This window comes from Mytilus trossulus, chromosome 14 (genome assembly GCF_036588685.1).
Source record: "Mytilus trossulus isolate FHL-02 chromosome 14, PNRI_Mtr1.1.1.hap1, whole genome shotgun sequence".
Taxonomy (NCBI): domain Eukaryota; kingdom Metazoa; phylum Mollusca; class Bivalvia; order Mytilida; family Mytilidae; genus Mytilus; species Mytilus trossulus.
The window spans coordinates 77,777,411-77,838,358 of NC_086386.1; the positions used below are offsets into that span (position 1 = coordinate 77,777,411).

General features: G+C 30.9%; 2 protein-coding genes across 6 annotated transcripts; one reads left to right on the forward strand and one right to left on the reverse strand.

The window, feature by feature from the left end:
• Positions 1-5,639: 5,639 nt before the first annotated feature.
• Positions 5,640-33,640, reverse strand: LOC134696459 (SWI/SNF-related matrix-associated actin-dependent regulator of chromatin subfamily A member 5-like). Its single transcript, XM_063558280.1, has 23 exons — positions 33,508-33,640; positions 30,741-30,824; positions 28,897-29,078; positions 26,291-26,391; positions 25,807-25,907; positions 23,524-23,703; positions 22,453-22,608; positions 20,290-20,493; positions 19,640-19,749; positions 18,651-18,787; positions 18,314-18,403; positions 17,635-17,756; positions 16,234-16,386; positions 15,434-15,566; positions 14,663-14,811; positions 13,542-13,778; positions 12,723-12,836; positions 12,169-12,294; positions 11,666-11,782; positions 11,036-11,170; positions 10,160-10,372; positions 9,598-9,714; positions 5,640-5,904 (listed from the first exon to the last, which is right to left on the reverse strand). Exons 1-23 carry the CDS (start codon positions 33,556-33,558, stop codon positions 5,845-5,847), a joined length of 3,072 nt encoding a protein of 1,023 aa, XP_063414350.1. The 5' UTR covers positions 33,559-33,640; the 3' UTR covers positions 5,640-5,844.
• A 15-nt stretch (positions 33,641-33,655) lies between these two features.
• On the forward strand, positions 33,656-57,571 carry LOC134696461 (uncharacterized). Of its 5 annotated transcripts, XM_063558281.1 has the most exons (15): positions 33,656-33,840; positions 36,196-36,355; positions 37,025-37,152; positions 38,993-39,054; positions 42,779-42,850; positions 43,533-43,769; positions 44,195-44,284; positions 47,672-47,749; positions 48,567-48,692; positions 49,313-49,398; positions 50,618-50,679; positions 51,924-51,997; positions 52,785-52,852; positions 53,218-53,363; positions 54,487-57,571. In XM_063558281.1, exons 4-10 carry the CDS (start codon positions 38,994-38,996, stop codon positions 49,393-49,395), a joined length of 747 nt encoding a protein of 248 aa, XP_063414351.1. In that variant the 5' UTR covers positions 33,656-33,840; positions 36,196-36,355; positions 37,025-37,152; position 38,993; the 3' UTR covers positions 49,396-49,398; positions 50,618-50,679; positions 51,924-51,997; positions 52,785-52,852; positions 53,218-53,363; positions 54,487-57,571. The 5 variants fall into 5 exon arrangements, with proteins under 5 accessions (XP_063414351.1, XP_063414352.1, XP_063414353.1 ...); XM_063558282.1 differs by lacking the exon at positions 53,218-53,363; XM_063558283.1 differs by lacking the exon at positions 37,025-37,152.
• Positions 57,572-60,948: the final 3,377 nt, after the last annotated feature.

The following is a 60,948-nucleotide window of genomic DNA, read 5'->3' on the forward strand; positions in this document are numbered from 1 at the left end:
CAGCAACAATGTGATTACATGGATTCTTCTACATCTTCCTAATTCTTATGTTCTTATCAATGATATTTTAATTGCTTGTTGTCAGCAAAGTAGAACCAATATTGTCAAGTATATATTTCATATTGTAAAAGATACAAATCAGCTTGACATAAATGCAGCGTTTTACCATGCATGTCGCGCCTGGTCATATCATCATGGATCAATTGCATACAAGACAGTGAATAAAATCGCACTGGTAAATGACAAAATATGTATATATTTTTTTATTTAAAAGGTTACATGATAAAACAGATAGCTTATCTTTAGTTCTGAAAGACATGTGGTGCAATAACATCTTAAATCCAATACACTGCTTTCTAGAAGACGGAAATTACAGGAACATCGACATGAAGAATCTTATGAATGATGCATGTAAACATGGCCATGTTAAACTAGTACAGTGGATTTTAGCAAATGTTGAACATACAGTGCTAGATATAAATTCTGCATTTCTTGCTGCTTGTACGGTCGAAGAACATGCAGCTTATAAGATCCAAAATAGTCATTCCTTGACTATGTCTTATTTTCGGGGAGAAACAGAGGAACATATTCAGGCAGAACTTTTGAATTTTCATAAAAACGCACAAAATCAAAATCGAGTGAGATGTTTAGCTTTGATGTGGCATTATATAGATAAAATAGATACGTTTCTTATTGACGTTGCTTTAAAACAAATTACAGAGGCACCGCAAAGCATGTCCGAAACGTATTATGACTTGAAGAACTGGTTGCTATGTACTAAAAGCATAAATAAAAGAGGAATATGCAGATCTGAAAGTGCAGCAAATACATGTTGATTGAAGTTAAATGCAATCACTGCTTGAAGTCTCGTTTCAAAACGATGAATCTTCAAGCTGAACTTTAAAATTATATCACGATTGAAAAATTATGTTAATAAAATAAATGGCAAAACATTTGTCAAGTTTGATCAAGGTTATCATTATTTTACTTAAAGATTGACACATGTTTTATATATCTTAAAAATAAATCCTTACAATTTTGATCCGTATGCATTATTAATATGTTAAACATTTATAGTAATTGTAATAAGATCTAACATGTTTATAGACAAGTTTTTACTCATAGCTTTTTTTCTGTTTTCATATCAAAATACATGTTGTTTATTTGTGTAAAGACCTTAAAATGTTCTCTGAACAATAGGTTTTTAACTCTTATGATTACTATATTAGTTACTTTGCAATGTAAATAACATTCTAAAAATGTGTCTTTGCTTTAAAGTATACAGAGTAAATTCCTTATACACAAATTAAGTTATTCGAATTCCAGTGAAAAGGGTAAGTGAAAATGCCAAAAGAAAAGAGCGTATTTTACATTGTGCAATGAAAATTACATTGTTGACGATTTTTACTAACATTTTGTGTTACAATGGATAGATTAACACATAATATGGTCTCAGATTGAAAAATGTTTTTATAGATTCAAAATGAAGGATTTTTGTTTTCATGAAATGCATCAATAATCCAAAAATGTCATTCTTTTTTTTCATAACTTTATAAAATGTCTTGCTATTTTCATATATTGATTATCTGCAATCTATTGCATGTAGAATATTTTCTTTAATGCTTTGATTATTTATTATTATAGTATGTTGTTTTACGTGGTGTGATTGAAAATAAAATGAATATTTAAAATAATTTAATCTACCAATTTATTGACATTTCACAAAGGTCCGACTCGCATGGCAGAAGAGGCATGCACAGTAACAGACGTTTAAACCTATTAAAAAAATGAAATGAAAGCTTGCATCCTTTAAGTAATGTGATTATATGTGGTATGATAACCAATAAGTAACACTGAGCAATGAACTATGAAAATGAGGTCAAGGTCAAATAAAACATGTGAGACTGGTTTGTTCATCATAAAAATATTTCCAAACAACAAAAATAGTAGACCTATGGCAAATAGTATTACAAAAAGAGACCAAAACTCAAAACCTCAACTTTGACAACTGAACCATAAAACCGGGGTCAAGGTCAGATGACACCTGCCAGTTGAACATGTACACCCTACAGTTGTTCCATATACCGAATTTACTAGACCTATTGCTTATAGTACCTGAGATATGGATTTGACCACCAAAATTTAACCTTATTCACGGATCCATGAAATGAGGTCAAGGTCAAGTGCAAACTGTCTGATGGACATGAAGACCGTGCAAGGTACGCAAATATCAAACATAGTTATCATATTACTCATAATAAGAGATCTAGAGAAATAAACATTACAAAAAATCTTAACATTTTTTCAAGTAGTAACTGAACCATGAAAATGAGGTCAAGAACAATGAACATGTAACAGACGGAAACTTTGTAACACGAGGCATTTATTACAAAGTATGAAGCATTCAGATCTTCCACCTTTTAAGAAGTTCGCTAACGCCGACACCAGATTACTATTCCCATAGATAAATAATAAATACAATATTTATAGAGCGCATTATATAATAAGGCGAATTACCCTTCAAATCTAAAAGAAAAATATTTAATACAAAATACATAAAACATAAATTACAAAGCACTAATTTAAAAGAAATCAAACAAGCTGTAAAAATTTAAAACATACTTTAAAAAAAAAAGAAATAAAAAAAAATGAAAAATGCGTGTACCCAAAAATATACAAAACTGTCTAAAACTAATTTAGTCAATTAAAAGTATATAAAATCTACAGGAAATCCTTAAAATCAGTTCGAAATAAATGAGTCTTGAGTTGGTTTTAAAAAATATCTAAAGAGTTTACACTCCGCAAGGACGATGGTAAATTGTTCCAAAGTGTAGGTGCAGCCTTGTCAAAGCGCCTTTCATTGTAGCTTTTTGTTCAAACGTCATTTGGAGGATGAAGGAGCATACTTTTTTCCGACCTGAGGGATCTACTGGGCTTGTATGGAGTTTATATTGGCGATGGTTAATAAACTCATCATAGATACCAGGACTAAATTTGGTATATACGCCAGAAAAGACTCATCAGTGACGCTCGAATCCAAAAATGTTTAAAAAGCCAAATAATGTAAGAAGTTGAAGAGCATTGTGGACCAAAATTCCTAAAAGTTTTGCCAATTCCAGCTAAGGTAATCTATGCCTGAGGTAGAAATGCCTTAGTATTTCAAAAATTCTAAATTTTTTATAAATATAACCATATCAATGATAATTAATGTCAGCACAAAAAGTCCAGACTACTGGGCTGGTGATATATTGTAGTAAGTGTAAAGATATTAGAACAGGCGTAATTGAGTTTTTTTTGGGTTTTTTTCGTGTAATCAAACGTGCTGCTGTGCTTTGGACCCGCTGCAACTTACTGATAATAATAGTGTTAGTGACTTTCTTGACTTATTCCACTTAATTCGTCACTAGGGGAACATAGAGCGACTACAGGGTTTCTCTCCATTGCTGTTCGTTTTGTTTCTTTCTAGGTCATCCCAATCTTACTCAGCTCGATTGTTAATCCCCTGGACCAGGTGTTATTTGGCCTCCCCTTCTTCGGTGTCCTTGGGGTTCTACACCTGAGTACTGTCTGCGTACAAATGGTATGACATTCTGTGGCGCCAACAGGTACCAGCCTTGTATTACAACTCCAGTTTCCGGTGCATGTCAAAACATAGAGGGAAACAAAACAGTGCATTTTTTTTCTGTTTGATTATAGGTTTATGCTGAATTGACACATATATATAGACTTTAAAAAAAATCTTGCATCTTTTGGGGATATCAATCCAGGAAAGTGGAAGGATATCATGTTTACTGGAAATGGTGCGGCCTAGTAAAAATAGCAAACAGAAAGTAGAAGAAAAAATTTTGACTTCAGGATTGCGTAACTTTTTATTCTTCGTAGCAAGACTCCCTTTTTTTTGGGATTAAATCACAATTTCACATTAGTACATACATGATGTGAACATGAATTTTTTTGTCTATGTAGCATTTTTTATTTTTTTATTTTCAAAGATCAGCTGTTTTGCATGAGAGCCCATGGAGCAGTCAATTACAAGACTGCAATCTATAAATTCCGTCTACTGGTTTTGTGAAAATACAATATAGTTTCTGCAACAAATTTTGCAGGCTTGACAAGAAAACACCAAACTGTTTATCTGTTTAGATGTGTCCTGATTTAATTTTTTTCTATATATTTTTAAGTTGTAATTTGCTTTGAACTAGCTTTAAGAAACTGAGCAGTCAGATGGGAACTTTGTGTCATTTGTCTTTTTGTTGGTATTTTTTTTTTGTGATTTGTGCTAAACTGTTTGGCCAATCTGGTTTGTTTTCTTTACAATGTTTCTTCTTACTAAGTTGTGCTTTTACACAAATATACCAGGTAAGGAGGTTGAACACTAGCAAACATGTTTAACCTTAATATATTCTGCATGTATGGGCCCACAGTCAGAAGCTTGAAATTCATTGGTTGTCGTTTGTAAAATATGTTTTCACTTCATGATGAATGAGGATATTCCTGTTCTTGCTTAAGTGATTTACAGTTTGACAATACATGTTCAGGATTATATAACTTCCTATATCTAATGGTAAATGCTTATTATTGATTGATAAACAGTGACTTAAAGTTACCTTATTTTCCTTTGACATGTAAAAATTTATTGATTGCAATAAAGTCCCCTTCTAATTGTACTGAAACAAAACTCTAGCTTGATTTAAAATTTGTCATGGTTTAAACTATATAACAAATATCAAACATGACAAAATAAGGGTGGAAAACTAATAATTTAAGTTCAGAGACCATAACTCTGCACAAAATCATCATACCACATCAAAATTCCACCTAGATCTGTAAATTGTACATTTACCAATTGTCAAATTATTGAAAGCATGAAAAAAAAGGTTAGAAAACTTATTATTTGAGTGAATTTTTAAGTCCAAGGACGATAACTCTACACAAAATCATCAAACCAGAACTAAATTCATACTTGAACTTATATGATAAAACAATATACCAAGCATCAAATCAAAATATTTATTGAGTAAAAAAAGTGTGGAAAACTTGCCAGAGTGTAAATTTCCCTTTAAATTCATTGGTAGGGGACATTAAAAAAAACCACTAACACACACAGACATTGTTAAGATTTATTGATGAGTATTTACATATGATTTACATTTAATGATGATGAAAATGATACAAAATGGAAAACACACATTGTCATTATGATTTTTCAATGATAAAGAACTGTATTATGACAAAATGAAAACATACTAATGAATATTTTTAATGAATACAGTTCTTTATAGCCAATATAATTCAACAACAACAAAAAATCTATTATCTTGGTCTGATTTTATACAATCAATTTAAGCAGAGAAATTTATATCTTTTGAAATGACAAAGTATTTGTAACTTGAATATGTCCAAAATACTATAAACATAATCTCCTTTCACCTATTTTATCTTTAAGAACTTAGTGTCAATAAAGTAGAAGTAAATGAATTAAACCTTTCTGTTTCTTAGTATTCAATCAGGCAAAAGTATATCATCAATAGGCAGACATGTATTAAAAACACTTTTAAAAGTGTATAATCAAATATATATATACTATAAAATTTCTATATGTCGGTTTGTAAAACACTGCTACTTTGTTACATTTTATATCATGCAGTTCTTTTTGCCATGGATGCCATTTTTTTCACAGTACAATCTTTAAAACAATTAGTACTTTGGCTTGTTGAAATCAAGTTGTAAAGCACTACCTTTGACAGAAGTCAAATAAAAAATTGTAAATAAAATGCTGATGAGAATCACAACAGTAAGAATACAGTCAACATCACAGATTGATGATAAAATGTCTTGTTATGTTCATTTCTTCTTCTTTTGTTTACTTCTGTCTATAGATGTGTCAGCTTTCCTTTTGCCACTCTGTAATGAATTAAGAAAATATTAAAATCAATATATATAAAGTATATAAGAACATACAGAACATTTTGAATTTCAGAGGTCGATGCTAAAAATATACTGTAAACCAACTTATTTTCATTGATACCTTATTTCTCCTTGAGCAATTTAATTGTGGTATTTTCACATTTACGTGAGGTAATTAAATAAGAAAGGTCCTAATTTCAAATATTCACATTATTTTTCTACTTACAAAAATTGTGAAAAAATCAAATTGGACGAGAAAATAAGGCCGTGTCACAACGCCGTGTACAGTAAACATGTTTACATTTGGTTTAATGTAATCTACACTAGTTTCACATAAGATTTGTCCACATCTATACACCTTGTTTAGTTACCTGTACATAAGATGTGTTCACACTTTTAAACTATATGTCATTTAAATGTTCATTACGTAGAGCCGAACTCAACTTTCCGAACAACTTTTCTAGCAGTAAGGGAACAACCATTTGACTTAAAAAACAAGAGGCTCTCAAGAGCCTGAATCGCTCACCTTAATTCTTTTGGTTAAATCTCTCATCAATGATTATTTTGGCTTTTCAATTTGTTTAAATGTTTTTTGGATCTTCTTTTTTTCTTCAAAAGCCAAAAAAAATAATCATTTTCTCCTATGTTCTATTTTAGCCATAGTAGCTATGTTTCTTGACATACAAGGAAATAAAATATAAAATTTATACTAGATACTCTGAAACTCATTTAGCCTTAGTTTGGCTGAAATGGATACAGCAGTTTCAAAGGAGAAGATTTTTTAAAGTAAGTCAACATGATGAACAAATTGTGAAAAAAGTCTTTAAAGGGCAATAACTCCTTAAGGGGTCAATTGACAATTTTGGTCAAATTGACTTAATTGAAGATCTTACTTTGCTGAACATTATTGCTGTTTACAGTTTATTTCTATCTATAATTATATTCAAGATAATAAACAAAAACAGCAAAATTTCCTTAAAATTATCAATTCAGGGGCAGCAACCCACAACAGGTTGTCTGATTCATCTGAAAATATCAGGGCAGATAGATCTTGACCTGATAAACAATATTACCCATGTCAGATTTGCTCTAAATGCTTTGGTTTTTGAGTTATAAGCCAAAAACTGCATTTGACCCCTATGTTCTATTTTTAGCAATGGCGACCATGTTTGTTGATAGATCAAAACTTCGGATACAATTTATAAATTAGATACCCTAAGGAACATTCAGTTAAAGTTTGAAAGTATTTGGCCCAGTAGTTTCAGAAGAGAAGATTCTTGAAATAGTTTACGACGACAGATGACGACGGATGACGACAGACGACGACGGATGACGACAGACGACGGACGACGACGGACGCCAAGTGATGGCATAAGCTCACTTGTCCCTTCGGGACAGGTGAGCTAAAAAGGGGGGATGGATTTTTCCACAAATTGATTGAAAAAAAATCGGGTCAAACAGATGATTTGAATGAAAAAATAGTCTGAATACAAAGTTTCCCCATACATTATAGTGTTAAATATTGAATTGGTACCATTTAAAAAATTTGAATATTTGAATATAAACTTTTGCGGACTCAGACCCCCCCCCCCCCTTTATTTTTTAAGTTAAGTTGTTACTCCTTTAAGAAAATCATTTTGGATGATTTGCAGTAGTTTAAAGATGTCTCGACTACGCATTAAAAATGTAGGCTGCATCAGCGTGCTTATAGACAAAGAAAAAGAATTGCGATGTTAAGGTTCACTACATTTCTATCTTTTCTGTTGATTTAAATGGTATAACTGTTTCTACAAGTTTTGGGTTTTTTTGGCAAAAGGAGAGGGTGATATTTTTTTTTATTTCTAATTGCATTTTAACGGATTTGAGATTCTACACAAACAAACAATTAACCTCAATCTTTTTCAGTAATGCATTTATGAGTTAATCGTGTAAAGACCAGTGGCAAATATTTCTGTCAGTGTGTACGTCCAGTCGATCCGGGAAGACCTTTTCTAAGGAATTATGTGTTCGGTAATGATGATGAATGAGTTTTGATAAGGGGTTACTAAGGCTACGTAAAGTGTGTTTATAACAAATAAATATATCAGGTAAAGACAAATATTTCTGTAAAGAACTTAATTAATAAGTGTTTTAAGTATCAATTTTATATAAAAATCGTTTCTTTGTTACATATAAATGGAAAAATTACAGTTCAGAATGTCTAGTTTTGTGTACACTGAACCTACACAAGGCCTACATCGACTATCGACTGCATGTAGACAAAACATGATTTAAACTACATGTTAACATTGAGTTTTATCAATGGGAACGTAATTATGTTTAGTTTATGTGTGAGTTACACTAACACAACACCGAGTTTAGGTCAATGTGAACACGGCCTAAGTTGATTTACAGTGCATGAGTGAGTAACATATTTTTATTTATATTTTGATTCCAGCTTGTATAACAAATACACGAAGAGCTTCATTGTGCCTTTAAAATGGAAAACTAGAGGCTCCAAAGAGCCAGTGTCGCTCACCTTTGTCTATGTGAATATTAAACAAAGGACGCATTTGAATTCATGACAAAATTATGTTTTGGTGATGGTGATGTGTTTGTACATCTTACTTTACTGAACATTCTTGCTGCTTACAAACATTCTATCTATATTGAACTTGGCCTAAGAGTTTCAGTCGAAAATGTTAATTAAAATTTACAAATTTTATGAAAATTGTTAAAAATTGACTTTAAAGGCCAATAACTCCTTATGGGGTCAATTGACCATTTAGGTCATGTTGACTTATTTTTAAGTCTTACTTTGCTGTACATTGTTGCTCTTTACAGTTTATCTCTATCTATAATAATATTCAAGATAATAACAAAAAACGGCGACATTTCCTTAAAATGACTAATTCAGGGGCATCAACCAAACAGCGGTTTGTCCGATCCATCTGAAAATTTCATGGCAGATAGATCTTGACCTGATAAACAATTTTACTCCCTGTTAGATTTGCTCTAAATGCTTTGGTTTTTGAGTTATAAGCTAAAAACTGCATTTTACCCCTATGTTCTATTTTTAGCCGTGGCGGCCATCTTGGTTGGTTGGCGGGGTCACGCCACACAATTTTAAACTAGATACCCCAATGATGATTATGGCCAAGTTTGGATTAATTTGGCCCAGCAGTTTCAGAGGAGAAGATTTTTGTAAAAATTAATGACGACGGACGATGGACAACGCCGGACGCCAAGTGATGAGAAAAGCTCACGAAGGGCCAGGTGAGCTAAAAAGCAATTCAATCAGTTTTTTTGTGTCGGTTTTTGTCAAATGCATGGATTTCCTGTAATGAATCAATATGCCATCTCCTTAAAATATAGAGAGGAAAAGACAAAGTTAAAAGTAAACCATTCATTTATGGATGTTTTACTGTAACATTTGTTAGATAAGAAAATGCCTGTACCAAGTCAGGAATATGACAGTTAGTTTAATGTATTTGAGCTTTTTATTTTGTCATTTGTTTTAGCACTTTCCGTATGAATTTACTGGGAGTTCAGCATTTTTGTTATTTATTTTTTCATTGGCAGAGTGATTGCTGATCAATAATTTTGTCACTAATGAAAAAAACCTTCTCTCATCAAAAACTGCTAGAAAATATTGAGAACTAATGACTTGACCAAGAACACATCAATAATTTGTTTTTACAATATACCAACCTTTGGTGTTCCAGATCTTGGTGTTTTCTTCTTCCTCTCTGCTTTTTCTTTTTCCTCAAGTTCCATATTTTCTCTCTCTATCAATGTGATCAGAGTGTTACATCTTCTTTGCAATTCCTATAAAATTAAGTCAATGTAAGTCTACAATGAAGTAACAACTCAAAATAATACAATTTCTTCAAGTTAGAAAATTATTTTTTTCAAGACTGAAAATATTTTTGACATAACACCTACTGTTTATCTTTATGAATTTACGACTTTTCATTGGTAACTGGGATCCACACAAATGTTGATGGCACCATGCAAAAAATATTGTTGGTTTATACTTTTCCGCCAGATCTATTTTTTTATGATTGGTATGCTTAAAGAAGGTTAATAAAAATGCTAAACCTTCTCCCCTGTATACAGTCTACATAACATATGAGTTAACCATACAAAATGAAAACTGCCAAATTTTCTGGACTTCAGACACGCTTACAGAAATTTGATTTTTGAGCTGTCACTCAGACCACTTCTATTTTAAACAGTAAACTTGAAATCAGTGCACTCTATACAAACTCACCATAGCTGTTCTTGATTTGATGAACCAATCAAATCTGAATTGCGGTGCTTGTCTAACAGCTGTTCGTAACTCATCGTACACATTTTCTTTATCAAATCCTAACTTGTGTAACATACATATAAGGAATCGGTCTTCCTCTTCTGTGTAGTTTTTGCCTTTGTTTGTACCATACTGTATTCTTAGTTGATGGAATGGTGCTCTGTATCTTGCTAACTGTAAATAGAAATGTTCATTGCGAGATGCATTTACTTTGTTTCCTTTTAATATTGGTAAAAGGGGTTTAGATGTTGATTTAATCATCAATGTATTGTACACTGCTACTTTTGCATAGGTACTATTTCTGTACTAAAAATCTTTAGTACAAATATTTAGTACTCTTTCTTAATTTTAAAATTATTGTAATACTTAGGTATCTGTATCTATTACAGTACTTGATTTGTACTAAAACTTTGGAACAGAAATAATACCATCACTGATCAGAATATGCCATGTTAGAAAATTACAAAAATAGTACCTATGCAAAAGTAGCATAGTAAGTATGGATTTAACATGCAAATGTTCGGTTATAGTTAAAATCAGACTATCACAATGTGGTATGTGTTTTTTTCTTTGTTGTTTCTACAATTTTTCATACTTTGGAAAACTGCTTTTGTACAAAACTCAGCTTTCATTTTTCCCCCCTCAAAATAATTGTAAGTATTTAAATACAATTTTGATAATGTTTTTTTGGCACTCTATGATTAACCTGTAACATTGATTTTTCCGTTAGAATTCTTTTTCAAATTAAATTCATTTTTATATCTGACCGCAATTTTGTTATAGTCTCAAAACACCCTACAGACACAGCCTCATTCTGATGTACATTTATTTAATTACCTTACAATCCAATGCTCGTTTTATACTGATACGTCTCTGTATTTTAGATTCCCCTCTTTCTATCTGTGCCATAATCTTCTCAATATCTTGTAGCTCATTACATCTTTCCCAGAACACTCGGGCATACTCCATTACCTAGAAGTGATAATATCATATGTTAGTCTTACAAGGGCAACCTTCTATTATTTGTAATCATTATACCTACAAATGAGATAGGTTGGAAAGAATACAACAGTATGCAAATGAAATCTCTATGGAAATTTTATAACTGTTTCAAAATTGAGCTATTTTTAGAACCCTACAAAACTGACCATAATTAATCTTTCATTTCTTATATGAATGTTCTATAATCAAACAATGTTTTATACATTTACATGTAGACATACACATGCTACACTGATTTCTATCCAAAGAAGTTCAAATGTTGAAGTTCATATTTTGGTATGTAGATGCATATCTTCCAGTTGGAAAAAGCCATATAATAAGGTAAGAGAGACCTGGATAGCAAACAAAAATGATCCTTATATGAGGCTTCAGCAATTTATAGCTATACAATGTTACAAGTAGAATGAGATCAGCAGCTTAATTATGAAGCCCTGTATATTCTTGGTTGATAAAGAATAATCCTACCTCTTCAGCAGTCTTTCCTTCCACATCTCTAGATATACTGTCCAAGTCATCTCTTCCATACTTTTCATTGGCCTTAATAAACTGGTTAAAGTCTCTCTTACTCCAATTAGTAAAACCCTACAAAAAACATAGATAAATGTTTTAAGTAACCTCATTGATTCAAAATAAAATAAAGAAATGTAATGTTTAATTGATATGTAAAAATGAAATAAAATTTTTAAAAAAAAATGGAAAAGACTGTTGTATTCATTTAGATTGTAAAATTTAGATTATAGTTATTGTTTTCTATCCCCTCATTTGAACATATTATGATTATTTCTTATTCATATTTTTCAATGTCTAATAATTAATGACAATAAGAATATATTTAGCATGCTGCATAAAATTTTAAATCACAACTTTGAAATTCTGTAAGTTTTCCTTAAAAGGGTTTACATTTTTGCCAACAAAAGAATGATTTTATACTATATCCTTTTATTTTTCATAATATATAATTAACAAACCTGTTGTAGTAAATCTTCTTTTTCAGCAGTCTCTTCCTCTGTCAGTACATCAGAATTATCTATTTTACCCTGTTCGTCTTTCCTTACTCTCTCTGCATCAGAACCCAAATCTGGATTCTTTGGTACCTGTTCAATAAAATATTTGAAATGAATAAATTTTCAGTGGCCTCTTCTGTTGATAGTATAATGCAACATATGCTGGATGAAGGACTAAAATTATAAAAGTCAAAGTAAGGACTAAACAATCCTGTTCTGATGTTTTTGACTATTTTTGAAAATTTGGTAAAAGTTCATAGAAAAAGTTTTTCTCTCTCTCAAAAATTAAGTTGATTGATGAATTTACATTTTTTAAATATCCTCAAAGATATATCACATACATATACAAGACAATAGCAATTTACTGTCACATAGATAAACCCTACTTTGTACTGGACATATATGCCGAGTCTAATTTTTAAAAAGTTTGCTCAAACAGTTACCATATGCAGTAAGACATGTAACTCAACCAAGAACCATTATTTCTAAGCATACTATTTTGTCAGTAAGGTACTTACCCTATAACTGATGGATTTACGGAAGAAGTATATTTCTTGATCCAACAGTTCAAACAATCTAGGAGGGAAGAACTGGAAGTCCTGAACATTTGGTTGTTTGGGTGGTCTAGGAGCCTGAACAAAATAAACATATTTTATGAAACTAAGTCAGCTAATTAACAATAAAAGTATTCATCATTGATTATGTCATAATTAAAAACTCTAGAATTCAAAATAACTCTCCTCAAAACAAAGCTGGCAACTTCAACAAACATTTCTTTTTTTACGCAAAAAATGTATAAAAAATACTTTGCTGTGATGTGGTGTATAATTTCTACATCTCGTTTTATTTAATCCAAAATTCAAAATTGGCTTTATCGGTTAGTGTTTTTATATATAAGTGGTAGGAAGTTATGAGGATGGTGCAATTCATATCAATGTGGGAGGTGAAGAGAATTGTTTTTTTTAAAAGGGATCATGGGCTTTATGTGGCTGTATGTTCATTAGAAATCTGAAACCACACTTACATTTTTAATCAGCTTAATAAACGTTATGTACTAAGTCTACAGTTGATGTTTTGAGAAGTCATTACTATGTTGAAAAAAAACTTGTGTCTAATCAATTTGTCATTCTTGAACAATAAAATATGTTTTAACTAATTGATGTGAAAACTTAATGGTAAAATTGAGAATGGATATGGAATCTTATACCAAAACCTTTAATTAAATACCAGCTAGAAAGGATGAACTAACTTAACAACTGACACACAGACTAGAAAAAAATCATAGCCCTACCACTATAGTAATGCTATCAAATGAATACCTCGTAATTCTAACTTACCTTAGGTGCTTTAGGTTCACTGACACGTAGAGCCTCCCTAAAATAGGCATCCACAGCATAGTTGGCTTTCCTCTCACGTTTGGGTGGCTCGATCCACATCCCCATGCCACCTTTACCATGTTTATCTCGATAATCTTCACCTTCAAACTGGTACACACTGTTATCTCCTGTGTCTAGAGTAAACCCACGTAAACTACTCTCTCCAAGCTTGTCTAATTTCTGTTTGATTTCTTCTGTCTAAAAATGCAATATTTTCAAGTTAGTTTTTTTTTTCATAGATGACAGATTCTAATTTGAAAAGGCCAAGTGAGGTTTGGTTATAAATATATTTTTTCAGAAAGATAAAAAAAGACTGCATTCAGAACCTAAAATAAGTGCTCATAATGAAATTGTTATGTTTTTTAATTTTACACAACTTATTTGTTTCAGATATATCAAAGTATGAAATCTAAATGAATTAAAATTATAAATTTTCAGGGACAAGCTTGAAAATCACCTTGAAAATTGATTGAAGTAGTGAATTTCTAAAGCAAACTTTGGAAGAATGACATTAAGTACATTAAAGCTTTAATATTACAAAATTTTTTTTTTTTTAAAACTGACCTTAAGGGAGTTCGATTCTCAGTTTCAAAGTAATTAACTTTTCAAAACACTTGTTTATATAGATAGGGGATTAACAGAGGAATCCAAAGAGCAAATAAAATAGATAGGTCACTGTGCTTGTTTTAGAGATATTAGCCATTGAAAATTTGGCTGGAAAATATTCTCTCTTGACTTTTCATAGCTTTTACCATTGACAAGTTGAAGTTCCCAAAAACTGTTTAAAAGTAATTAAAACTTTATAAGACTTTTACAGATGGTTTATCATTATACATGTACAAGATTCACAAAAAGAAAATTGGGGGTCAACGGGCAAATTTTTTCAAGGCATTCAAATGGATAAAACCAGAGGATTCTGTAAATCTGACAAAAAATCTAAAACATGACAACCCAGCTCCCTTAATTTCATATACTGTATACTTTTAGCAGTCTGAAAATTTGGTATATTTAGCAGAAAACCTATAATAGAGACTTTGAAAGGAAAAAATTTAAAACATAAAAAATCCTAATTTTAAAAATACCTTTTTCTCAGATTCTTCCATAATTCTATCAATGTCATCATCTGTAATTTCTGATTCTTTAGATGCAAACACATGGCTGGCTCCATGTCTGATCATGTTCAGCACTTCATCCTTCCCAAGTTTAGCAGACGCACTATCCTGCAATCTCCCTGATTAACAATAATAAAAAAAAGGATTAAGTCTCAAATGGCCAGGTTGGGCTAAATGTTTCTTAAAGAAAGGCCAATAAAGGTCTATCCTTTAAATTGAAATATTTGAAAATGGAATTTTTCAAAAGTGTTCAAATTATTTTTATTAACAACTCCATAATGGAAGATGCAATTTAACATCAAGGTTTATTTTAAACTTAATGTGAAGTTCTAAAGATCTTGGTTGAAACTCAGAAAAATAGTACCATTGGGTATCAGTTTTTGTGGATTTCGTGGGTAAAGAAGATCAAAATTTAAATATTCAATGAATTTTTAAAGGAATGTATGCAAACCTGGCCTAAACTGTAAAACATTTTTTTCCACGAATATGCAAGTAATCGTAATCCTTAAACCACCAATAATTGGTACCTACGAAAGAAAATGAATCGACAGGTATTCACCTGACTTGTAATATAGTTTTTTTAAGTACAGATAATGCTGTCAGAACTGACCATCTGGAAATATGGCCATGGGCTGTTTTCTGTTCTTTTGTCAGGTTGTTGTCCCTCTGACACATTTCCAATTTCTATTCTCAATTTCATATCCCAATATTTCACACATTTTACTAAAAACATCTATTTACCTTGCTGAATAACAACATTATCAAGCCTCAATTTCATCTCAGCTCTCTCTACAATTCTTTCTTCCACTGAGTTTTCTACAATAAATCTGAAAACTCTGACTTGTTTCTGTTGTCCAATACGATGGGCTCTGTCCTAAAAAGTAAAATGCCTCTTTGAACTAAAATGCCTCTTTGAAAGCACAAAGATGCAGCAACTTTCATTTGAGACCAAAACCATCTGAAAAGGGACATATTTTGGCATATTTGATAGATTTTTTCATATTTAAGCTAGAAGCGTAGCGTTTTTTATCAGTTATTTAGTTCAAATCTTTCACATAAACTAATTATATTAATTGAATCAACTGAAATAGACACTCAAGTGTTTAAAAAGTGTCCATTCATCAGATGAATCTAAAATTTGAGGCCAAAGTCAGCCCTCAATGGACCTACTCCCTTGGTTGCTAGACCCCACTTTTCTTTCCATAATTTTAATAAATATAGTTTACAAAGCCATTTTTGAAATTCTTCTAAAACATTTTGTAAAATCCTTATCATCTTTTTATTCTTTTTGAAATAAAAAATGTTTTAATTGTAAGAAAAATCTCAAGAGAATCATTTCCCCCCAAATTAACAATGGCTTATATCTAGAAAACAAGCACATTGACCCTTCATTTTTTCCTGCTTTTTTGGTTCCTTTATTCAAATACTACATCAATCTATAACATTCTTTGGAAAAAAGTTGTTATTTTGAAACCGACATTCTTCAAGGGATAACCTTTCGTAAATACCATAAAAACTCCATATCAATAAATTTTACTTACCATAGCCTGTAGATCTACTTGTGGATTCCAATCGGAGTCATATATGACTACTATGTCAGCTGTGGCCAGATTAATACCCAATCCACCAGCTCTTGTACTCAACATGAACACGAACTTTGAACTTCCTGGAGCATTAAATTCGTTGATAGAATTCTACAAATATATGTATGGAAAAAATAGTTTTTATTATACCTGCCAACTTTTCAAAACGCCAATGGGGGTTTTGCCTGCAAGATGGCTGCCATAGTCCTAAAAAACTTCAAGGGGGCCAACAAATACTATTAATGCTGTTTTTTGGCTTTTACGACCATAAAGTCATTGTAAAATTAATTATTTTGTTTAAATTGTGGACAAAATAGCTCATTCAATTTGGGAGCCTCCATGGGGAATATCCCCCGAAAATAGTGACAGTTGGCCGGTATGATGTAATATTTTTGCACGTCAAACAAGAAATCCAGCAGCAAATAAAACCCAAATTCAGGACGACAACATGTCAATATGGTAAAAAGTCAGGACGACAACTTGTCAATATGGTAAAAAGTCAGGACGACAACATGTCAATATGGTAAAAAGTCCGGACGACAACATGTCAATATGGTAAAAAGTCCGGACGACAACTTGTCAATATGGTAAAAAGTCAGGACGACAACTTGTCAATATGGTAAAAAGTCAGGACGACAACATGTCAATATGGTAAAAAGTCAGGACGACAACTTGTCAATATGATAAAAAGTTAGGACAACAACATGTCAATATGGAAAAAAGTTAGGACGACAACATGTCAATATGGTAAAAAGTCAGGACGACAACTTGTCAATATGGTAAAAAGTCAGGACGACAACATGTCAATATGGTAAAAAGTCAGGACGACAACATGTCAATATGGTAAAAAGTCAGGACGACAACATGTCAATATGGTAAAAAGTAAGGACGACAACATGTCAATATGGTAAAAAGTCAGGACGACAACATGTCAATATGGTAAAAAGTCAGGACGACAACATGTCAATATGATAAAAAGTTAGGACGACAACATGTAAATATGGTAAAAAGTTAGGACGACAACATGTCAATATGGTAAAAAGGAAGTTATGAGAATAAATATATAATAATATTCTTGTTACATGAAGAATGCAAAAATAACGTTACACAGAAAAGCAGGTTTACATAGTTGTGTTGGTGTCTCATTGATATAAATCTAACATCTATTCAGTGTCACCTATTTATTATTCTTTCTTCTTCTTTAATTCAGAAGGCTCATCTGAGTGTGTGTGAAATACACAACTTACAACAGTATTGCTCTTAAATCAATGCATAAAAAGTGCAACCATTTTTCTTGTTCTCTCATTCATAAGGTTCAGCAAAGAAATATTTTTTCGTAAAGTAATAGGTTTTTTTTACCGTTCTGTCATCATGAGGAGTACTTCCATCCAGTCTGCAGTAGTCATATCCCTGCCAGAAACAATAATCTTCTAATATATCTAACTGTCGAGTCATCTGACTGAAGATCAATACACGAGATCCTGAATGACAAGAGATAAAAGTTTAGTATGTTCCAGGCCAAAACAAAATATCTTTTATATAATATGGGGCCAGCAGAAGCACTCGCTGTGTTGATAGACCCGTTGGTGACCTTATGCTGTTTACTGCTTTTGTTCAGTTTGTTGTCTCCTTGCACATTCCCTGTTTCCATTCTCAATCTTATGTCTATAGTTTCCTTACCAAAATTAATAAATCTGTAGGTCAGAAGTTTTTATTTGTAATGGGGTTCAAATCTGGAAGTATCGCTGTTTTACTAAGTTTTGTTTAAGTCATATGTATTCCAGTGTTCTCCCCAGGGCACTATGGTACTCTTAAAGTATATAAAGGGGTCCAGGTGAAATATTTTGGGAAAACCAGTGATGCTTTTTGAAAATTCTGTTAAAAAATAGCTTTTTACTATTTATGTCAGGTATCTTGATAAAATAAGTAAGAAGTTGCAATAACTAATATGTGGAAGAAAAGATTTTTAAATAAGGGATGGTGTTAAAAAAAAAGTGGTATTGTGCACTAAAAATAATCTGTTTTTTCTATAGCCTACCATTTTCCTTGAGCCTGGGTAACAGTTTGTGTAAGATCACCATTTTACCACTGTTTTCTACCAAGTGCATATCAGTTGTGTAAGGTGGACCTGCAAAAAAATAAATATTCTTTATCATACTGAAAGACAATGTTAATATCTAAAAACTATTGTAAAACTGATAAAAATGAAATTAATTATTAAGACTATAACACAATGTTGACTGCTGTATCCCTATTTTTGAAATATTTATTTATGATTTCTGTTTGTTGTGTTCACAATATAATAGTATAATTCCTTTGTCAATACAAAGGAATTATACCAAAATTTTTATAGCAAGAGGTACTAAAATGCAAACCTGGTTCTGCTCCATCAAACAGATATGGATGATTACAGCACTTTCTCAGCTGCATAAGTATGTTAAGTAATCTCATCTTGTCAGATTTTCCTGCTCCGTTCACAACATCAATGTCCTTCATTAAAATCTTGGTGTACCTGAAAATTAAAATTGGATGCATTAATGTTTACAATCATGTATATGTAGATCCAGATGTTTCTTATGATGAGTTTATGCAGTATGAAAATTAATGATCGAGGGGACAGAATTTACGACTTGAAAATATAGGCCTGCTAGGAAAATGCCTTTTTGGTGAACTTTTTCTGGTATAATAACATCACTTTTTACATTGGTATTCAACTGAATTTGATAGCAGAAAGGATGAATAACTTTAGCTAGTGTCTCGATATAGTGTCTTTTTAAAGTCTCCTTATATACCATATAAAAATTTATGATGTGGTATGATTGCCAATGAGACAACTATCCACATTCCACAAAAGACAAAAATGACACAGACATTAACAACTATAGGTCACCGTACAGCCTTCAACAATGAGCAAAGCCCATACCGCATAGTCAGCTATAAAAGGCTTTGATAAGACAATGTAAAACAATTCAAACGAGAAAACTAACAGCCTTATTTATGTAAAAAAAAATAAACGAAAAACAAATATGTAACACATAAACAAACGACAAACACTGAATTGCGGGCTCCTGACTTGAGACAGACACATACATAAATAATGTGGCGGGGTTAAACATGTTAGCCGGATCCCAACCCTCCCATTACCAGGGATAGTGGTATAACAGTACAACATAAGTACGAACTATAAAACTCATTTGAAAAAGGTGTTAAAGCTGGTCACTAAATCATAAACACAATTAACTTATGAATATCTAATGCAAATGAGCTTAACTTGTTTGACAAGAAATGCTTAAACTAACAAATGACAGACAACAGAGGCTTAATGTTGATAACCAAAAGTTTGGACCAGTAAATATGTAATTACCATTCTCTCTGCATTTTACTAAGTCCGATAAATACTTTTGTTTCTTTCTTGGGAAGTAGTTTTTTCTCAACATCAGACTTTATTCTTCTCAATAAAAATGGTCTCAAAACCTGCAAACAAAAAAATAGGTATTGACGTGTTATTACAGGCAATATTAAATATTTTTTCCTTAAGGCCCAATTTTTTATTTTATTATCATACATGAAAGTTTCAAAAGATTTATTACGTTTGAAAAAAAGTAGTAACAGAGATAAATTATATGGTGGTATTCATGAAAGTGTTAAAATAGATTTTTTAGTTTAAAATTTAAATCACATAATGAAATTTTTCAGGTATTTAAATTATTTCCTTGTTTGAAAAATTAAAGTATGCATTAATTCATTTCACCCTCATTCTTTTTATTGCATGAGGCGACATTTAAAAGAATGTCTGTTTCCCTTCCCCCTATCTACCCTTTGAAGGGAAGGGAATCACACATATTTTTTTTTTTTATTTTGACCTGACAGTATTAAACATATTACACATATTACAAATGATTGTGATTATTAATAGGACAAACAATTTGTTGAAAGTTCACCAATTTCACGAAAAATGTTCTTACTAAGATTAAGCTATTTCCCTAAAAAAATAGTTTTCATTTCTGATCTTACTTCATGTAAACGTGATACTAATTCATTGTCTCCACCCAGACAGTCTTTAGCACAGAACCAAGAGTCAAAATCATCTGCTGAATTGAAAACATCAGGCAACAGGAAGTTCAACAAGGCCCATAACTCATGTAAATTATTCTGTAGAGGTGTTCCTGTCAACAGTAGTCTGTTTGCTGATTTAAATTCTCTCACAATCTCTGATAGCTGAAAAGGAAACAGTCATAGAATGATGCATTGTGGGACACTATTGTTTTAAACATTTACTAAGTCCAGATGTAATTTATGAGGAGGTTGTGACAGAAATTCACTTTGAGTAATGAGGATAAAAGTTGAATTTCTGTATGGGGTCAGTATATGCTCATGTGTTTTTAATTTGAATGCAAAGTTTTTTTATAAAATTGTGATGCATCATGGAATACTAGTTTAAGCCAATTTGATTGGTCAAGATGTAATGTATGTGTCTGCTCACTACAGTGATGAGTTTTGACCACTTATTCCAAAAATAAGGATATGATGGACTTCGGCTGTTGTCTTTTTTATTCGTTAAGTCGTTGTCTCTTTGACATATTCCTCATTTCCATTCTCAATTTTATAACAACAAGTACATCATATTTATTAGAAAAGAATTTCAACATGAGACTCTAAGAATGTTACTCATATGTTTTACTGCCTCAGAAGCAAAAATAAAGTTTAATGTTTGTCATTTCTTTGTTTTTTCCATCCTTGAGCACTTCTTTCAAATTTGTACAGTTAATAATGTTGAGGATGAATGTCATATCTTATTTGAATGCTCACTATATAATATAGCATATTAATCTATTGCAATAAAAATTCATAATTTCAAATAAAATTTGTAGATTTAGCTAGCTTAGTCCTTATATTTGTATAAAATAGTATTCGTTTATAGTGGAACATTGTTTTATCAATAATTAGCTGCAATCAAAATTTGCTTGCTAGTCCCTCTCTGTAAGCACAAATAGATAACTCTGGCTCATTTCCCAATCAATCTATCATGAAGGGAAGTAATTTCATACAATAGTTATTCATAGTCTATTTCAAAAATAATAAAAAGTTCTTTATATTGGTATGTAAAAATTTTAAGCGTTTCAAATTTATGAAATTATATTCGTACATCAATTGTTTTGATACATCAATAACAAAAACTGAAATATATTGCATTGATTCATTTTGTAATTATTCAAAATTATACCAGAAACCTAAACATAATTATAAAAAAAATGAACCTGTTAAGGGGAGACAATTATCGTATAACTTTTTCGAATTGGCACATAATACCACGGAATGTCACTCATCATACAAATGGCACATCCATATAATAAATTAACTGCGCAATCGCGCTCCACCTTCAGTGATGATTCTGAATTATAAATATAACCAAAAGTTGTTAATCTATTGATAGTGAAGACTAATGAAAGCTAACCCACTGTAAACATATTTTTTTGCACTTTTTTAAAACTTCCTCAGGAAAAATTCTCTAGCCACTTGACTTTCATAGCTCAAAATTAACTTTTTTACAGAATATTTGAATAAAGTAGTTACAGATTATTTGCTCCTCAAAGTGTAAGACGCAATAAAAATCGTATGCTTGCACAATCTTACCGAAATACGGATTTAATTAAGTCCTAAACATTTTGACATTTCTTCGTATATTGTTATCGAAAACCGGTTTAAACAAATCACACGTACGTGTTAAGATCCGACTAAATACCTATTTCCCGATATGGTCAGGTAAAATTGCTATATAATAATTCCAGAGATGAACTCAATCATTATATTTCTAGCACTTGTCAGAACTTAAACAATTCAGATGATTCTTTAAAATTTGTATGGATGTTAACACAAGAAAACTTGACATTTATGGAAAAAAACAGTCATTTTATTGGTAATTTTTTCTACCTAAGAAGAACAGGTCTTGATACCGTTATTAAATATCAATGTGTTTGTTGTTTAAAAATCTAAATTATGTTTTTGCTCTGATTCTGACTAAGGCTTATTTTTATATAATGATATATATTCTATATTGTAATGTCATATTGTTGACTTAATTACTTCAAATCATTGTACACGATTTATATGCTCTTTTGGAAAATAAAATAATCTTATTCTTTGTGGAAATTTGGTTGAACTAGGCGATAACCATACCTTTGATTTTTCATTCTTAATTCTGTGAGCTTCATCAATCACTATGTATCGCCAGTTGAATTTTTTAAACACTGATTTTTCTCTGATACACATTTCATACGACGTAATACACACGTCCCACTCTCCTGGCATCATAACATCTCTGATAAATACACTCTAAAAATAGAAATTATGTCAAAATACACATATACTGTCAATTTGCTATTAATCGTGTTAAATTTCTTAATTTTTCTGGATGCAGATGAAAATATGAATTAAACATAAATTGGTTAAATGTTCAACAAATTTTCAATATTCTACAGGATTATATACTTTGAAATAAACAATGAAATGTATTATCCACGAAATATGCAAGTTTTTCTCAATCCAAACTAGAGGCTCTAAAGAGCCTGTCTCTCACCTTGGTCAATGTGCATATCAAACAAAGGACACAGATGGATTCATGACAATATTGTGTTTTGGTGATGGTGATGTGTTTGTAGATATTACTTTACTGAACATTCTTGCTGCTTACAATGTTCTCTTTCTATAATGAACTTGGTCCAGTAGTTACAGTAGAAAATATTTTGTAAAATTTTACAAAATTTATGAAAATTGTTTATAATTGTATAAAGGGCAATAACTCCTTAGGGGTTAATTGACTATTTTGATCATGTTAACTTATTTGTTTTGCTGTCATTATTGCTGTTTACAGTTCATCTCTATCTATAATATTCAAGATAATAACCAAAAGCTGCAAAATTTTCTTAAAATTTCTAATTCAGGGAGCAGCAACCAAACAACAGGTTGCCTGATTGGTGTGAAAGCTTCAGGACAGATAGATCTTGAACTAATGAACAATCAAATCCTGTCAGATTTGCTCTAAATTCTTTGGTTTTAGAAATATGAGCCAAAAACTTCACTTTTCCTTATGTACTTTTTTTAACCATTTCAGCCATCATGGTTCGCAGGCTGGGTCATCAGACACATTTCTTAACTAGATAGCCTAATGATAAGTGGTGCCAAATTTGGGCCAGGTGAGCTATTAAAATTGGTACCCATGAAAATAAATAATTCTAGAATAATCCATACCCTTTCATCTTGGTTTCCGGTCAGACAGACAGCTGTCATTGATGGACACCAACGTTTGAATTCTGCCATCCAATTGGACAGTGTAGATTTTGGAACTATAACTAAATGTGGTGATGGTGTGTGTCTATAATGCTTCATGTATCCTAGTAAGGATATAGTCTGTAGTGTTTTTCCTAGACCCTGAAAAAAATGGAGAAAAATATACAAAATCAGCAATAAGTCCTTGTAATGATCAAAGATGATAGTCTGTACGAGTTTTTTCTAGACCCTGAAAAAATTTAAACATATCATTAACTCCTAGACATCCATATAAAGTAGTTCTCTACAAGAGATTATTTTCATAAAGATAAAGCAGATTCTCACCTCCAATATCAATTTTCAACCCATCCTGGTATTCAAGTGATCACTGTTAAAAAAGGTAATATTATGTGGGTGGTTGTATTTGAAATACCAAAATGCAAAGGGAGTGCTGTTCTAATTAAATTTTATTTCTGTGGGTGGTGGGGGTTTAAAAAAAAGTGCCGTCCCTGGGGGGGACATAGTATTTTCTGGAACAGCCCTAATGTAATGAACTAAGGGGTGTCATCAATCATTTGTAAAATGTAGATAACCTGATAATCGATTAATAAGGCTGTTTTTGTGTCTTTTAAAGTGTTTTCTTATTCTCACCAGCAACAAAGAGATGACTTAATAAGTTCAGGTCAAACTTATCAACTTCAATTCAAACATTATGACATTGCTGACATGTCAACGTATTTGACATCAAAAAGCTGTGGTATGCAATTTTATTAAGAGCAGAGCAGTGTGATATAAGCAGTGGGACTATCGATAAGATTTATTATCCTGCAGCTCTTTTGACCAACATTCATACAACCAAAATTATCTTTAAATAATAATGATACAGTACATTCCGGTTATTTGCATAGCCTATTTGTCAGACGAAATTATGCAATAAAGCGGAGTATGCTTATATCCGAAATGACAAATTACGGAGTCAAATAACATCGATAGTGCAGATCAGCAAAGAAGAAAGATGTACGTCCATAGTCCACTTACAACATAATGAATGCTTATTTATTCTAATAAAAGTTATTTGTCTACTGTCATACATTTTATTTCATTGTGTATTCTTTAAATAAAGTTTATAAACCCATTTTGTTTTAGTTTATTTATGTACCGACTTTTCCTTTACCTGAGATACAAAAATAAAATTGTTCTAAAAATAGATTTGTTTCTATGACCCGGATGTACAAATTAAATTGTTATGCTTTGTTTAAAATAAACTGTTTAACAATACTACACAGTTTATAATCATTGTAAACAATAATTGTGCAATGAACTGCCTTTGATATGCAGTAGTTACCAATTACACAGTGATGTTACACTGTTACTTTAACACCGATAGTTTCATTTATGCAAAGCAGTTAACAGGTAATGGGGCCATGCACGGGTTATTTGCTGGACACGAGTGTTGAAAGTGAGAAAATATAATAATCAGAAGTTAATTTTCTTTTAGAAAAATATTAAAAAGGAAAGATTGATGTATAAAATTCTTCAACCATATATAAATGCCCTGTAATATTTAACATAAATGTAGATCACCCAAGCTGAATTACGAAATTACACATTGGATAATGATCGATAATTAGCAGGCGTTTTCATGTTTTAAAAATTCACCCAAAATATAATCTATGAACAATGTTTGAAATTCAATCAATAATTAACACCTTTTGAGATAGAAGATCATAGAATGGTTTTGTTTTTACAACAATCAGCTGATTGACATTTTTATGACCTCGAGGCTTAAAATAGAATATGGGAAACTTTACCTGTGTACACATCGAGGCCTTTTCTATAATCATATAAACACGAAAGATACTGTTTTAAAACTTTATTTGAATAACACACAAGTAAATGTGAAATAATAATGAAAATTATGATATGCATTCAACAAAAATATACTTACCAAATTGCCGTTTCCGGTCAAAAATCTCGTCAGTTTAAACTGAGCATATCTAGCTGGCGATTATTTTCTATGCAATAAACCGAAATGACACTTGTAAGGCTATGCATATAACCGGACAATTTAACATTAGGTGAATGGGAAATGGTTTTGTGCAGGAGAAAAGTATGCAATTAACCGAATTATGCTATTAAGCGGTATGCAATTAAGTGGAATCGACTGTATTTCTACTAGGTTTCATAAGCTATTGAAATAGTCTTGCTTAAGTTTTACTTCCATGGCAAAACCTAGTGCCCAGAAAAAAATCAACTTCAACCTACCATTTCATCAGCTAATATACCATTTATACCATGTTCATACAATGAAATCATCCAGTTCAGACCTCTTATCTGGTAGTCTCTCATCTCACCTGCTTTAATGTCTGAAAAAATAAACTAGCTATGATAAATATTCTATATTTAAATTTTAATTTCTTGTATTTAGTGTAAAAGTCCATTTTTTGCTGAACTAGTACATATTTTTGTTTAGAGGCCAATCAATGAAACCCTGCTTCCAATTGAGAGTTTTCTTTGGTCAGGTTGTTATACACATTCTCTGTTTCCATTCTCAATCTTCATCATCATACCTATTCATTATATTACCCATAATTCCTTATTCTGACAAGAACATTATTGGACTTTTTACTGTCAGTAATTCGGCTTAGATTACCCATAATTCCTTATTCTGACCAGAACATTATTGGACTTTTCAATCTGTCAGTACTTCAGCTTAGATTACACACAATTTCCTATTCCAACTACTTACAAGATGGAGATTCCTCAAATCTGACAAGAACATTATTGGACTTTTTACTTTCTGTCAATAATTCTGCATCCTCTTCTTCTTCCGTTCTTCTATGCCTATGACTGAAAGTAAAAACCAGATAAAAATATTATTAGTTCAAAATCAGTTATGTCCAATTAATATTATTATTCAACTAATATAATTGTGATGTCAACATGGCAGAGCAAAAAGTGGAATACCAATAAAAGCTACAAACAAATATATGTGTCAATTACAGGATGTTAGTACTTGTTATTACGATAATGACCCGGTCACATAATTTGCAAATATAAGAACCTCACAATTTATTTCTGTATTTGCAGTAGTTACTTCCCTTTATTAATTTAAAATAGTTATGTGTAGGTGATTGCTATAGAGTCTATGGAGAAAATGAGGTGCTATCAGTTCTTAGAATCTTAACGGGGCCTTACCTTTTTTCTTCTTATTAGGTCTTTCCACCTTTCCGTGGAAAGACCTATTGAATTTGTTCTGATAATAATTAGGTCTTTCCACCTTTCCGTGGAAAGACCTATTGTATTTGTTCTGATTATTATTATTTTTTTTTTTTTTTTCTTCCGCCTAAATTTTGTTCTTGCGCAGTATTGATGTTTCAAAAGATGTCACTTAGATATTTGGAATATGATGTCGTATAGTTTATACGCTTTAAAAAATTACAACTGCGTCACAAAATACTTTACGTTGTAAGAGTTATCTTCCCAAATACTGTTTTTCTTGTGGCCACTACTCCTTCGCAACCGTAAAAGATTACAACAAATTTATTTTACCAAATTGCTCGTTACTACTTCAGGATTAGGATATTCATTTGGACCGAAGTTATCCGGAGACTCCATATGAGAGTTATTTCCCCTTATGCATTTGATATAAGTGATATACGTTTCTAACTGGTAAACCATCAGTGATATAGGCCTAGGGTCTTTAGATTTGAGGTCCTTGGTCCAAAAAAATGAAAATAAGGTCAAGGTCAAAGGTCAAGGTCATATTCTAAATTTTGATTTTGGCTTATTTTCTCTATTTTCAACAACCGTGAAAGATATTGACAAATAATTTTAACTAAATTGTGAGTTGCGACATGTTGTAACTTATAGATTTTGGTTGGAAGGGTGCGTAAACAATAAATGAGAGTTTTCGCCCATCTTATATTTAAAATCATGCCTAAAGTGATATAACTCATTAACCATACATATTACAGACCTAGGAACTTTTTATTTGAGGTCCTTGGTCGGTGACCTTGAAATTGAGGTCAAGGTCAAAGGTTAATAGGACGTTCTAGATTTTGACCTTTGCTTTAAATTCATATTTATACATTATAAAGTCATAGGAACTGACATTTTAGATTGATTTTTAATATTTTGAAGAAAAAAAATAGATCTTGACTTGTGGAAAGACCTTCAATTGTTCTCTGAACAATTGGTTTTTAATTATGATTATTATTATTTTTTTTTTTCTTCTTCCGCCTAATTTTTTTTCTTGCGTATTATTGATGTTTCAAAAGATGTCGCTTAGATATTTGGAATATGGTATCGTATAGTTTATACGCTTTAAAAATTTACAACTGTGTAACAAAATACTTTACGTTGTAAGAGTTATCTCCCCAAACACTGTTTTTCTTGTGGCCACTACTCCTTCGCAACCGTTAAAGATTACGACAAATTTATTTTACCAAATTGCTCGTTACATCATCAGGATTAGGATATTCATTTGGACCGAAGCTTTACGGAGACTCCATATGAGAGTTATTCCCCCTTTTCCATTTGATTAAGTGATATGCATTTCTAAATGGTAAACCATAAGTGATAAAGACATAGGGTCTTTAGATTTGGGGTCCTTGGTCGAAAATTAAAAAAATGAGGTCAAGGTCAAAGGTCAAGGTCATATTCTAAATTTTGATTTTGGCTTATTTTCACTTATTTTCAAATACCTTATGACATATCGACAACTAATTTTTCATAAATTGTTAGTTGCGACGTGTCCTTACTTGTATATTTTGGTTGAAAGGGTGCGCAGACAATAAATGGGAATTTTTGCCCATCTTGCATTAAGAATAACGCATCAAGTGATATTACTCATTAACCAAACATATTAAAGACCTAGGGTCTTTTGATTTAAGGTCCTTGGTTTGTGACCTTGAAATTGAGGTCAAGGTCATAGGTAAATAGGACGTTCTAGATTTTGACCTTTGCTTTAAATTCATATTAATTCATCATAAAGCCATAGGAACTAACATTTAAAACTGATTTTTCATATTTCAATATCAAAACAGAACTTAACTAATGGAAAGACCTTCAATTGTTCTCTGAACAATTGGTTTTTAATTATAATATATCTTTTTTTTGTAAATTGTAATCATATCACAATTTAAAATTACCTCAGATTTTTGTTGGCAGGTTCTATTTTAAGCTTAATTGAATAAAATCAGAACCATTATTTAACCAATATTTGGTATAATAAGTCTTTATCTAAAGATGGACGCTTAAAAAAGTATGTATAATTATTGTCAGTTATGGTCATAAAAATGTTTTGTGCAGTTTAAGAGCTTAAGAAGGTATAATCAACTGAAAAATCCTTACTCTCCTATTGCAGATGACTTGGATTTTTCCATAGGTTTTGCCAGAGAAGGTCTACCTGGTTTCATCTTCAAAGGACTTGTTGGTGTTTTACTCTTACCGACTCCGACACCAGTCTGCATAAAGTGAGCAAACAACTCAGTTTGTTTGAGTAAAAACTCAAATCTGTTGCCTTGGTCAGTAGCCTGTTTAAAAAAAAAATATGTTAATATTTACATGTAGTGTTATCATAAGTGTTTCTCGTTTTTTAAATAGATTAGACAGTTGGTTTTCCTATTTGAATGGTTTTACACTAGTATTTTTGGGGGCCTTTATAGCTTGCTGTGTGAGCCAAGGCTCTGTGTTGAAAACTGTACTTTGACCTATAACGGTTAACTTTTATACACTTTGACTTGAATGGAGTTGTCTCATTGGCACTCACACCATATCCTCATATAGCTTTGTAGTGTACAGTTGCATAACAAAAGCAAATAATAATAAAAAGAAGCCAGTGTCTCGCCTGCAATTGTTGCTGTCAGGTCAAAAAGCTTAGTGAAGTACTCTTGACTGGGAAAAAATCTTCTGCAAGTTGACTAATATTCCATGAATTTTGTTATTTCTCTATACAGTGCATAAAAATCTGGAACACTTATTTAATAAATTTTGTTATAGCAAAAAAAATTCTCAAAATATAGAAGCATAACATTGTGATGTAAAATGATTGTTTGATTATAAAAGCATGTCTCAATTTTATTTATGCATTTCTATTTGGCCAAAAATAATACTCATGTTACATGGTACCCAACCAAACAGGAGTTCTTTTGTTTAAATCTTCTTTTGGCAAATTTTGGATTATAATTTAGCCCAACAAATTGAAAACTTTATACATGCGTCATATTTTCAATGAGCCTTAAAAAATATAGTGCATTCTGGGAAGTATTTTCTAAAGCATAAAACCATAATAAATAATAGGTTTGTTTGCCCAAACGCTACATACCCAGAAAAAAGCTGCCTACTCAAATCCTTTTATTGTCCTGATTTGAAGAAGTTTTTTTTAATCAAATAGACATGAAGACTAATAAACATCTGATACTATAATTTCTTTTTTTGAAAAAAAAAAAAAAGAAAATGCCTACCTACCTACCCACTGTCTCAACCTTTGGGTAGGGTTTGTGCAACCAAAATATTTTTAAGTGTGGCCTAAACTAAAGCATTGTGATTGGTAAAAGCCTCATCAACAATGGGAAATTTTACCACTGAAGTGATCTTACTCTCATTTTGAGGGCACTCACAAAAAAAGTTAAAGATTGTAAACCTTTCTACATGTATCATTATATTTCTTATTTTGTAAAATATTTGTGTTTACTTTCTTTTTGTACCTTTTTCTAATTATTGAACCAAAGCCAGTTCAACAGTTATATATTTAGATGTTTATATTATAATGTTTTTGTATAGAAGCTTTTCTTGTTCTAATTCATATTATTTGTATTTGTAGATTGTGATTCCAGGATTGTGCTGATATTTTGAACATATAAATAAATAACGTATTATTGTAATACCTAAAACTGCTTTGGTGCGTCTCTCAATTCATACCAGTCTTCCGTTATCTTATTTTTTTTAAGTATTCAGAATTATTTTTTTTCAGATGAGCAAGCGAAGGAGAACATAATACTGTAAATCAACTTATTTTTGCGAGATATTTGTTTTCGCGACTTTTGAACTTCAGAAAATCTCGAAATTAAATAGCCAGGAAGTGGTCTAGGAAGGGTAAAACACGAAATTAAGTATCAGCGAAAATAAATTGGTTTACAGTTATGTTTATTCCTCTAGATCTGCATCAGTAGCACAGTATTTTTTACAATACTTACAATTTTAGCTTCAAATTGTGCATTTTCCTGAGGATTCCTCACTTTTGGTGGAGACTTTAGTAGAACTGTTGGTTCAATGGTTGGCTGAAATATAAAATTAAATAGATTGTACAGGCTTTCTCCATCAAAAACATCTGACCACAAAAAATAACACAATATTACTGGGAGTGGAATTAAACACCAATCAATCATTTTTATGATATTATTAATAAAGCCACAAATGTAATTAAAGTAGGTCAGGAGGTAAGGATTTCTATTCTTATACATTAGCAAGGTATAAATTGTACATTATTGCTTGAAAAATATCTTAGTCAATAATTCTTAAAAATACTTGCTTCACTTTTTTCCCAAATAGTAATTATTCATCATGTTGATCATAAAATTTTAATTAAACTCCTACTGCAGGTGTCTGTCAGAACACAACTATATTTTCCAGTCAAAAAAGCACATGGCTGTCGAAATATGAGACATTATACCCAAGCTTTAATGTAGCTTTATAGAAAGTATGGGATTTAATTAGCCCATCAAAATTCGATTAATCATTGTGTTTTGTGATTATTTGGCATTGCAACCATGCATAATTTAAACTTGTAATATTTTAGTCATATTCCCGTTGCTTGCAAGTCAGAATAGTAGAAATACAGATCTATTTTCATTTCCAGATGTAATCTTTTTTTTTTAGGTTAATCGTTATATGTGCAAATGTATCTAATTACTTAGTTTATATTTCAAACTAAACTTAATGTTTTGAAGATGACAGAAATTCATCATCCATTTGAATATTCATCTTATTTGTTTTTGTTTTTTCAGTTTGTTTACACAAGACATTAAACATCCATTTGATGTACATAAATTTGTTGTGTAAATAATTTAATAAAATGTGTTTCCAAAAAAAAGTACATGGACCATGCACTTCCACAAAGTATGCCATTACATCTTTTCAAGGTACATGTTTCATCCCATCGAAGTTGCTCCTGCATTCTATGTTTAAATTTAGTCAAGAGTGGTACAATGATTTTCTGAGTACTCAAAAACCCAATATGACCCTGAGAACCCTGTTGTACATATCAGTTTGAGATATTTTTAGATAAATTGTGGTACTGTACACTGAATTCAAGTCAAATCGGCAAACAGTATAGTCAAATTGGCACCTGGTTAAATCAGCATTTTAGATATAGTCAATTCAGCCCCCATATAAGATTTGTTTAATATGTATATTTTCAATAGTATTTTAAGCAAAAACAATATTAATAAGGAATGGGTTGTCCTGAAATTTTTCAGTATCAAGCAAGAAGAGTTAAATAAGGAAAGAGTTATCCAGAAATATTTTTTGGGCTTGACGTATACATATATTTTTTTGTTTCAACTAAACACAATGTGTATTTTTAATTATATATATGGTGTCATTATTGGATATTTTTTATGCATTTTTTAACCAGTTGAACATTTTGCAGGATAGTTGGTTTCTCGCTGTTTAAACTTTCCTAAAAAAACCTTCATTGCTAATCATTTTGCCTGAAAGTTTGAATTATTGAAAGGGACTCATTGTTTTTTGTTTTATTGCTTCTAATTGTCTCATTGTTTAACAACAGCTTGGGTAAGGGCTTCGTTGTTTGTTATGAAGTTTTAGAAGAATAAAACATCCATTACCATGATAATTACCTGTATACTGTTAAGTTAAAACAACAAACATATTAACTTTGTACTTGTCGGTGCATTACGTTTGCGCACATTGTCATTACATTTGCTTTCCATTACATTTGTGGTTTTTTTGGCAGGTAAACTCAGGTAAAATACAGGAAAAAATGCTTATTTATCTATTAATATGTTCAATTATTAATAAGTATCAGTACCCCTTCCGTAAGTCTTAGTATGTTGTCTCTTTGACACATTCCCCATTTCCATTCTTAATGTTATCATACGGCACATATTTTGAAAGTATTCAATCAGTAATTTTTTAGGGAAAATACAGGTTATATTGCTTATTCATCTTTTAATTTGTTCAATTATTTACAAGTATCAGAATTTGACTGATAAACAAACTATTTTTAAAATTAATAATTGATTAATATGAAAATTTGAAAAAAATATAGTTATTTATAACTTAATATAATTTTTTTTAATAAATTTTACCTGAGATTACGTGTAAAATAAATGCGCGCAAATGTAATCAAAAGCTGCACGCAAAGGTAAAATATTTTATTCTCGAATGCGTGCAAATGTAGTGTGCCCGTACTTGATTAATGTTATTAATTAATTGAAAGCAAACTTATAAAAACATCAGTCATAGAACATTGGGAAAACGTTAATTAATTAACTTTTGTATGCTAACTGCTTGATGCTTTTTAACGATAAGCATGATCAAATCCAACCTCCAAAATAGATCATGAACTTATACATTTGTCATTTCTGAAATTCATATCAAATACATATGCAGAATTTATTTAAAATAGGTGCTGATTTGACTAGTAGATGAAGATTTAACTAGGTGCCAATTTGACTTTTCTATGGGTGCCGATTTGACTTGTTCCCCATGTACACTGTTTGAGTTTTGTAAACAACAAAGCCATTTGTGTACATTTGTTTTCATGAAACCTAAATCACAAAGTATGTCATGATGTACGAGTAAAATAGTTAGGACTTGGAAAATAATTTTTTTAGTAAAATATTGCAATAACAGTTTTACGACAATTTCCCGCAAAAATGCAATTTTTGAGATATCAGTTTGATGTATAACGTTTTCCACAATTTCTATTAGGCTAATTACAGCAAGTTCCATTGGCTCATCGTTGGTACTTTCAGCCTCTGAGTCAGACATGGTTTGTTTGATCTATACTCAGACTAATTGCTAAAATATATGCTGTTTTCTTTGTCGTTTCGAATCACCGGCAAAATTTGCGGCCTCCGTTAAATACTTGGTGTCTCATGTCATACGTCAGAGATAAAATTCAGTACATTACCGAAAAGACAGTAACTGACAAAAACGGGCGATATTTACTAAACTCTTCAATAAGGAGGTATATAATTGTTAATAGACAGACGAAGTTCAGACAAGTTAGGAGACAGAGACATATTATATGAAAGATACAAGTTAATACAGGTAATTAACACTTACCCCAAACCTACACAAAAGAGATGATAATAATACACCTTACATTTGATATTCATAACAGAAAACACAAACCGTTATGTAGTTCAAATTAAATTTAGATCTATCATCTGAGACTACACTCTACAGTACTAGTTTACACTACAAACTTTGCTTTTGTTTGAAGTTCTTTAAAATCCTCAAATTGAGAAATGTTGTTTGATTTGCAGAGTCCTTTCTGAAAATGTGCATTCAGTGTAATTGTTTTGTTATTCTCTTGCAATAAAGAATAATGGATACTTATATAACTTTTTTAGCTCACCTGGCATAGCCATGTGAGCCTATGCCATCACTTGGCGTTCATCGTCGTCCGTTGTCTGTCGTCGTCCGTTGTCTGTTGTCGTCGTCGTCATCGTTGTCTGTCGTCGTAAACTATTTCAAGAATCTTCTCCTCTGAAACTACTAGGCCAAATACTTCCAAACTTTAACTGAATGTTCCTTAGGGTATCTAGTTTTTTATCTACTCACATCTATTCAAAATATTTTCAACTTTAAAAAAATATATTGACTATATTCGATATTACAAAAAAAAACACAGACAAGTGTTATAGAAGCCTCTGATGTTAATACCTGGAAAAAAATACAATCACAACCATTTTCGTATCAACTTAAAATATTTCATCTTTCTGGTACTCCAAATATATTCACACTTACCTGTTGTCATCCATCATTGATACTTTTTACAAATTCGATTTATACTAATTAAAAGTCTCTATAGTTTATTCCTTATAATTTATTATGGGGCCTGATCGAGTTTGAACGGATCGACCTGGGCCGGATTGACTTGGGGCTGAATGGGTTTGGGGCCAGAACAACTGAATACCACTACAATAACATATATACAACGAAGAAGTGACAGTGGATAATTATGGGAAAATTATATAAAAATAAAAGAGAGGCATATAAATCATTACAGAAATCAAGTACCTTTTAATAATGAGTTTGTCACCAACTAACATTCATTAAAACAAGTTATATGATGAAGAAGGTAATATGTTGTTCAATGGACTTTTTTTTTAATGAGGTTATCTCTCACGTTGTTAGTTATAGGATGAACATTTTAAAAGGAAGTGTAGTTCATCTCCAATGTCTCCACTGTTGCAGCAAAGACATACTCGACTCTGCTTTGGTATTTTTAGACATCACCCTCTTTCAATTAATAAAGTATGAGCACTATATATTAAACCTTAATTTACATAATGTTGATCTATCACATTTGGATTTACATTGATCAACATACAAGGGTCTTTTATTTGGTTTATATAGTATATTAAAAAAGCATAATTTTTTATTTTGATTGATGTCAGCTAGTCTCTTGCTCCTGGAAGGCTATATCATTGATTCTCTCAATTATATGCTAAGGACTTCATAGCTCAAAACAATTATACATTTGGTATTGACATGATTTTTTAAGATTTTTTTTATTCAGTTTTACAAGCTCCTATTGCAATATTCTCTCAGAAAATACTTTTAACATAAAACCTCATGTATTAACATATATATATTTGTACTAACCCATTGTATGGCAGATAAAATAAAGAGTTGCTTTGGTTTCTATATTGACAATTATCATGATTATCAATGATTGATTTTTAAAATTGTCTGATTATCTCTTAAATGTGTTTAAACATTGCCCAATTCTTGTTTCATATAGATTAATAATAATATGGAATGTCAAACAACAACAATGTCTGTAAAATGAAAATGATTTCTTACAAAAATATAAAATAAAATAAAAAGTTGTATCTGTGTGCCGGGCCTTGATAACTTTCACAAGTTTAGGGAAACCAACATCCATTTTTTTTATTATGGCTCAACTATACAGGTAGGATTGCTAATGAGATTTTGCATATTTGGGGTGCACAATATGTAGATGTGCTTATTACATTTTTGTCAAATTTTAAGTTTCTTCTTATTAAAAATCTTAAATCTTATAAATCATAAATTTTGTGAAACTTATTTTGTGGTAGAATTACAATGGAAATTTACATACACATGTATGATACAGTCTATTCCTAAATGACGCATAATTTGTAAAATTTGCTTGTAAACAAAATTTTGGTGCAAAAAAATGGATTTATTATCTGTCGGGCATCTTTTTAAAATGAAACCAAAGTAAGCAAATTGAAGATTCTTGGTTTTTGAAATAAATTGTTAGCTAACTATTCTTTTCCCATCTTTTATACTGACTACCTAACTATAGCAAGCTGTGCCTTTAAAAATCCTGTGCTAGTACAACAATATTTAAGATTTTAAAATAAATGTACAACTCTTATATACGTTATTATGTTGGCTCTTATTGATTAGGTGTAATGAATGACAATACAGCCTGGGTTCCAAGATGCCTCCAAAATCCTGAGGTAGATGACCAGAAGAAATGGATGAAAGGATGGGTTGAGAGTGAGGAAGACCTCCAGACAGTACTAGAGGCTCATAGAAGAGCATCTCTAAGTACCTTTGTGACATGGTAATATTGAATAAAATAAAGTATATTAGTATAGAGAAAAAAATTAAACCCAAAAGACAATTATTGCAAACGAATTAAAGAGTATGAAACAGTTCAGGGACAACAATGGGCCTAATCAATGCAGCAACAAATTCCTCCACCAAAACAATCATGTATACTAGCTAAGTTCAGCAGACTGGAACCCACATTAAACACCAAAACTACAAATGAACCAAAATTTTGAAAAAAAAATCTAACAAGAGGATCCTGTCAGATCTCAACTCTCACCTTATACCCTAGATTATGTTGAATGAAAAAACAAACATTCAGCAAATTTAACCATTTAAGGTATTAACAAAAGCTTTGAGTCAAATGTTCAAAAGGTAAGAAATAGTAAAAGCAGGCCAAATTTCAGCGAAGGATTATACTAAATCTTTACCAATTCTTTTGACCTATAATTAAGATTCTTTATATTCTGTAGACTCTGACACTGACCAATATTTCAATTGCAGATTGTCCAAAATAGAAAAAGTTTTATTTATGAATGCATATATAGCCTTTCAATACCATACTTTCTTTAGTTCATATAAGCTAGTTTCAACAGCAGTTTTCTTGCATATTATTACCTCCTTACTTTTATATTGAAAGGATTTCTACATACAATATGTGCATTTTATCATTGTATACTAGGTCAGATGACTCAAAGAAAAAGAAAAAAACAGAGAGAAGGATTCTATGGAAATATGGAGATGTCGACATACATAAAGGCAGTATGCCATTCTCTGTAAAAAGAAGTATAATATATACCTGCCAATATAGTAAGCCAAGAAGAAAAAGTAGCAATGAAAACATGGCCTATTTTATGCTCACTTGGCCTTAAAGGCCAGGTGAGATTTTCTCATCACTTGGTGTCCGACATGGCTGTCAGTTATCGTCGTTGTACATTATTTTTAACTTTAACAAATATCTTCTACCCTGAAACCACTTATACAAATTTAACCAAATTTGGCCAGAGTCATCATTATGCTATTTAGTAATAAAAATGTGTCTGATGACCCCATCTGCCAACAACCATGGCTGACATGGATGAAGATAAAACATAGGGGTATAATCCATTGTGTGGCTCATATCTCTGAAACTAAAGATAAAGTATAACCATCCTGTCTGGAGAAGACAGTTATTTTGTAGTGCATTTCTTTAAGAAAATAAATTCAAATTAAAAAAAATGCACCTACTCTTTCTCAGATTTTTAAAGCGTAGTGTACTACAAGTGGGACAAATAATATCAAAACTATAGAAGCTTCTACTTGCTCTAACTCAAAATATTGACAACTTTGTGATAAGGGGGTCAAAAATTTAGTTTGTCAGCTTCAGACGTACTAAAACTGGACCTTTTTTAAACTGGACCAAATCACTAATTTACATAAAGATTCGGTGCCCAATTTTTTTTTAAATGTAATTTCACCCCCCTACTTAGTATTTCATGCATTACATATTTTGAAATTAATTGGGAAAGTGTATTAAAAAAAAATTGCAAGTAATACACTGTAACACTAAGGACACCAAAGGAGGATAACTGTGTCCTTGTATCTCCTACTTGCATTTTTTCATGCATCAATTGTAAACAAAAATATAAGGTGAGCGAAACAGGCTGAGCTTGCAGCCTCTAGTTTATATGGTATGAAAAGAAAACAATAAACTGATTTATATTGCAACTAGTCCAGTTTATTTCCTAAATATAGTAACATAGCTTTATTTTGTATAATTTCAATTTCATGTGGAACACTTTCTCAACAATCGGGTGTCCATTCAGGGATGGAAATAAGTTGCACTTTTGTGTTACAATTTGAAAAGCTATCAGTGTATTAGTTAAGTTGCAGTATAAAAACAAAATAAGGTCAATGTCATAAAAGTATAAACTTATTTGTATTTAGTGCAAAAATGTTGAAGGGCTTTTTAGAATGTTGCTCTTCACCATTTTCTCAGCCTCATACAAAAAAGTTTATATTTTTCTGTCATTGTCCTTATATTGTATATTTATTTGAATATTGAATGGTTATCTTAATCAATATAATACTACAGCATTAAAAAAAAATAATTGATTGAATAGTAGAGTGGAGGGGAGGACACTTTTTTCAATATTTTTGCTGTCTGTGCGTATTTATTGTTGCTTTCCATTCTATTTTCACATCAACTATTACTGTATGATAAAAATCAGTTATTTATCATATCAATAAGTTTTTGCTATTTACAAATTAATAGTTCTTACAAGGATTTGTATAGTAAGAAGGTCTTACTATAAAAATCCTTGGTTCTTATTATTAAAAAAGAAATGTCTGAATTCTTGTATTTATGTGTTTACTCAAGTTTAAATAAACAGGCAATCTATAAAAATTTTAAATATTGTTTATGGTTAATTATCTAAGATTTAAAATGGACGCATTCATGCTAAAAAAAGAAAGAAAAAAGATGATTAAATTAAAAGAGAAAAGGCCATGATTTTGCCTTTCATAAACTGATTACTAGGTTATGTGATCTTTTATAAATTAAAGTGGTTTCTTGATAAACATATTATTTGAACATTTTCTTTACTGTTCATTTCTTTTACAGGTTTTTCAATAAGTTATTCTGTTGCTTAAAAGACTTTGTGTGTTTTAGAATGAAGAGAATGATCACCAGTACATTAAAAAAAAAGATTCCTGATACAAACAACCAAAAAGGTTGGTTGTGAGGCTAAACTTGTAGTAAGATATATTACCAGGTGAGTAAATTGTATGTTTTTTTTTATATTTGTCAGATATCATGTGACAGTACAGCTAATTAAATGTCAGATTTCTAGGATAACAGAATAAAAACCAGAAACCAAATACCTGTGCTTTGATAAAGCAATAAATATAAAACTAATACCATGCAGCAATAACACTATCAATTGATTTAATTCCTACCTGAACATTGGACAAGCACCCAAGCATGTCACAGAGTCAAACATATTTGTGAATACTCAAACTTCCATCAGAGTGTTGCATAAGGTACAACTCCATGATTTCAGATTCCTGGCTTTGAAGGCATAAAACTTTGCTCAGTGCTCAGAGCACAAAAATCATGCTTGAAACATGAAATCCAGCAATTTGATTGGTTGATTTTCGAGTCTTGAGTACAAAAATCATGCTCGAAAGTTTTATGACCGTGAGGCCTGGACTTATCACAGGATGTATAGATTAGTTTTAAGAGCGGCATTATATTTTGGTATCATGTGTGTAATATCTCCAAATGATATTGCTAAACCAGCAGCTTAGATATATGATACGGTTCTGGTGTCAATTTTGCAAATATTGCGATCCGATGGATACATCTGTTGTAGGGTTGTCACTGACTCAGACGTACTTATGAATATAATTATTTTCTGTGACTGTATCTTACATTAATTTGTAGGATCCTTTACTATAGATAATTTAGCTGATCTGTAACAATAACATCTTCATGCCTTATATATCATGTACTGTAGTACGCCGCTAGATTAAAACTGACGTGGAAAGGTAACATATGGCCACCGAAAGCTCTTTTATTTGAGAGCCCAGGTGGTCGTGTGGTCTAGCGGGACGGCTGCAGTGCAGGCGATTTGGTGTCACGATATCACAGTAGCATGGGTTCGAATCCCGGTGAGGGAAGAACCAAAAATTTGCGAAAGCAAATTTACAGATCTAACATTGTTGGGTTGATGTTTAGACGAGTTGTATATATATATATATATATACAACTCGTCTAAAAATCAACCCAACAATGATAGATCTGTGAATTTGCTTTCGCAAATTTTTTGTTCTTCCCTCGCCAGGATTCTATATATACAAAAATATTGATAACAGATTCTGTGACATATACTAGGAATCTGGTGTCTGCATGTTATGTAAGTATGGCTGTCTACAACACAGTGACATCAGATTCCTTGACATATTACAGGAATCTGGTGTCAGTTGGCTATATATGGCTGTCTACAACACAGTGACATTATATTCCTTGACATATTACAGGAATCTGGTGTCAGCTGTGTATATATGGCTGTCTATAACACAGTGACATTATATTCCTGGAAATATTACAGGAATCTGGTGTCAGTTGTCTATGTATTGCTGTTTATAACACAGTGACATCAGATTCCTGGACATATTACAGTAATCTGGTGTTAGTTATGTATGTATGGCTGTCTATGTCACAGTGAGATATGATTCCTTGAAATATTACAGGAATCTGATGTCAGCTGTCTATATATGGCTGTTTATAACACAGTTCCATCAGAATCCTGGCGAGGGAAGAACAAAAAATTTGCGAAAGCAAATTTACAGATCTAACATTGTTGGGTTGATGTTTAGACGAGTTGTATATATATATATATATATACAACTCGTCTAAAAATCAACCCAACAATGATAGATCTGTGAATTTGCTTTCGCAAATTTTTTGTTCTTCCCTCGCCAGGATTCTATATATACAAAAATATTGATAACAGATTCTGTGACATATACTAGGAATCTGGTGTCTGCATGTTATGTAAGTATGGCTGTCTACAACACAGTGACATCAGATTCCTTGACATATTACAGGAATCTGGTGTCAGTTGGCTATATATGGCTGTCTACAACACAGTGACATTATATTCCTTGACATATTACAGGAATCTGGTGTCAGCTGTGTATATATGGCTGTCTATAACACAGTGACATTATATTCCTGGAAATATTACAGGAATCTGGTGTCAGTTGTCTATGTATTGCTGTTTATAACACAGTGACATCAGATTCCTGGACATATTACAGTAATCTGGTGTTAGTTATGTATGTATGGCTGTCTATGTCACAGTGAGATATGATTCCTTGAAATATTACAGGAATCTGATGTCAGCTGTCTATATATGGCTGTTTATAACACAGTTCCATCAGATTCCTGGACATATAACAGGAATCTGATGTCAGTTGGCTATATATGGCTGTCTCTAACACAGTTACATCATATTCTTGGAAGTATTACAGGAATCTGGTGTCAGTTGTCTATGTATTGCTGTTTATAACACAGTGACATCAGATTCCTGGACATATTACAGGAATCTGGTGTTAGTTATGTATGTATGGCTGTCTATGTCAGAGTGACATCAGATTCCTTGACATATAACAGGAAGCTGGTGTCAGTTGACAGTTGGCTTTATATGGCTGTCTCTAACACAGTTACATCATATTCTTGGAAATATTACAGGAATCTGATGTCAGCTGTCTATGTATTGCTGTTTATAACACAGTGACATCAGATTCCTGTACATATTACAGGAATCTGGTGTTAGTTATGTATGTATGGCTGTCTATGTCAGAGTGACATCAGATTCCTTGACATATAACAGGAAGCTGGTGTCAGTTGTCTATATATTGCTGTTTATAACACAGTGACATCAGATTCTTGTAAATATTACAGGAATCTGATGTCAGCTGTCTATATATTGATGTTTATAACACAGTGACATCAGATTCTTTTAAATATTACAGGAATCTGGTGTCAGTTGTCTATATATGGCTGTTTATAACACAGTGACATCAGATTCTTGTAAATATTACAGGAATCTGATGTCAGCTGTCTATATATTGCTGTCTATAACATAATGACATCAAATAGCTTGAAATTTACAGGAATCTGGTGTCAGTTGTCTATATATTCCTGTTTATAACACAGTGACATCAGATTCTTTTAAATATTACAGGAATCTGATGTCAGCTGTCTATATATTGCTGTCTATAACATAATGACATTAAATAGCTTGAAATTTACAGGAATCTGGTGTCAGTTGTCTATATATTCCTGTTTATAACACAGTGACATCATATTCTTTTAAATATTACAGGAATCTGATGTCAGCTGTCTATATATTGCTGTCTATAACATAATGACATTAAATAGCTTGAAATTTACAGGAATCTGGTGTCAGTTGTCTATATATTCCTGTTTATAACACAGTGACATCAGATTCTTTTAAATATTACAGGAATCTGATGTCAGCTGTCTATATATTGCTGTCTATAACACAGTGACATCAGATTCTTTAAATATTACAGGAATCTGGTGTCAGCTGTATATATATGGCTGTTTATAACACAGTGACATCAGATTCCTTGAAATATTGCAGGAATCTGGTGTCTGTAATGTATGTATGTATGGCTGTTTAAATCACAGTGACATCAGATTCCTTGACATATTACAGGAATCAGGTGTCAGCTGTCTATATATGGCTGTCTCTAACACAGTTACATCAGATTCTTGTAAATATTACAAGAATCTGGTGTCTGTTGTCTATATATTGCTATTTATGTTACAGTGACATCCGATTCCTTGAAATATCACAAATCATTTCATGCCCAAAGGAACCTTTATTAGTTTATAACACCATTGCAATATTTCTTTCTGTAGACCTACAAACAGATGTGATATGTGTGCTCCAGTTTGCAGTTAAGAAATCCTTCGTCTTAGAAAAAGTTAAAGGTATGGATATTTTTTTATTTTTTAATTCCTGCTGAATAGTTAATTTCATTCAAAGAATACATAAGGTAATTACAATATGTTGTTGGTGATCATTACAAACTGGGCTAACTAAGGTAACCAAACCAGTTTCATTGTTTTGATTTTTACATATGTAAAATCATGAAACTTATGTTCTTTGGTCTAGGAGCATCATAATCCCAAACGATGAAAAAAAAACTGACAGCATTTTAATAAGAAAATGTTATGTTTCAAGCCAACAAACTTTTAGATTAATACAACCTTAAATTCAGGAGATGAATAGTGTTCTGTACCCGGATGAGGTAGTGAAAAACCTACAGCTGAAATTGACTTATTTAAAAATTTAACTGTCATATTTTTTCTTTGCACAAGAGTTATTTTTCAGAAAAATATTCCGTCAATTTAGGTTCATAAAATATATCGATCATTCAATTGGTATAAGTCAACAGTAGTCACATACTATACATGATACACAATAATGCATATGATGGACAAGCGGAAGACTTCAAGACTTTTGAATTCACAAAAAATCTAACATGAATCTCTCTCAGTCATAATGCAAAGTTTGAGAAGTCGCTATGGTATACTAAATATTTGTACTGCACTACTAATTATATAATTGAGATTGTAAATATCAGTTACATAATATTATTACTTTTGTTAGAATTTCTGTTTTCAATTGACGACCTACACTATCAGTCTCTGCTGACCGAAGCACAGAGGTCAGAACAGTGTCAATCTGCAGATATGACTGAAAGAATTGGTGCAGCTGTATTACGTGATGTTTGTGCACATGAAGAAGAAACTGAAGCATTGTTAATTTCATTGAAAGCCATAGCCCCAAGTAACCAACTAGAAACTGTGCAATACAGACTTGTCTATATGATTTTGGAGAACTTGGGTTTGTGTATGATGCATCATCATTTTTTTTTACATCTATAAGCAGATTTTTTTGTTGGTAATACAATATCATACATTCACTTGCATATTTCAAACTTAAACAATCAGTTAAAATAGTTAACCTTCTGAATGATTAAAATTAGTGTTTCTCAAACTGCTATGTACATATATATATATTCCAATAAAATCATTTGAGTAAATTGTGGCATGGTAAGAGTATAAGAAAAAAATTAATATATTTTATTAACAAGTCAAAGAAAATATTCTGTCTAAATGTTATGGAAATAAAATAAGCCAAATCATTTTGTTCCCAGTGTTGGATTAAGCATGCACCCTGCCTTTTTAATGAACATGTACAAATAAAAATTATATTGATATGATCTCTCTGGCACCTGAAACTGTAATTGATTGTAATTTAAATTTCAGCTGTCCAGGAGGTGATTGGAATTACACCAGCAAAAGATCCAAGATTAAAACAGGCCAAAATTGACAAATGTATACAGGAACATCTCAACGGTAATAATATTTACATCAGTAAAAAAATATTCAATTTCTTTTTTCTTAAATTATGCAATAAAATTGAAAATGTAAATGGGGAATATTTCAAAGAGACAACAACCCAACCATACATCATATGTATATATGTAGACGTATATAACTGTATAACATCAGATTCAAAGCTTATATACAGGAATCTAATATCATTTGTATATATGTAGATGAATATAACTGTATAACATCAGATCCCATGCTTATATACAGTAATCTGATGTCATATGTATATATGTAGGTGTATATAACTCTATGACATGAGATTCCTTGCTTATAATACAGGAATCTGATGTCAAATGTGAATATTAAGATGTATATAACTCTATGACATGAGATTCCATGCTTATGTACAGGAATCTGATGTCATATGTATATATGTAGGTGTATATAACTCTATGACATCAGATCCCTTGCTTATATACAGGGATCTGATGTCATATGTATATATGTAGGTGTATATAACTGTATGACATCAGATCCCTTGCTTATATACAGGGATCTGATGTCATATGTAGATATGAAGGTGTATATAACTCTATGACATGAGATTCCATGCTTATGTACAGGAATCTGATGACATATGTATATATGTAGGTGTATATAACTCTATGACATCAGATCCCTTGCTTATATACAGAGATCTGATGTCATATGTATAGATGTAGGTGTATATAACTCTATGACATCAGATTCCATGCTTATATACAGGAATCTGATGTTGTATGTATATATCTAAATGAATATAACTGTATAACATCAGATCCCTTTAGTTGCTTATATACAGGACTCTGGTGTCATATGTATATATGTAGATGAATATAACTCTATAACATCAGATTCCATGCTTATGTACAGGAATCTGATGTCATATGTATATATGTAGGTGTATACAACTGTATAACATCAGATCCCTGTCTTATATTCAGGAATCTGATATCATATGTATATATGTAGATGTATATAACTCTATGACATCAGATCCCTTTCTTATATACAGGACTCTGATGTTGTATGTTTATATGTAGGTGTATACAACTGTATAACATCAGATGCCTGTCTTATATACAGGAATCTGATGTCATATGTATATATGTAGATGTATATAACTCTATGACTCTATGACATCAGATTCCATGCTTATGTACAGGAATCTGATGTCATATGTATATATAGTAGTAGCTGTATAAAACTCTATAACATCAGATCCCTGTCTTATATACAGGAATCTGATGTCATATGTATATATATGTAGATGTATATAACTGTATAACATCAGATCCCGGTCTTATATACAGGAATCTGATGTCATATGTATATATATGTAGATGTATATAACTGTATAACATCAGATCCCTGTCTTATATACAGGAATCTGATGTCATATATGTATATGTAGATGTATTTAACTGTATAACATCAGATCCCTGTCTTATATACAGGAATCTGATGTCATATGTATATATGTAGGTGTATATAACTCTATGACATGGGATTCCTTGCTTATGTACAGGAATCTGATGTCATATGTATATATGTAGATGTATATAACTGTATAACATCAGATCCCTGTCTTATATACAGGAATCTGATGTCATATGTATATATGTAGATGTATATAACTGTATAACATCAGATCCCTTGCTTATATACAGGAATCTGATGTCATATGTATATATGTAGGTGTATATAACTCTATGGCATGGGATTCCTTGCTTATAATACAGGAATCTGATGTCAAATGTGAATATTAAGATGTATATAACTCTATGACATGAGATTCCATGCTTATGTACAGGAATCTGATGTCATATGTATATTTGTAGGTGTATATAACTCTATGACATCAGATCCCTTGCTTATATACAGGGATCTGATGTCATATGTATATATGTAGGTGTATATAACTGTTTAACATCAGATCCCTTGCTTATATACAGGAATCTGATGTCATATGTATATAGGTAGATGAATATAACTGTATAACATGAGATCCCTGTCTTATATACAGGAATCTGATGTCATATGTATAAATATAATTTTATATGACTCTATGACATGAGTTTCCTTGCTTATGTACTGGAATCTGATGTCATATGTATATTTGTAGGTGTATATAACTCTATGACATCAGATCCCTTGCTTATATACAGGGATCTGATGTCATATGTATATATATAGGTGTATATAACTGTTTAACACCAGATCCCTTGGTTATATACAGGAATCTGATGTCATATGTATATAGGTAGATGAATATAACTGTATAACATGAGATCCCTGTCTTATATACAGGAATCTGATGTCTTATGTATAAATATAATTTTATATGACTCTATGACATGAGTTTCCTTGCTTATGTACTGGAATCTGATGTCATATGTATATTTGTAGGTGTATATAACTCTATGACATCAGATCCCTTGCTTATATACAGGGATCTGATGTCATATGTATATATATAGGTGTATATAACTGTTTAACATCAGATCCCTTGGTTATATACAGGAATCTGATGTCATATGTATATTTGTAGGTGTATATAACTCTATGACATCAGATCCCTTGCTTATATACAGGGATCTGATGTCATATGTATATATGTATGTGTATATAACTGTTTAATATCAGATCCCTTGCTTATATACAGGAATCTGATGTCATATATGTATATGTAGATGTATATAACTGTATAACATCAGATCCCTGTCTTATATACAGGAATCTGATGTCATATATGTATATGTAGATGTATATAACTGTATAACATCAGATCCCTAGTTGCTTATATACAGGAATCTGATGTCATATGTATATATTAAGATGTATATAACTGTATAACATCAGATCCCTTGCTTATATTCAGGAATCTGATGTCATATGTATATTCATACCAAAAAACTAACAACCTTATTTATTAATTTTTGTTTTAGATATATTGAATATAAGCCTTGATAATATACAGGAATCTGGTGTCATTTGTATATATTTATCAAAAGTACCAGGATTATGATTTAGTAGGTCAGATGCGCTTTTCGTCTGCATAAGACTCATCAGTGACACTCATATCATAAAAGTTATGAAGCTAAACAAGTTCAAGAGCATTGAGGATCTAAAATTCTAAAAAGTTCTGCCACAGTTGTGTATATTTGTTATAGCATATAACTTCATGATATCAGATTCCTTGATAATACACACATGTATATATATGTAAAGTGTTTTGAAATGATGTGATCAGATGTATAACACATAACTTAATTTATTCATTACATGTCTTCATTTTGTCTTTCATTGGATGGACTTTATTTCCTCTCTGTATAATGCAGAAGAAATGAAAATACTTATTTATTGTAGGTTCAAAATCCACAGTCAGCTTCACCAAAGAAGCGATAGAATTAAAGAAAAAGGCACAGCTTAATGCAGACTGTTCAGGTATTTGATGAAAAATCCATACACACTGGATAACTTCACAAGAATCTCAATTAATTTTGGCTATTCAATGCACATATGAAGTTTGTATGACATGAAGATGTTATGGTATAAAGATGCAATTTGAGGTTAATTTTGATTTTTAAATTGATCATTTTAAACAATTATTCCGTGGTTTAAATTTATGTTTCTTCATTTTTAGAGCATTGGTGATAAGTTATGTTATATTTATTACCTTAATATATAAAAAATGTAAGCTCCAGTACTCAATTGAGTTTAGTGATAACTATATTGGAGTTTAGAGTACCTAACATTGCTTCTCACCATGACTCTTAGATACAAGGAACATAAAGAAATGAAGAGAAATAATATATACTAAGATATTGTAATTTCTTAATTTACTGTAATGCTGCTTCGTAAATTGTTTTTTTGAAAAGCCATGTTATAAATTATGTTCATCATGCTTGTATGACCTTTATGTGAGGGATCTCAGGTAAAAAGCATAAGCATTTTTTATGTTAAGTTCTGAAGAACCGTATATTTAGTTCTTGCATCTAAACAAGAAATTGTGGAAGTGATTGTTATTCTTCTTATACTGCACTTGAAAAAGGAGAATTAATAATATCTGACATAATAATTTATTGACATCAGCTTTAATTTCCACAGCTTGAAAGTTTTACATGAATAGTTATAGTATTTTAGCAGATACAGGATACAGGTATGAATAATCTGTCTAGCTAGGATCTAAAACAGAAATAATTCTGATTGTATTATTCATATCATTTGCACCTATATATCTGTTCTTTTAATTTTTGTACAGAATGCTATCCTGGAGGAGGTTTGATAAATCCTAAGGGAAAAAACTTGTGTTTTGCAAATGCACTTCTGCAGTGCATGAGAATTGCTGATCTTCATAGAATTCTTCAGTATCACACAGCTTTTACAGGTATTTGTCTTATCTCCTATACATTTCTAGAAACATGATTCATGGTTTAAAGCGTCCGTGTGGTGACTGTGTATATTTCATATTAGGTAAGTAGGGTCATTGAGGGCATCATCTAAATGGTTAACTAGATCATCACATATAGACAAAAATGTAATGAAATGTTGTTACATATTATTGAGTGTATGTCTTAATAATTGTATATTTTATAGCTTTTTTGTAATTTGGGTATTCCTTTTTAGTATGTTATATATATATATAACTTAAATAATATGTCTCAAATGGTGAAAATGAGCATGAAGTGGTAATGCCCCTTGTATGAGCAATGATAAGGTGGTCTCCTTTATAGCCTCCAAGTTGTCAATTTCCAATGTGAAAAACAATTAAAAATTCCCATTACTTGTAACTGAGCCGCATATTGTAAAGATCAATTATGAAGTTCAACATTTCCTCATCTCAGATTTCTTAAGGTTCTTGCAAGGACATAAATGGATTCAGTTTTATGGGATTTTATTTTATCCATATTTTTAACTATGAAACCAGAAGAAATTCCTTTTAATAGTTGTAAGATGTGGTATGATGTCTTAAGGTTTTTTTAAAATTTTGTTTCTACTTTTTTGTAGATGAAGACAGCTGTTTCACATGCAGCTTAAAAAAAATCATGACAGAAGGTTCCATAACTGCAGAGCCTGTATGCAGGAAATGACAAGTATGTGATAAGAATACCCTTAACTGCATAAAATAGGAATATTTATAAAATATTTCACAAAAAATGGGCATTGACATTTTTAAATTTTGCTGAATTGGGTAAAAAATCAGGCGCTAAAAGGGGTTCTACTTTGGCGCCAAATGTCCTATATTTTCCTCTGCCGTCTCTGGGACAGTCTTGTCAAATGAAAAAGGCGACATTTAAGTTTACCCACCAATAAACAATTTTGCAATGTTATTATCTATGTAAATTGGGTGAGGAAGAAGATGATCATCACTTTGTACTTAATGTAGTGTGAAAAGTATTCTTACTACAGAATAAGCTTTAAACTTTTATTTCTAAAAATACAACGTATAGCAAGATTGAAGCATGTTGTATTTTCAGCAATATTATAAATGTTTAGATTACAGAAATTTCTATCCAGTACCTCTAGCCAAAGCAGAATAAACAAACACACAGCAAATTACACACAGTAACACTCAGCTTACATAAAAAATCAGAATTCAGATGAAATATATTATTTCATTATTCTTTATACATTGCAAAAAAGTACTGACATATGGGCTTTATCTATTATTGTAGTTGTGTTCATGCTAATAAAAGATTTGTATTTGTATATCTTATAATGAACCTTTTCATTAGGTATGCAATGAATTTTACAAATTTTGAAACAGGCATTTGAAGTTCTTATATAGAAAGGTCAGCAACAAGATTCACACGAGTTGCTGCATATAATGATGCAAGAGATTAAGGAGAAATGCTTTGGGTAAACTTAGATATTTATTACCTTATTGTTGTTACATATTTCTCACAGAAAGCGATATCTCTCTTTTCACCATCTAAAGAGTGGGATTTATAAATGTGATATGAAACATTAGCTGATAAGATTAGTAAGTTCCATGAATAGTGACAATATATAAATGTGACAAGTTAAACAAAAATATACTGAAAACAGAAGTGTGTGAACCAATAAGGAGTAGAAATGAAAAAATGCTGTTCTTCTGAAACTGCAGTTCAGAAAGGAGACTACAGAATATCTTCTAGGAGAGTTCAAATTAAAGAGAATTTTAATGATGATATGTACAAATAGAATAAAAGAACATTTTTTACAAATATTTCTTATCTCTTCATCAACAGGACTGCTGGTTAAACAATTATGGCTGATTTGAGCAGAAATATTTAAATTTCTAATAAATAAACAATGATTTATTCTTTACAGGTCAGACAATACTTTATATAGTGAAGAAAAAAGATTGTTTTATGGGCAGGAGAAGAGCTTGTGTAAGACATTAATTATTGACATTGCTTTTGATTGCACAAAAATTTCATGAAAAAAACTTTAATTGATATACCAGTTTCTTATTTCAATTTCATGCTTAAGTCAATGCATATCCAGATAGGGCTGTGATCAAATTGAATGTGTAATAATGCATTTTTCTAAAAAATGAAATCAGGATGTGTTCTTAGGACCATTTTAGGCCCGGAGAAGATGAGTATTTTAAAATACGAATCATGTCAATTTATTATAACAGTAATTGGTGGGTTTGTGAAAAGTTTATATTGAATTATTTCATTGAAATACTGGTATATTCATTATTTTTTGAGGATTAAAATTTACAGTGAAAGGAGGTCAGAGTTTAAATGTTTCCTGGAACAAAATGACACAATTTGCATATTAATTTTCACACACAAATTGTTACATGTGGGTCTCATTGGGGTCTAAGCGTGACGCAGGATTGCCGATTTTTTGTAAGCATGACACGTGAAAGTCAAATTATTGTGTCGTGAAAAAGGGAAATGAGGATTGCTTACGTACATAGTGTAAGGGGGATACGGGAATCTGACTAAACAGTAAGTGGGATCCAGGATCAGAACCCCTCAATGAGACCCCCTCACACGCCAGATAGAATAAAACACTTTCAATAACTACCACACTAACTTTTTTTAAGTAAGGAATTTGTTTTCCTCTCTTTTAAAATATAGGGTTCTGAATAGGTTTGTAAAGCATCAATCACAAAGTATTCAAGCTGTATGATAATTGACAAAATACACAATGAAATACTTATCTATGTTAAGGATTATGTACCCTTGTGTTGATTCAATGCTTAACATATTGAAATTTTATAGGAAATCCACAGCCTTTCCCCTTGTACTCTCATATTTGGCATTTCAATGCTTGGTAGATAGAGGATTATTGCATGCAGTGCTAGCAATGATGTCCTTAGAACAAAAAATCAAAAAAAAATCTCTGTTTTTTAAAAGTCTGTGGATTTTCTAAAAAAATCTTTGTTTTTTTCCACCAAATTCCCTTTTTCTAATAAATGCAATTAAACTATAAATAATAATGCTTTGCACAAAGTTTACTCATGATATATGTACAAAATGGTCCATCTCTGTTATTCATTGTATTTGCTGTTTTAAAACTATTGCAGTTAGACATTTTTATTAACCTCAAAACAGTGAAACAAATTTTTACAATATTGCTTGAACAAAATAAATTGTTAATAATATTTGCTTCATTCCAGTGAATTGTAACAGTTGTCAAGCTGCATCCTCAACAAAAGCTGCATTTTCCTCATTTAGCTTGCCAATTGAAAAGGTAAGATAATAGAAACAAAGCAAACAATAGATCAGTGAATTTTATGCACAACTATATATTTAATGCCAATAATAATCATTTTTGCTATTCATCATTATAAATGAACTGATTTATGTTTAATGTCTTGAATAGAAATATCCAATTTATGTTGCGTATTGTAAAGTACTGTAACAAAAATCTTCTTTTTCAATAGCTTTAAATAAATTGAAGATCCTAAGACTTATAACATAATTTTTTTCAGTTTTTGTGTTGTCTTGACTGTAATTGTTGCTGACTCTTTCATGCTTTCAGATTATTCAAACATTCGGACCATATTCAAACTTGATTTATGAAACCAAGCTGTTCACCTGGTTATATAAACTCCATTAGAAAACCACAGCCGAGTTGATAACATAAAGCAGATTTATAATCAATTGATACTTTAATAATCCCATCTTCTTTGATATTACTAAAATATATTTAAGAATTTCTTATAAGTATATATATACTTTATTTTATCACCTTTCACTTTCAATTTAACTATTAAGACTTGGCTGTAGTTTTCCTAAAGCAGTTTGTTAAAATTTCATACAAAAATAAAATTGCAATTGGTCAGAACTTTAAATAAAATGCAACAGGTGGGGAGCATTACTGACTGTCAAATCACAGTACTTTTTACAAACCTTTAAAGCAAGTTGTGTCTGACAGTTAAACCCAATTTACTAATACAGTGAGAAAGAAGTAACAATGTTTATGAAACAAAAATTATATAAATGTATTTAGGAGTGTTTTTTTTATTTAAATGTAGCATCAGAATATTGCTGAAGCCATTGGAGGCTATTTTAAAAGTGAACAAGTTGAAAGGAAATGTGATTTGTAAGTAAAATGTTACCAAATAACATCAAAATAATATTGAAGGAACTTATAGATATAGGAAGATGTGGTGTGAGTGCCAATTATGTTTGGCAAATAGACTCAAATTGAAAGTGTGCAAGTCTTTTACTGCAAACCAAATGAATGGTTTCCAAAGAGTTATATCCTCTTGGACTGTGGGTCTTTATCATTTAATAATTGATGAAAGTACATGTATTTTCTCACACAACTGTATGTGATGTTATATTTATTAAATGTCAATAACATAATTATCAATCTCCACAATGCAAACATTTAAAAGTTCATTTCTGACAATTTCTAACTGAAGATCATATTGAATTCTATTCTTTTTTATATATTATATTTAGGCCTTCTTTATAAACCACAAAAAATAAAAGAAAAAGTTAGTGAACTGTATGGCGTAATCGTACACAAAGGAAATACTCTGTCTAATGGCCATTACTATGCCTTTATATTATTTGGTACACAGTGGTATCTTGTGGATGACATGCAGGTTACTTTAATGAAGAAATGTATACCAGATGAATAGAAAAAAGAGATTTGATTTGTCCTGTTATCATAATGATCTTGTCATAAATTTTGAATATTAGTGATGTGTTTCTGAGAACAATAAGATATATTAAACATCCTTTGTATGAATAATACTCAGTGATAGAAAATTCTGCCAATGTAGAGATTTCTTGATGACGTTTAAGAATATACAATCACTAGGTTAATGGACAGAAAGTCAGAGGACAAAAATTCAAAGGACATAAAGTAATGAATTTGATAGGACAAAATGTCACATGTATTTTTTTGAGAATCGTTTAAATGTATCTTGAAATATTCCATTTTATAACATATACATGTATTCATTTTTTTAAGTAAAGGATTTGCTCATGATAATACACCTTGATAAATGTAAATATATTAAATTTTAATCATGAAAGGATATTTTTAAAAATTGGCAAAATTAACCCATTTAAATTTTAGTACCAAGCCCTTTTGATATTTTGTTTTCCTAACAATTATTTGATCATTTTCATATTTATTAGAAATTTGTATAATCAAAATTGATTCACATATAAAACTTCAAGAAAAATGAAAAAAAACTAAATTCTAAATAAGTTTTATTGGTTCAAAGAAAGATAATCTCAAAACTGAGACTCTTTGTCCTATGACTACCTGTCTGTGACTTTTTCAGTGACTTCTTGTCCAGTGACTTTCTGTCCTATATTCAATCACAATCCTGAACTTATTATGACAACTCATGTGTGGGATTATTGATAAGATTTGTTAATATGAAATATAACATCTATAGAATCCCAAATGAAGATTTGTAAGGAGGATAATAATTATTATTACTGTTACTTTGTTTATAATTTAAAACTGCTTTGTTTTTTTTGATGGGGTCACATTGATTTGAATATGCTGCTGAATTTTAGACACAACTGCTATATTCATTTTGAAAGTATATATAAATATTCAAACAAATATAATTGTAAGAAAATATGAGGGGTGGTATCAAATTCAATGAAAAAAAACCAGTCCATCAGAGACCACATGACATTGAGGTTAAATTTCACATTTGCATTTTTATTTTCTTTTGTAATAAAATTATAATGTTTTTTTTTTAGGTAAAACAAGTTACTATTCAAAGTCTGCAGAACATAGACGGACAGCCATATTTACTTTTCTACAGAACAATGCCAAGGCCATATTTAGGATTTGATTAGAAGGGTACTTACTTTTTTTTTACAGAAGATGTTTATATATCCCTTATTTTTTGTAACCAAACAAGTTTGCTGTGATATTAATAATACAAAACGGATTGATGTTCAAAATATTAAATTTTTACTTTGCATTTATAGTTTTCAAATTCCAATAGGGAACCTACTTTATATAACATTGTATCAATAAACCAATTTTTCAAAACTTTTTGGCCATTGGCCTTCTTCAGTTCTTTATTTCTCCTCACAACTACATGACTGACATTACATTTTCCAACTTTGCTGTTTAAAAAATCGGGTCTTAGTGAGTTATTTTTTTTAATTATTTTTTTAGATTTCAAGATAAAGATCATATTCATATTTTTTATTTATTGTAAGAAGCTTTGACTTGCATTTGAAATTGATTTATTTTCTATTAAAAGTATTAGAGAGTACTTGTATTACATGTATATCATATTTTGCATTATACTCATGTTGAAATACTTTTTTGTTATCAAATCATGTTTTTAATGATGTCATCTTCAAACTGAAGTGTTTCAACTGTATTTAAATTATATGATCATTTTCAAAATGTTTACAAAATTTTGAATTTTTTAAATACTTAGGCTTTTCTACCTCAGACATAGATTGCCATAGCTGTAGTTGGCAAAACTTTTAGGAATTTTGGTCCTCAATGCTCTTCAACTTCGTACTTTATTTGGCAATTTTACCTTTTTTGGATTCGAGCGTCACTGATGAGTCTTTTTAGACCAAACGTGCGTCTGGCGTATATAATAAATTTAGTCCTGGTATCTATGATGAGTTTATTTCATAACACCATGAACAAGACTATTTCTTGGCACCCTCAGTTTTCCAATTGACTGGATTAGGTGAAGTTCATTAAAGTTACATAGTGCTCACTTGTCATATTGTACCTGTTACAGACAATTAAACTGAAGAGTCGCCAATCAATACATTTTACAAATGTACGAAAAAATTATCTGTATATGTTAGATAAAGTTATTTCAAGCAATGCATCTAAAAAATGATATAATAAGTGTAAATAATCCAGTAATTGATTTGAATTCTGAAATAGGGAAGATGCACAATGTAATTTTGAATATCATCTTCAATGTTCAAACCTTATTATTAACTATAAATCATTTTAAGAACATGTTATGATATGATGCATAAACGAGGTAAAGAAATTCGCAAGGAGAAAGTGAATACAATGTGGTTCTTTAGCATAGATTGTAATTTGTTACCAAAGCTGGACATTCAATATGTAAATTAAAACCAGTAATTTTACTCTGTACCTAAATTTATCAAAGATAAGTTATAACAAAACTGATGTAATTTGCGGGAGGGATATATAAATAAGTTATTACAATTAGACTAAGTAAACTTAATACTTATTATTTTTCCTTTGAAACTCTACCTTGTTTTCACACAAAATTTTTGGATCCAATTGATTATATCAAGATTTAGTTTTGGTCTTGTGGCTTTCTGTCAGTTTACCCCTTAAATAAAGATGAGATATACTTTATAACTGAAAGCCCTCTAAAAATTGAAAAAGTAAGACGAGGACAGAATATGTTAACATCTGGATAGCATAACATCATAAAAGTTAATTTGTGTTTTTTTACTTTTTCATGTTGCTAAATGAATAAACTTGCATCAATTATAATAATTCATTCATTCAGAAACAAAGCTTGTAGAAAAGCAGGTTTCTACCTAAGTTAACTAAGCTTATGGAAGTTAATTTCATATAACATGTTATTTAGGTACATATGTGATCTATATATCTGATGATCCAAGTGTAAATGTATCTAACACTTATTATATAATGTATAAGTCAATAAGAAAGTATATGTATTGTTATATATACATTATAAGTTTCAAACCTCTATTACTGGTAATATCCATATGATGTATTATCTTTTATATGTGTTACATGTGAAGACTGAGTATGCTGGTGATTATAGTTGTAAGGATGACTGTTCAGCTGTGTTTAAGTTATATGTTATGTTAAAACTGGTTGCCATAATCTATGTGACTGGTCAGAATATATCCTGGTTTGATATTTTAAGTGCCTATTGTTTAAAAAAGAGGAATACTTGGGATAACTCATTGCAAATTTCAGGTATTTTGATAATTTGAAAGATGTCTTTAAGAAATTACTATGTCATTAGATATTTTTTTTTTGTCGTTATGTTGTCAGATAGATGTCATTTATTGCCAAGTTAAAACTTTTATACAACACTTCATGTAATGTCTGAGTAAAATGATGATTTATATATTATAAAAATGATATCATAGTGTCCAATTGTATTGATCCATTATACATCATGTGGTATCTTATTGAATGGTTGTTCATAGTTAGACAGATGCTGTTTTTAACCAGGGACGTATATAGATAACTTCTTAACAATCCTTGTCCCGATAAAAAATATGTAGAGAATCATTGGAGAAACCACACTGTACACCTTAAAACTTTAAAAGTTGTTGATGGATTTTAATGAAATAAAGATTTTCTTAAACTTAAATGATTCCTACATTGATAGAGTTAATTTGGTTAATAATGTTCATGTCTTTCATGTAATTTGAATTATTTAAGAAAGGAGGGTAATTATTTTTGGGGCATTATTCTACATTTTGTGAAAAAAACCACAATAAAACGTAGTTCAACTGTTCAGCTAAAAACTTAAAAAGTTCTTGATTGATTTTGATGAAAATTGTTTTGTCTGAAGTCTTAATGTTTTTTACATGTACAGAAGAATTTCCATGGTTATCAATAAGGTATAAGATTAAATATAAGCAATTTAAAAATGTATAGAAGATATGTTCAAATCCAACGATTCTCTACATATTTTCCAAAAATTATGAGATTCGAATCCTTCTAATATAAGTCCTTGATTTAACAGATAGAAAGTTTCAAGAAATATTATAAATATGCATAATACATTGTAAAACAATTATTATCGATAAGTGTAAAATATTAATGAAGCATACATGAAATATTCCATCATTGTTATGAAATAAAAAATATAAAGATATATATTTTGTTTTAATATTGGTTAAAGCTTCAATATGCTGTGGAAAAGTTCAAATGTACTTTTATTAAGGTTTCATTTCTGATTGTGTCTCTTTTCTTCATTCTATACCCTGAGTTGTTTCTGTCCTTATGCATCAAGTGTTCATTGACCAAACATTATTGAAAATTAAAACTATTTTGAAATAAGAAATTGTTGTATGATTGGCAAAGACAACACTATATACCTGATACCAACAAATGTAGATGTTGACAAATTAAGATCACAATCAAGCCTTCAATAAGAGCAAACACATACTGTATATAAAACACCTCAAAATGTAAAACTATTTGAAACTATTAAAATGAAAATTTTATTTTACAAACAAACAAATTTTTGGTACAACCAACAACAACAATCATGCAAACTACAGTATCAAAGCGCATATGGTGAATTTAGTTATATTTGTGAGGTTGTTATCCTCCCTATTTTGGGGGCAGTGGGGTAACAGGACAACAGAAGAAAAACTATAGATCTGTTGAAAAAGGCTGGACAGATTGACACAAAGTACACAAAGTACACAAAACACTAAATATTAAAGGTATATATCGATTTTCTTCTCCAACTACGAAACAGATTTAGAAAATTCCTTCACTTTTAAGCTGTAATAAAAGTGGTGAAGAGACCACAAAAAGCATTTGAACAATGCTTCCAGGAATTCAATATCAATTTTGATTTGTTAGTTTCTTGATTTTTCTTTTCACCCCAAGTTTCTTTGTTTTGAACAACAAGGTTATGTTATACATCTACCTGTATACATATGACATCAGATTCCTGTATATAAGCAAGGAATCTGATGTTATACAGATATATACACCTACATTTATCATATGACATTAGATTCCTGTATATAAGCTTGGAATCTGATGTTATACAGTTCTTTACACCTACATTTATACATATGACATCAGATCCCTGTATATAAGCTTGGAATCTGATGTTATACAGTTATATTCATCTACCTATATACATATGACATCAGATCCCTGTATATAAGCAAGGGATCTGATGTATTAAAGTTATATACATCTACATTTATACATATGACATCAGATCCCTGTATATAAGCAAGGGATCTGATGTCATAGAGTTATATACACCTACATAAATACATATTACATCAGATTCCTGTATATAAGCAAGGAATCTGATGTTATACAGATATATACACCTACATTTATCATATGACATTAGATTCCTGTATATAAGCTTGGAATCTGATGTTATACAGTTCTTTACACCTACATTTATACATATGACATTAGAATCCTGTATATAAGCTTGGAATCTGATGTTATACAGTTATATCTATCTACCTATATACATATGACATCAGATCCCTGTATATAAGCAAGGGATCTTATGTCATAGAGTTATATACACCTACATAAATACATATGACATCAGATTCCTGTATATAAGCAAGGAATCTGATGTCATAGAGTTATATACACCTACATAAATACATATTACATCAGATTCCTGTATATAAGCAAGGAATCTGATGTTATACAGATATATACACCTACATTTATCATATGACATTAGATTCCTGTATATAAGCTTGGAATCTGATGTTATACAGTTCTATACACCTACATTTATACATATGACATTAGAATCCTGTATATAAGCTTGGAATCTGATGTTATACAGTTATATTCATCTACCTATATACATATGACATCAGATTCCTGTATATAAGCAAGGGATCTGATGTCATAGAGTTGTATACAATTACATTTATATATGTGACATCAGATCCCTGTATATAAGCAAGGGATCTGATGTCATAGAGTTATATACACCTACATAAATACATATTACATCAGATTCCTGTATATAAGCAAGGAATCTGATGTTATACAGATATATACACCTACATTTATCATATGACATTAGATTCCTGTATATAAGCTTGGAATCTGATGTTATACAGTTCTTTACACCTACATTTATACATATGACATTAGAATCCTGTATATAAGCTTGGAATCTGATGTTATACAGTTATATCTATCTACCTATATACATATGACATCAGATCCCTGTATATAAGCAAGGGATCTTATGTCATAGAGTTATATACACCTACATAAATACATATGACATCAGATTCCTGTATATAAGCAAGGAATCTGATGTCATAGAGTTATATACACCTACATAAATACATATTACATCAGATTCCTGTATATAAGCAAGGAATCTGATGTTATACAGATATATACACCTACATTTATCATATGACATTAGATTCCTGTATATAAGCTTGGAATCTGATGTTATACAGTTCTATACACCTACATTTATACATATGACATTAGAATCCTGTATATAAGCTTGGAATCTGATGTTATACAGTTATATTCATCTACCTATATACATATGACATCAGATTCCTGTATATAAGCAAGGGATCTGATGTCATAGAGTTGTATACAATTACATTTATATATGTGACATCAGATCCCTGTATATAAGCAAGGGATCTGATGTCATAGAGTTATATACACCTACATAAATACATATGACATCAGATTCCTGTATATAAGCATGGAATCTGATGTTATACAGTTATATATACACCTACCTATATACATATTACATCAGATTCCTGTATATAAGCATTGGATCTGATGTATAATGGTTATATACTTCTACACATATACATATGACATCAGATTCCTTTATATAAGCAGGGAATCTCATGTCATAGAGTCGTATACAATTACATTTATACATATGACATCAGATCCCTGTATATAAGCAAGGGATCTGATGTATTAAAGTTATATACATCTACCTATATACATATGACATCAGATCCCTGTATATAAGCAAGGGATCTGATATCATAGAGTTATATACACCTACATAAATACATATGACATCAGATTCCTGTATATAAGCAAGTAATCTCATGTCATAGTGTCATATACAATTACATTTATACATATGACATCAGATTCCTGTATAAAAGAAAGGGATCTGATGTCATAGAGTTATATACATCTACATATAAACATATGACATCAGATTCCTGTATATAAGCAAGGGATCTGATGTTATACAGTTATATACATCTACATATATACATATGACATCAGATTCCTGTATATAAGCAAGGGATCTGATGTCATACAGTTATATACCAGTGGCGGATGCAGGTATTTTCGAAAGGGGGGGTGCTAGCCCAGGGCAAAGGGGGGGTGCAGGGGGGTGCAAACATATGTCCCGATTCAAATGCATTGATCGGCCAAAATAAAGGGGGGGTGCGGACCCCCGGAACCCCCCC

Coding starts and splice junctions, on each gene's coding strand:
- LOC134696459 (XM_063558280.1), bottom strand. CDS start 33,558: ATGTCTGACTCAGAGGCTGAAAGTACCAACGATGAGCCAATGGAACTT. Junction 22,609..23,523: donor CCGGAAACCAAGATGAAAGG/GTATGGATTATT, acceptor TTCTATTTTTAG/AGTGTATTTATCAGAGATGT. Junction 14,812..15,433: donor TAATGTTGTTATTCAGCAAG/GTAAATAGATGT, acceptor ATTGTTAATCAG/GGAGATTGCAGGATAGTGCG.
- LOC134696461 (XM_063558281.1), top strand. CDS start 38,994: ATGAAGAGAATGATCACCAGTACATTAAAAAAAAAGATTCCTGATACA. Junction 42,851..43,532: donor CGTCTTAGAAAAAGTTAAAG/GTATGGATATTT, acceptor TACTTTTGTTAG/AATTTCTGTTTTCAATTGAC. Junction 47,750..48,566: donor GCTTAATGCAGACTGTTCAG/GTATTTGATGAA, acceptor ATTTTTGTACAG/AATGCTATCCTGGAGGAGGT.